The sequence below is a fragment of the Ceratotherium simum genome, chromosome 21 (assembly GCF_057802395.1).
Source record: "Ceratotherium simum simum isolate JZ-2026a chromosome 21, ASM5780239v1, whole genome shotgun sequence".
Classification (NCBI taxonomy): Eukaryota; Metazoa; Chordata; class Mammalia; order Perissodactyla; family Rhinocerotidae; genus Ceratotherium; species Ceratotherium simum.
Window position 1 is genome coordinate 6134935 of NC_141920.1, and position 69995 is coordinate 6204929.

General features: G+C 53.3%; 3 protein-coding genes across 4 annotated transcripts in view; all 3 read right to left on the reverse strand.

Annotated features, from left to right (window-relative positions):
* Positions 1-6680: 6680 nt before the first annotated feature.
* On the reverse strand, positions 6681-23407 carry RBM38 (RNA binding motif protein 38). The gene is made up of 4 exons (XM_004430241.3): positions 23039-23407; positions 22114-22237; positions 21621-21675; positions 6681-8247 (listed from the first exon to the last, which is right to left on the reverse strand). The coding sequence occupies exons 1-4, from the start codon at positions 23273-23275 to the stop codon at positions 7944-7946; spliced, it is 720 nt and encodes a 239-aa protein (XP_004430298.2). The 5' UTR covers positions 23276-23407; the 3' UTR covers positions 6681-7943.
* Positions 23408-37361: 13954 nt separating this feature from the next.
* RAE1 (ribonucleic acid export 1) lies at positions 37362-58198 on the reverse strand. The gene is made up of 12 exons (XM_004430242.3): positions 58039-58198; positions 55261-55357; positions 54576-54680; positions 52652-52744; positions 47644-47730; positions 46542-46628; positions 46356-46427; positions 45262-45369; positions 42046-42152; positions 41886-41961; positions 41113-41307; positions 37362-37798 (listed from the first exon to the last, which is right to left on the reverse strand). The coding sequence occupies exons 2-12, from the start codon at positions 55348-55350 to the stop codon at positions 37712-37714; spliced, it is 1107 nt and encodes a 368-aa protein (XP_004430299.1). The 5' UTR covers positions 55351-55357; positions 58039-58198; the 3' UTR covers positions 37362-37711.
* A 6111-nt stretch (positions 58199-64309) lies between these two features.
* Positions 64310-69995, reverse strand: part of SPO11 (SPO11 initiator of meiotic double strand breaks) — a 13806-nt gene continuing 8120 nt past the window's right edge. For both annotated transcript variants that reach the window (XM_004430244.2, XM_004430243.3), the window contains 5 exons: positions 68535-68634; positions 68194-68231; positions 67197-67273; positions 64921-65032; positions 64310-64429 (listed from right to left, as the gene is read on the reverse strand). In XM_004430244.2, coding sequence (XP_004430301.1) covers positions 64310-64429; positions 64921-65032; positions 67197-67273; positions 68194-68231; positions 68535-68634 — 447 coding nt within the window. The remainder of the gene's footprint in view (positions 64430-64920; positions 65033-67196; positions 67274-68193; positions 68232-68534; positions 68635-69995) is intronic.

Genomic DNA, 69995 nt, shown 5'->3' on the forward strand with positions numbered 1-69995 from the left:
CCCCCGGGTCGGTGTTTACATCTCTGGGGGCAAACAGGAGTGTGACTCAGCAGCCGGGCAGGGACGTGGAGGGCACGCCCGGCTGACGAAGGTGGAGGAAGGAGCACTGGGCGGGCTGCGGAGAGCAGAGCCCAGTCCTCGAGGCAGGGCAGCCCGCGGCCTCCAGATTCGGGGTTCTCGGGCCCACATCCCGGTGCCGCCACAGCAGCTCTCTGCCCTGAGCAAGCGGCTGAAGGTCCCCAGCCCTAGACCCCCGTCAGGGACCGGGGCACGGTCAGCCTCCATGGTGGCGGAGGGTTTGGGGAAGAATAGACAAAGCCGTAGAAGGAAGTCCATAAACGTCGGTTTCCACGCGTTCTGGGCCCCTGAGGGCAACCTGAGCGCCAAGGGTGGGGCTGCGCGGTGGGGGGCTGTCTCCTTTGACTGGCAACGCGGGGTCCACATGCGCAGGCGGACCTGACAGGCGGCCAGCAGCTCGGCAGGCGTTAGGGGCTTTCTCCCCTCCGCCCGCCCTTGCTGCTCGGCTCCCCTGGGCGCCTGCCCACACGGGCCTGCCCACAGCGGGCAGGGGAGGCAGCCGCGGTGACTGCACCTTTTGCAGGTGACAAGGCCACGACCCAGTCATCACCCAAGGGCGGGCGGCGACGGGAGGCGGCAGAGCCAGATGGGCCGCGTAGCCGGCCCTTTGCACTGACCGTGTTGGCCCAGCGGGCTCTGCCTGCCTGGAGGAGGCGAGCGGGCGGAGGGCTGGCGGGCCTGGCCACCATGTCCCACCCGGAGGCCACACAGCCAGGGGCCGACCACGCGGGCTTTGGACTCAGACCAGAGCCAAAGCTGCTTCCAACCTCACCCCGCTCCCCAGCCTCAGTCCTCCCGTGCATGAAACGGGACCCTCAGCCCCTCCTGGGGGGGAGGGTCCTGAGGAGGAGGCGATGAGCCGGCACACCGAGGACACCAAACAGCACCACCCGGGGCACCAAACCCAGCGCCACACGAGGACCCCGCATGCAAAAGCGCTGTGGTCTCGAGTCCCGCCCAAGCGTGAGACGCCTGTCGTGACTGTTCACCAAACCCGAGGCGGCAGCTCGAGCCGTCCCCCCGGGACCGCCCCTGGGCAGCCAGGGACCTCCGGCGAGCTCCGCCAGCTCTCGGAGCCTCAAGCTCCCCGTGCGTGAAATGGGCATAATGCTGACACCCAGCTCTCCCCGCTGGGGTGAAGGCGGAGAGAGGACACAGCGGCCGTCTCCGCAAAGCCTCTGGGACGGGACCGTATTATCCCGGACACGCAGCACCACTGCTGGAAGAGGCCGGGACGGAACTGCAAGCTGTCTGCAGAATGGGCATTCCAGCTTTGTCCTTAGCAACAGAAGGCTTTCTGTTGTCCAGGTAGCTATACACCCAGGTGAACACCTACACTACTCACCCTCTCTCACTGTTAGGTACGGCCATGCGACTAAGTTCTGGCCAATAAGAAGGAAAAGGAATGTGGTATGTAATTTCTGAGAAGGCTCCTTGGGAAGTCTCAGCTTAAGGTACTCCCTTTGCCTTCCCCCTTCTTCCTTCTGCTGCCTGGAACTCGGACATGATGGCTGGAGCCCCAGCAGCCATCTTGTTCCATGAGATAGTCTTGAGGAAGTAAGCCATGCACTAAAATAGGGCAACGGGAAGTTAGAAGAAGCCTGAGTTCCTGATGACTGTGGAGTTCTCATTCACGCCCTGGACTGCCTCCTTCGGACTTCTTTTACATGAGAAAAAAATTAACTTATTAGCTAAGAACCACTGTTATTTTGGGTTTTCTATTGTATGTCACTCAACTTAATTCTGAGTAATTCAGGCCCTTTGAGATTGTATATATCCAGAGTCTTGGTTGCAAGGGGTAGAAAAAAACAAGTTGAATAGGCTTAAGCAAAAAGGGGAATTTATTAGCTCTTGTAATAGAAAAGTTCAGAGTCTGGCTCAGGCATAGCTGGATCAAGGGGCCCCAAAGACGTCACCAAGACCATATCTCTTCTCTACGCCTCACCTCTACTTTCCCTTGTGCTGGCTTCCTTCGCAGGCAGTCTCTCCATAAGCACAAATGGCCCCACTCTGGCAGCTCCAGGTTTATCTGCTGCCAGATTGGCTTCCCCAGCAGAAAGCCAACTTCCTTGCCCAAGAGTTCCAGAAGTCCAGGACTGACTCTCATTGACACAACCTGGTCACACACGTACCCCTGAACCAATCCTTGGGGCCAGAGGAGTAGAATATTCATTCAGATTGTCGGAGCAGTGGAGCCAGGGGTGGCCCAAGGGTGGGGCAGGGCGGCCCCCCAAAGGAAAACCCGGTGCTGTTCCCTGGGGAAGAGGGTGGACGCTTGGCAGGCAGGACCTGCAGGTGCCACCCTGGGATCAACCTCATCTGTGCAAGAAAGAGACTGAGGCTCAGAGAGGACCGGGGCTAGGCAACCCCCCCACCCTGGGCGTAGTGGGCAGAGCAGGCCTGGGGGCAGCGGATGGAGGTGACATTATGTGGCTCCCTCTCATGGCCTGAGGCGGCCGTGGCTCCCACACCCACCCCAGCCCAGCCCCTTCATGATGCCACCCCCAGAGGGAGAGTGGCCTCAGAGAAGCCCTTTCTCCTCTCTGGGCCTCGGTCTGCTCATCCGGAAAGTGGGACAATAACAAGGCCCCACCCAGTAAGGGAAGCACCTCTGCATGTGCCGCTGCCCCTCCCCAGCTGCAAGTCCCCAAATCAACGCCACGGGGACGGGGACGAGGTCTCAGGACCCTCCGGGCCCTGTGTGCCTCCCCGGCTGGAGCACCAGGAGGACCAAGGCCCTGCGTCTGTGGCCACAGCCCAGGCCAACGGGACCAGGTGCGGGGCAGCGGCCACGCCCCTCCCCTCCCCTCCCCGTCTGCCCCCAACGCAAACCTCCTGAACTGCCCCCGGGAGGCTCATCCACACCTGGCAGCCCTGCTCCTGCCACCCGGTCACCCCGCCGGCCCTGCCGCCTCCTCCTCCCCCCAACCCTCCCAGCCACCCGGCCGGTTCCAGGGCCACCTCTGCCCCAGGGGGTCAGAACTGCGGCCGCTTCAGGACGGTGGCTCCTGCTGAGACGCGAGGCCCTCAGCACAGAGCCCAGACCACGGCGGCAGCTCTGGGCCTGTCACTGCGCGCGTGTGAGTGAGCCTGTGGGGGAGCGTGTGTGTGTGTCTGGGTGCACGTTTGTGTCTCTGTACATATACGGATGTGCGTGCACACGTGTATCTCTGTGTCTGCATGCACACATGCGTGTCTTGTATATTTACCCACGTGTGGTATGTCTCTGAGTGCACATATATGTACTGTGAGTCTGGGTACGTATATGTATGCGCGTGTCTGTGCATGTGTGCAGGGGAGTGTGTTCCTGTACACACACGGATGTGCGTGCCCACGTATAGAATACAGGTGTGTGTGCATGTCTGTGTGTGGATGCGTATGTGTGTCTGCAAGTATGTGCATGAGGGTGAGTGTGTGTGTTTCCACGTCTCTCTGCCTCCACGAGTGTGTGTGTGTATGTGCACGTGTCTGTGGCAGTGTGTATCCGTGTCTGTACGTGTATACGTGTGGGGGGGAGAGTGTGTGTGTGTGTGCGCGCGTGTGCCTGGCTCCCCGGGTCTGTGGGACCAAGGCTCACAGACGGGACCAGGGAGGACGGGACGGGTGCAGACGGGGAGCTGGCGGCCCCCTCGCCCCGTCCCTGCACTGGTGCTCACTGCGCCGGCTGCTAGCGACACAGCGAAGGGACAGGGAGTCCCCGCCCTCAGGGGACGTCACGGCCCCTTTCACAGTGAGGCTCAGGGAGGCGGCGGCCTGGCCGAGCCCACCCTGCCGGCCCGGGTGGGACCAGGGCCACCGGCCTCAGGCCCACGCACGTCACCTCCGGGGCAGACGGCCCCCCACCCACCGCCTCTCCCAGGAGCAGGCAATGGTGGCCCCGGTCCTCCGTGTCTCGGTGTCCCCGTCTGTGCAATGGGGACACTGAGTGTGCACCTCATGGGTGCTGAGAGCGTCCGTCCCCGAGAAGTGGCAGCACCGTGGCTGTCACTCGGGACCATTGCTGCCATGGCCGGGGGCCGCGATCCCCGTGCTGGGACGATGGTCCTTGGCTGTCCCTGCGCTCCACTCACACCAGTGACTTGGCACAGTCTCCCCCGGGTGTGCCTGTGTCCAGAGCCCTCAATCCTGGGGCCAGGAGGATGTTCTGAGGCCCCAAGGCCTGTCCCCGAGGCTGCCACGGGCCGATAGCGACAGGAAACGGGCCGGCCTTGCGTGGCCCTCCCGATAACCCCGCTGCGCCCGCACCCCTCCCGGCCGAGCCTTATCAGCCGTGGCAAACGCCTCCCCTGCGCCCAGCCCCTCGCTGACCTCCTGACCCCACGGCGTTTGCAAACCAAGATGGGCCTCGGGCAGGCGGGGCGGGGCCCTGGGGAGAAAAGCCCACCCCTGCCCGGCAGGTTGCCACCAGACTTGACCCGGGAACCCAGACCCTTCCCTGCGCAGAGGCCAGGGTCCTGGACCACAGAGAGGGCGATGTCTAAATCCCAAAGCCAATGTGACCCGAAAATGCCTGAGGAGGCCCCTTGCAGACCCCTGGGGACAGCGCAGGGAAGGTGGTCCCAGGTCCACTCTCAGAGTGACCCCACCTGCGAGCCTCAGTTTCCCCGCTGTGCCTACACAGCACTAGCTGTGGGGGACACAGCAGGGAAAAGGCACACAGCCCCTGCCCTCCTGGAGTCAGTGTTCCATGGGGGCGGGATGGGGCATGAGAACACAGACGAAGGGGGATGTGGTTCTGCTGCCTGAGACCAGGGTCAGAGGAGGCTTCTGGGACAAAGAAGGTTCTGAGCTGAGAGCTGAAGGAGGAGTTCAGCTGGGAAAAGCTAGAGGCTTCAACAGCAAGTGCAAAGGCCCTGGGGTGGGCTGTGCCCAGCGTGTCCCAGGAACAGTGAGGAGGCAAGTGTGGGCAGGGGGCAACCAGGCCAGGGCCTCCTAGGCCACAGTGACAGCTTTGGCTTTTCCTTCGAGGACGACAGGGAGCCATGGAGGGAGATGTGACCCGACTTATGTTGAACAGGACCCGTCTGGCTGTGTGTGGAGCACGGACTACAGGAGGACGAGGGACCACTGCAAGGGTCCAGGAGAGAGGGGTGGTGCCTGGACTGTGGTTGGGAGCAGAGAAGGGGGTGAGGAGGGGGCAGATCCCAAACTGGCTTAGCAGGCAGAAACTTCCGGACCTGCCAAGTTGGACGTGAGGGTGAGGGAGAGTTCAGAGTGAGTCTGGCTTGGCCACCTGGGAGGCGAGCAAGGGAGGTGGGGACAGACTGCATGTGTGACTGGCCGAGCCCTGCTCTGTAGGTCAGGGGCGGACCAGGCAGCAGCCTGGAGGGCGACGGCCCAAAGGAGGCCAAACCCACGGCCCCCAAGCCTTCGCTCCACTGGCCTCCTCCCCAGGAGCCCACTCCACCCTTCCCCCAGGTCACCAGGGCCCTTCCGCCCCACACGGCCCCTCTGCCACTCTGTGCCTCCTCCCCCTATGGCGTCCTCACCTCCCCGGGTTGGGGCTCCCCCGACGGCCTGGACCCCACTGTGCTGAGCTCGCTGGGTGGTGTCTGTGTACTGCTGCTATCCCTCCCCAGAGTCGCTCACAGCAGGACTGTCCTTGGGGTCTCTGCTGTCTCCCCGACTCCAGCCCTGTCACCTCCCTAAGCCCATCTCCTCCCCGTTTTCCCCTCACTGCCCCTTCTCCAGCCATACCTGCCTTTTTATGCCATGCACCCTGCCCCAGGGCCTTTGCACCTGCTGTTCCCTCTGCCTGAACCCATTCTCCATCACCCTGTAGTATTTCTCTCACAGTGCTGACCAGTATCTGAAATTACCCCCTCCACACGTTGTCTTCCGCACTAGGTTCTAAGCCCCAGTGGGCAGGACGATGTCTGTTTGTCGATGACTACCCCCAGTGCTTTGCATGTGACCCAGCACACATTTCTTGGAATGAATGAATGAGTGAGCAATTGGAGGAACGAGTGAGTTAATATCCTCTCCAGCCCTAACACCTCCGTGAGGCTCCCGTGAAGTCCCCAGTGCTGAGTGGTGGCTCCAGCTGTGTTCTGGGAGGTACGGGGACTGTCCCCAGGTTGGGGCCTCTCAGCCCCAGACGAGACCTCCCTTCCTAAGTGACCGTGCACCCCGCCTGGTGCCAGCACCCCAGGGACAGCCGGCAGGGACACCTGCAGCTCTGCCCTCTCGGCAGCCCTTACTCAGCCTCCTCCAGCAGCACCCACTTTCTCTGGGGGAGCTGCCCCCCATTCCACGGGGTCCTGGGGGAGCCGCCAATCACACCACCACACCCCGCCCCTGGCCACTGCTCCCAGGGCCCTGCGCTGAGCACGTGCTCCGTGCTGAGCCAGTCCGTGCTCCCGGATTCAGAGCAGACAGCCAGGTGGGGAAGCACCCAGGGGTGGGGCATCGTTCCCTCCCTCCTCCAGGGGTGGTCGTGGGGGCACTCACGGAACAGCTGTCGATTAAAACCCCGGCTCCCGAGCCAGAAGCGCCCTCGGCGTGAGTGACATGAGCGTGACCCTGCAGGAGGGACGCGTCCGCCGTCACCGTGGGGGGCCGAAGGCGCCCACTTCAAGATCAAGATTACTGACTAATTTTTTCTTTAAAGAAAACAAGTTTTATTTTTATAATCAGAACATTCTAATAAAAATATTATTATAACATTAGCTACCTTCATTTTCTGGGCCTTGACTCTGTGCCAGGCGTGCCGCGAAGCGCTCGCCCATGTCGGGCAGCCCCTGAGGCTCCCACTTCCCTGAGGTAGGTCTGAAGGAATACCCCCAGCGCCCCCCACCTTCCGGACCACCCTTCCCGACTTCCCTCTGCCCGTCCCCTTGGCCAGGCCACCCCCGCATCACCCTCTTCCCCCATCTCCTCCAAGGCAGGGCCGGGGCCTCCTGGAGACTCCCCAGCCCCCAACGCCCCCTCCAGGAGCACCCTCGCCTCACCTCTCGACCGAGCCCCCAAGGCGGGTGGGACGCGGGGTGGTATACAGCAGGCGACACTAAGAGGATGAGCCGCACACCTTGCACTTGAACCTCCCCCCAGCTGGCCGGGGTGCTGCGGTCCAGCCCCTCGGCCGGCAGCCAATCGGGCTCCACTCCCTCCTGCCCTCCGAGGCGCTGGGTGGCAGTGAGAGGGGAGGGGAGGGGACAAGCTTCAGAGACAACTTACTGTCGCCGGGCGAGACTTCTCGCCCGGAGACGCCCACTCTCCGGCAGTGCTCGGCACTCAGCCCGCAGACGCTGGAAAATACAGAAATACTGTCACTGTCTCCTGGGGCGGAGCCGTCGATGAAAGCGAGTCTCTCCAAGTCCAAAGTAGGTCTGGGATTCTTGGTGGCGGGGTCCTCCGCGGAAAAAACAGACTGAAATCCTGAAATCAGCTTAGTAGCAAAACGACGAGGGTCAGAAAAGGGCTGCGGGGCTTCCAGGGGAGGGAGGGACATGGCCGGCTCCGGCCCGCCGCCCTGGAGCCGGGCCTGCGGCCGCCCGCGGGCCACATGTAGGAAGCGAGGACCCGGAGGTGGGGTCCCCGCACGCCTCCCCGCGGGCCACAGCTGTGCGGGGAGCTGCAATCAACAGCCATTCACGCGGCTCCCGCAGGTCTCCCCCGAGTAAGGCATCCTGGAGCGGGGCGGCTCTGCTCGGCCTGCTGGGCGGCGGGGGTCTGTGGCGGTGGCGACGGCCCCGCCGGAGGCCGCGGGGACGGGCAGGGAAGCAGCAGGCAGAGGCTGGCGCGTGTGCGGGCCTGCGCCGCGTCCTCAGCTGGCTCTCGGTCGTTTTTTTTCCTGAGTCCTCCCTTGAGACGTGATGGGTCCCGGATTGGGGCCGCGGCCTCCAGGCCGTCCCGGGGCGCAGCCCTCACTGCATCCGGTCGGGCTGCAGCTGCGGGGGCTGGTACTGCACGAAGGCGGGGGCCGCGGGCGCAGCGGCCGAGAGGGCCTGGGGCACGGCGGCCGGGTAGCCGTAGCCCACGAAGCTGGCGGCCGTGGCGGGCGAGGCGGCGTACGGGTACTGGTCGTAGGCGGCCGGCGGGTACTGCGCGTAGGCCGGGCTGGCCGGCGTGTACTCGATGTAGGGCGACGACAGCGGCGGGACCGGGGCGGCCGGGATCACCACGCTGGGCTGGACGATGGCTTGCGGGTAGATGTAGTGGGGGGTCAGCCTGCGGGCCAAGCAGAGGGGCAGGGTCAGGCGGCAGAGCGGGGACACACACACGGCTGGCTCCGGGCGGAGCGGAGGAGCCGGGGGAGCCGGGGACGCTGGGCCGCCCCGCCCCCATTTCCTCATCTGTAAAATGGGGGCGACAACAGGGGTGCTCCTTGAACACACCAGACGTGTTCCCATGCGGCCTCTGCTCCGCCGGGCGCCACCTGCAGCGCACTCTCCCCCTACCCCCTCCCCCCCCAAGTCTGTCCTCAAAAGTCTCCTCTCCGTGAGCCCGCCCCACCCCCCCAACCCCCACGGGACCGGCTACAGGATTTGGGGGCGCACTTTGAAAATGACTAAGAATTTCAAGGCAGCGACAGGAGAGCATCACGCCCAGCGTGGGCCCTTCTGGCAGGGTCCCCATGTGACTGCCCAGGTCGCACGTCATCCGTGAGGCCGTCCTGCCCCCCACGTCCCTGCTCATCATCCCAACATCTGCCACCCACCACGTGACACCCCACACAGTTTCTTATTTAGCGTCTGTCTCCCCCGACCAGAGCGTCGGCTCCGCACGGAGCTCAGTCCCCCCACCGACAGCCCGGAGCCCGGCGCAGTCGGCGCTCCACGACTATTAATACGCGAACGAGGGGACACAGGAGTGACGATGGTGACGGAGACGAAGATGACGGTGAGAGCCGGGGAGCACGGCCGGCCGCCGCCTTCCGGGCCTGCGTTGCGAGACAGACGCCGTCGGCGCCGTGCCTGGTCGGACCCCCCGGCCGGCCTCCACACCGTGGGCACATTCCACAACAGAACAATGGGGCTCGGGGTAAGTGCCGTCCCCAAGTTCCCACAGCGATGAGGCGGGGGGCTGGGACCCCCAGACCCCCTGAGTCCCAACGCGGGACCCCCCCGGCACACAGACTAATGTGCAAAACCGCTGCCGAGGCGCCGCTTACGGCACGCCTGCTGCGGGCACCGTGCATGCAGCACGCCCGGCCCTCCGGGTCGGGGATGAACCCCCGCATGCCGCAGATGGGGAAACCGAGGCTCAGGAAGGCAGTACTAGTGTGCATCTGCTCTGCCAACCAGCTGCTGGGCAGCGCTGGGCAAGTGGCTGAGCCTCTCTGAGCCTCACAGCACGTCTGCAACAGCAGCGCCCACGGCCCGGAGACGCTGGGCAGTGCCGGGCACAGAGCGACCTCATCGGGGTAGACACCACGTCCCTCAGCATCAGCATCTCCTCCTCCCCCCGTTCCCACACTGGCACGAGTTACAGAGAACAGGGTGCCCTGGGGGCATCATGGAACCCCAGTTTCCTGCTGCATCTAGAAGATGGGCCCAGGATCCAGGCCCCGCCCCTGCTCCAAAGAGAAGCTGCTTCGAAAAGAAAAAGGAAGACATTCCCCCCAGGCTCTCACACCCTTGGCAGGGGCAGGAACAGGGCAGCTTTGGGGGAGTAACTGGGCAGCAAGCAGACCCCTGAAAGCATGTGCTCCCGTCCCCCAGCCAGGCCCCCTCAACAGGCAGGAGGAGCCCTCACCTGCGACAGAGACAGACGTGCTCAGCGGACCACAGCAGCACCTACACGAGCGGCGAAAAACCAGACAGCCCGAATGTCACCCACAGAGGACAGGGCAGTATCCGACGTCCCTCCAGACCACCCCGCACGCGGCAGCGAGAGGAGACCTGAGCTCAGCCCCACGCCCCTGCCCTCCGCACCATCAGCAGCGAAAAGCAAGCAGCAGGACAGAGATGCTGTTTATGCAAACCTGTGATATTTATGGTAAATGGTGATACTGCTTATGCTAAAAAAACCAAATGTGTATTTATACCCACGCTAAGGATGGGTGAGGCCGAATAGCACAGAACTGCCATTTTTACGGGTCCCAGAGTCGACTGACGGCAACTTCGTGTGGTGCAACGTTTTGAAAGCACAGAAAAGGCTGAGGGAGGCCATGGGAGCATGACACGTGGGTTTGACCATCTTTACCAGGCAAATGGATTCATGTGCACAATCAGGAGGGAGGAGCTCTATTTCCAACAGCCAAGAAGTTGAAACAACCCAAGCGTCCCTCCAGTGATGATGGATAAACAAACTGGCATACCCATGCCATGGAATATTACTCAGCCATAAAAAGGAATGAGGCTCTGATGTCTGCTACAACGTGGATGAACCTTGAGGACCTTATGCTGAATGAAGGAAGCCAGACACAGAAGGCCACGTACTCCATGATCCCACTGATACGACATGTCCACAGGAGGCAAATCCAGAGAGCGAGCAAGTGCTTAACCTGCCAGGCGCTTCTGGAAGGGGAAGGGGAGTGAGTGCTTATGGGTCGCCTTCTGGGGTGATGAAAGGTTCTGAACTAGACAGGGGTGATGGCTGCACAACTTTATGAACACACCTAATGCCTTAAAACGGTTATGTTTTAGGTTACGGGTACTTCGCCATAATAAAGGCGTATACATAAGGAACACGTTCTGAGCCAGGAGGGAACCACCCGGCCAGGGCAGAGGTGGGCGGATGACGGCGCCGGGGCCCCGGGGTTTGGCACAAACACCTGGGGGTGGGAGTCTGGGGCACACCTGGCCGCGTGCCCAAGGGATCACAGCTCCCCTGACTGCGTCACCCTCACCTCAGCCGCTGGCTCTCCTAGACCACAGCGCCCAGCAGTTGCCATGACAACACACCCCTGCTGGTGACAGGCAGCGCCTCCCGACACCTACACGGTTGACCTTTCGCTGTGTTTGTCAGGAGGTCCAGGCGGCTTCCGCCAGGAACCCCACGCCCTGGCTCAGGGCCACAGCGCCCGTGCTCCCTCTCCCGCTCCGCGAGCCTCTGCTGCCCACCCGCCCCCTCCTCACCAGGGGGACAACAGCCTTGAACAGCGCCGGCATCTGTACTGAGACAGCCGTCTCACGTCCGCGGGTGTGCTCAGGGCCAGGAGCTGCAGGGCCCCAAGCCTCGCGGAGCCTGGATTTCTGGAGGGGAACAGGCACCCAAACACACCAACTCGTGAGCCAGAGCCAGGACTCCTGTGAGGGGCGGGGGGTGTCAGGGGAGGCTTCCCGGAGGAGGCGGCAACTTCACGGAGCCCGAGCTCCCGGCCCGTCTCCCGTGGGTCTCACGTGAGTGGGGAGGGCTCTGCTCTGACGCCCAGCGCCTCGCCCAGGGCCGGGCTGTAGAAAGTGCTGTGCACCCTGCTGACAGAACACGGTCCCCTGGGCACAGGCCCCTCTGGGAAAGACGAGGGCCTCCTGGCTGGGAAGGGAGTGAGGAAACCTGAGGAAGCCGGCCTGGGTGCCGTGCCCACCATGCCGCCGTCCCTGGCACCACCAGCGCCCCCGCCACGTGAGCTCCTGGAACCTCAGAACATTCCTCAGTTGGAGGCCACGGAAGCTTTGAGCCCAGAACTTCTCCAAACGTGGGCAGGGGCGCCCCTGCCTCAGACAGCCCCGAAGCATCTGCTAACAGCGTGGATCCCCACAGACCGCCTCCGGGGATCCTGACACACTCCTGCGCTCGAGAGCCCCAGCTGCGCCCAGAGCCTCCCGCCGTCCACACAGCACACTCGGACTTCAAAACTCACAGGCTTCAGGCCACACCTGCCTCACGGCCCCGGCGGCCGAGGCAGCTGTCAACCTTTACCGGGTTTCCGACGTTGCCAGGACCAGGGCTCTGCCCCGGCCCCCACGGAGCCGCCCTGCGGGGGACCTCGGACCCGGTGAGGGCAGATACTCTTTGGGCTGGGGAGGAAGGGGACTCCCCTGTTCCCCGACTGTGAGGACACGGTGTCTGCGTCTATTCACCTGCTACCTCTGAGGGCTCTGCCCCCCACCCTGCAGGTGAGAAGCCAGAAAGAACTTACGAAGCTTTTCACGGCCACAAAGTAGGTACTGTTGTTACCCCGCTTCCCGGAAAGAGAAACTGAGGCTCAGAGAGGCCCAGGTGCCTTGGGCAGTCACACAGCCAGGGAGTGGCAGAGCAGTCTCCCCCGGCCACACGCCGCCCGGCACCCCTGCCCACAGGACTGGCTGCAGGCTGGGGCCTGCGAGCCGGGCCCACCTCAGGGGCCGGCTTGGGCCCCCAGGAGGCCGCCCAGGTGGGAGAGCGGCCCCAGTCCAAGAGCTGGCCGCCCCCGGGGGTTCTGCCCCCGCCACGGAGCTCAGCGTGTCCACAGAGACGGGCCCCCAGACGGCGTGCACCCCAGACTCGGACCAGAAGGGAAGGAAGGCACTGGGGGCGGTGAGGCCCGGGGACAAATGAGAGCGCCGGCGAGTGCAAGGGAAGGAGGAGGCAGAGCCCCACCAGGCAGGCCCCCCCCCCCCCCCCCCCCCCGTCCACCCCTCGGCCCTGCACTCAGACGGTCCCAGAGCTCCTGAGTCTCGCAGCGGCCTCGCAGAGGCTGACCTCAGGCCCGCTGTGGGAACCCAAACCCTCCGCCAGAGCAGCGGCGCTCCCGGGGGACACTGGGCCCCGTCGGGGACATTTCTGGTTGTCACACCGGGGACGGGGTGGGGAGTGCCCCGGGCACCCAGCAGGTGGAGGGCGGGGCGCTGCGAACGTGCTGTAAGGTACAGGACGGCCCACCACGGAGAAGCGCCTGGCACCACGCCGGGGCGAGACCCTGCCGTGAACCAGAGAGAACAGGGCAAGGACAAGGACCTCTTACCGCTCTCGTGACCACAGACGCCCACGATGGGGCCGGGACGGAGGCCAGGCGGGGAGGGAGGGCGGAGCTGGAGGGGGCGCGCGCACACGTGCGCACACACACACACACACACTACACGCGGGAACCCACTGAGCTCTTCGGTGAGCAAGAAAACCCAGCCAAACCACAGGCCGGCCCTGCCTGAGGGCAGCCCCACGCCCCACCCCAGGCCTGCACACAACAGGCAGAGGTCCCAGCCGCCTGGCACCGGGGAACAGGGCCTGTGTGCCCAGCGGGTTTCTTGGCTCCCCGCCTACTCCTCGGAAAGGTCAGGGTGCCTCCGGGTGCCTGATCTTCAGGCCTCTGGAAAGGGCACAAGCCTGGCAACATTCCACGTGTCCACGTAGGCTGGTCTGCCCAGCCAGGGAAGTCTCTGAGGGGCTTCCCCCCTGACCAGGGCTCAACCTACCTCCCCAGCTTATCTCCACCCCACCAATCCCTCCCCCATCCCCCTCTGTTTCCCAGACTCAACTGGCTCCTCCCACCACAGGACCTTTGCACCTGCTGTCCCTGCTGCTTGCAGGCTTCTTCCCACAGCTCAAACCTCAGCTGCTCAGGGACCTTCCCAGATCAATGCCTACAGGGCCCGCCCACCGCCAGCTGTATTTCCCTCTTCCGGCCCAAAACCACGTCATTTACCTGCTGTTCCGCCGTCTTTCCTACGAGAACATAAACCCCACGAAGGCAGGGACTCGGCCTTGACTCCTGGGTCCCAAGGGCCCAGAACAGCATCGCCGAGGGCCTTGAGGTGACAAAGGACCCTCCCCCAGCAGCCCCACTGCTTCCTGGGCCAGGGGTCACAGCCCCTCGGAAGCAGAGGACGCAACCCACCCTGGAACAGCCGCTGCCTGGCACAGCTCTGCTCAGCGGGCCACAGCTGGGAGCCCCGGGGAGGCAGAACCTGAGGCCTCGGTGTAAGGCTGGCTCTGCCACCTGCTAGGTGCCTGGTGCCCCACGTTCCCTCGGTGGGGCGGGACCCCCTGGGGCTGCCGCACGGATTTAACGCTCTCCACCCTCAGAGAACTCAGCAGCACCAAGAACCCCCTCCTTGGGCCCCAGGGAGGGCGAGAACAGTCCCCCACCCCCTCACCCCGCCAGGACAGACGGAAAGTCCTCCTTCTCGTAGGCCGTCCCACCCCAGCCCCAGGGAGGGCAGCACGGAGCCCCAGAGGGAAAAACGGACCAGCCGACAGGACAGTCAGGTTCAGGGATCTGGACTCAGCAGTCAGGTGACCCACCACCCACCAGGGTTGCTCCTGCCTGGCCCGGCATCGCTGGGACTTGCAGGGTTGGGGTCTCGCAGCCTCTCCTCAGCACAATCCCCCACTGTGCCCATCTCTGCTCCGGGGACACAGAGCCACGGCCAGCAGCTCCTCTCCCAGGACGGCGCCCAGCACTGTCACCCCTTCCAGTTTCTCTGGAAGCCCCAGCTCCACAGCTGCCTGGTCTCCACGCTTCCTCACCCTCCTCGGAAAACCTTCCGCCTCCACCGAGACCTGGGGGCGCTCACACACGATGCTCACCTGTTTCCCAGAAGAATGAATCCCACTGCTGTGCAAAGCCAGGCAGAGGGAGAGAAGGGGGCCGAGGCGGGCGAAGCCAGCACAGCCAGGCGCATGGGCCGTGAGGGACGGCTCAGGGGGCTTCTGCTTCCCTCGGGGGCCAGGGCAAAGCACACCCCAAACCCCCAGACCGTGGGGGGCTGCAGCTGGCCGGGCTGAAAAGGCTAGACCACCGCAGAGGAACATGCACTCAGGCTAAGCCCGCCTGGAGCTCCTCCCCGGGCTCCAGGGCACCCCCTGCTGAGAGGGGAGCGTGCCAAGGTCTCTGCCCAGACCCAACACACCTGGGGTCAGCAACGCACAGCCAGAGCACCCCAGCTGACTCGCTTGATGGAGACCCATGGGTCCAGAGACGAGAAGCCCAAGTTTTGATCCTGGCCATGCCTGTCCACGTGCCTCCACCCTGTCTGGCCTCAGTTTCCCCATCTGTACACTAAGTGCACCCCAGAGCCTGAAAGAGCCTCCACTGGGTCCCGCCCCTCTGGAAGGCAGAGGTCTCGGGGCGCCGAGCCACAGGGTCTGCGAGCCCCGGGGCAAGCGACGGGTGCTGACAACAGCCAAGGGCAGCTGGCGACCGGAGACGGACGCCCGGACTCTCCACACACTCAAAGCAGAACTCTCAGCGAGAAGGAACCAGCCGCAGCCCCGGAGGACTCGGAGGACTCATTTTCTGAATGTAAAGCCACCCCCGAAAATAAAAATGAAAAAGCAAATGAGCCCCTTTCACTTTTTCTGCTCTCTGGAGGTTTTGCCCCCTGTGCTGGAGACACCGGCGGCCGGGGGGCAGGACTCCAGGTTTCTGGGGCCAGGGGAAGGGGAGGCAGGAAACCAGGCCCCCGTGGGCCCCCCGGGAATCCCCAGAGGCGGGGACATCCAGGCCTTGTGGGGCCATCAGACAGCAGGCAAGCGTGGGGCAGCTGGACGCAGCAGGTGAAACCTCTCCCGAGGGACGAGGGCAGGCCCCGCACGGCATCTCCTCCGGAACCGGTCCAAACCTGAACCCCCAACACCGCACCCAACGCCAGCTGCCCCCCACCACCAAGACCAATCCGACCTTCCATTTGCTCAGGCCCGAAGCTCTGGAATCTTCCTGGACTGCTCTCTTTCACACGTTCCTTAAAATGTACTCAAAATCCCACCCTTCCCAGCACAACGCTTGTCAGGGCGGCCACCACGGCCTCCCACCTCGGTTACTGCGAGGTCCCCTAGGGGGGGCCTCCGCCGTAGCATCGGTGGTCCAGGGCCCCCAAGCAGCCAGAGGATGCTTCAAAGACACCAATGACCAAGCCCTCCTCCACTCACAGCCCCATATCACAGAGTAAAATCCCAATGCTCCCCTGGCTCCCCAGGACCGAGGAGCCGAGGTCCCCCAGCTGGGCCCCTGAGCCCCCCCATCTCCCACTTCCTCCCACCATTCATGTCTGCCTCCCCCCGCCTGCTCCTTTCCCTCCACAGCGCCTGCTGCCCCCTGGGGCCTGATTATTCCCTTTATCCTTTGTCCCCTCGCCACCACTGCAGGATGCTCTGTAATTACACGCTGGGACCAGGTCTCCCCTCATCCCCACGGTGTCCCCAGCTTGGCACAGAGCAAGCAAATATTTATCGAACCAACTGACTGAAGGAACGCACAGCTTCCTTGCTCCACCACGTGAAAAGGAGCCGGATGCCCCCAGCGCCCTGCAGAGCATTGTCGCGTCCACGTGTCCACGTGGCAGACGGGAAACAGGCTCAACGAGGAAAGCCGTGAGCACAAGGGGTCACACAGACTCCCCCCTGCTCCTCTCTCCACTGCAGCATGAAGTGTGGGCCGTCCCAGCTGGGAGCCCGTGCCCCCTGCAGCCCCTGATCCGGGACACACCGTGGGGCGATTTAGACACCGCGTCAGCCCCTGGTCGGGCCTCTCTCCCTAGACCTGAGGCTTCCGGACGAGGCTCTCCAGCCCCCAGCAGGAGGGCCCCTCCTACAGGGCCAGTGGGGCCGGGCGAGGAGCTCGTCCTGGGGGGACCCAAGGAGCCCCCGAGAGCTGGTTTCTGTTACAGCCGCAGGGCACAAACAACAGGTGTGCACGGGCACCCGCCGGGGCCACAGGCCAGCCCACGCCTCACTCCACTGAGCTGCCAAACAGGAAGCCACGGTGTGGGGAGCAGGCAGGGCCACCCCAGACAGCCTGAAAGTAAAAACAGGCCACGTGACGCCACACGGGGGAGAGGGCGCCGGCTTCCACCCACCCCACAGCCTCTGGCGTAGACCTCACTTCCTGCTGTGTCCCCCGGCGCTGACCCCGTCACCACAGCACTGACCCCCGCCATGGCGCTGACCCCTTCACCACGGCGCTGACGCCCCTTCACCACGGCGCTGACGCCCCTTCACCACGGTGCTGACCCCCGCACGGCGCTGACCCCCCCCCCACGGCGCTGACCCCCCCCCCCACGGCGCTGACCCTCGCCATGGCGTTGACCCCGTCACCACGGCACGCTGACCACCCCCCACGGCGCTGACCCGGCGCTGACCCCTTCACCACGGCGCTGACCCCTTCACCACAGCGCTGACCTCCCCCCCCATGGCGCTGACCGCCCCATGGTGCTAACCCCTTCACCATGGCGCTGACCCCCCCATGGCGCTGACCCTCCCCAAGGCACTGACCCCGCATGGTGCTGACTCCCCAAGGCCCTGACCCCCACCATGGCACTGACCCTCCCCAAGGCATTGACACCCCATGGTGCGGACCCCCCAAGGCGCTGACCACCCCATGGCAGTGACCACCCAAAGGTGCTGACCACCCCCAGGATGTTGACTCCCGCCAAGGCACTGCGAACCACCCAGCTCTATTTTTTTTTACTTCATATCATGAAATAATGATAAAATCTCAAAAAGTCACAGAAACAGTACAAGAGGTCCCGTGTCCCCTCCCGCAGTGTCCCCCAGTGATGAGACCTCATGTCACCCAGCGCGTCATCAAAACCAGGAACCCGACACGGCACACTGCCACCACCGAGGCTCCAGGTCTTGGTCAGATTTCACCATTTCTCACGTGCGCTCATTTTCTGGGACGTCCTGGTGTGTAAGCCTCTGACACTGTCACACACACAGATCGTCTCTCCACTGTTACAACCACGAGGCAGGGCTGCCCCACCTCGGCCAGGCGCGCCATCACCCAGTGGGCCCCGTGCATGGAGGGACCTGTGATGGTCTGGCTTCCCTGTTGGACAGTGAGTGCCCTGAGACGGGGAACCGACGGTGTCTTGCTTATTCCAATACCCCGGGCAGAGGGCCTGGCATACAGCAGGTGCTCGATAAATGCTTGAACGCTTCTGAGAACAGCTCTTCATGTTCTGCCCAGCCTCATGTCTCCACTTTTGTGGGGAAACAGACATCTTCCCGCCATTCCCCAGTCCCTACCCCCAGGTGACTCAGGGCTCCGCTCAGACCCTCGATGAGCACACACCCACGGCCTGGTGATGGCGAGAGTGGCGAGTCTCAACCTGGGCACCAAGAACCTTCATACGGAGGTCATAGGAGGCCCCGAAACCATAGGCCAAGTGGGGTGTGCACGTGCCTGGGAGAGGGTCCCACGACCACGCTCAGTCCTGGGGTCTCTGGCTCTGATTTGTCCAACAGCTGGCCAGAGAGGGGCACTGGGGCCTTGTCAAGGAACCAGGGTGTCAGAGCCCCCAATTCAGGCCTCTGCCCCCAAGCCGTGTGAGCTCAGGCAAGTCTCCCCTCCCCCGGGGCCTGCACAGGAGTACGGGCAACAGACCCCGTCACAGTGCTGCCATAGATGCGTCACTGACAAATCCCGGGTCTTCCCGTGGGCCAGGGCCCAGCTGACAGGCCCTGCACACAGGCACTCCCTCAGTCCTCAAGGTGGCCCTGTGAGGTGGCACCGTCCCCACCACAAAGACGGGGGGAGGAGCCCAGAGAGAAGAGTCTGGGCCTGGCCTTGAGCCCGGGCAGACCCCAGGGTCCCTCCTCCAGCACACGGCCCAGTGGACACCCAGCAGCCCCAGGACCCTGTCCAGTCGCCTGGGGCCCAGGGCCTGGCCCCATGCCTGGCACAGAGCACGGCTCACAGTGAACGGGCATGGAGCCCACAGCAAGGCCCCCTTAAGAATGGGGGAGGGCTGTGCCCAGAGAAGCAGCTGGCCCTTCAAAAATAACCCAAGAAGAGGCTGCAAGTGCAGCCAGGCCTGGGACAAACCTCAGATCCTGGCAGGCCTGAGGCCCGGGCGCGGACAGACACCCAGACACCAGGAGGCCCTTTCCGGGCCGGACCAGGCTCTGCCTGGACACGAGCCCTCTCCACGCTGCCCTGACCTTCTCTCCTGCCTGCCGGCTGCTGACCGCCCCACCCGCCGGCAAAGAGACGCTCGGCTGGGCAGTCCACGGCCGTGGCTGTCTCCTCCCGTGACTGAGCCACTTGTCACCCGGCTCCCCCAAACCCCAGGCCTCGCCCCATATAAGTACACGACTGAAAGGCACAGGCCGAGTCACGTCCTGAAAAATCCCGTTCAACTTAAAACAAGAGAAACCAAGGAAAGAGGATCCAGGCAAAAACCATCGAGTGTAAAAGTTCTCTGCAAGTTTTTCCACCCGACGTTTACGACCCAGCCGGGCCAGGGTCCCGTAGGGCCAGCCCAAAAGTGGGCCGTGGAGTCTCTAAGGCCGTCCAAGGCGTGTTGGGGCCAGAGGGTCTGGGCAAGCCCAGGCGGGAGGAGAGGGGTTAACTGGCTCACACCCCTGGGGCTGCCCGGGCTCCGGCTCCCACTGCGCCCTCAGCCAACCGCAGCCTGTCCCGCTGCCAGCCCCTCGGACAAAACCGGCCGCTGAGTCAGGCGGGCCGGCTCCCGGCCGATTGTGTGCAAAGACAAAAGGGACGCTGACGGCCCAACTCCGCGGCGGCCGCGGGCGCTGGGAGAGGACAGCTGACCAGGCGGCCCGGCCGGCCACCCCTTGGGCAGGACACCCAGGAGCCCTCCCCGCGGGGTCCCAGCAGGGCCTGGTGGGGGGCGGGCGACGCTGCAAGACCTCAGTCCACCGGCCACTGGAAACCAGGAGCTGGACAGTCCCTCCAGACCCTGCGTCCCTGTTTCGGTCCCCACCCCTTGGCAACCAACAAACAGAGCTGGAGACCGCCTCGGTGTCACAGGTATTAAATGCCAGCCAGCAGCTTCAGTTACAAAACACTGTCGCTTGAAGTCAGAAGGGCACGGCGGTAAAATCCGTGACCCACCCCAACTACCCTCACATGGTGGCGCGTGGGTTCTGGGCCAGCCCGCCTGGGTTCAAATCCCCTCACTCCAGCCACCCTGGACAGGTTGTTAATCTTTCTTTCACTTTTCTCTGCCTCAGTTTCCCCATCTGTGAAGCAAGGATAATATCTGTCCCAACCCCACAGGGCTGTGGGAGGACAGACGGGGAGAAGTGGGGGAGCACGGAGCACCCAGCCCCCATGCTGGCACCCAGTTAGGTGGATGTTATTTCCATTTTCCAGGTGACGAGACGGGGGCTCAGGAAGAAGACCTCACTTGCCAAAGGGACCCAGCCAGTAAGCGGCAGAATCAGGATTTGAACCCAGGTCCACAGGCTCCAGGGGCAAGCACTGAGTTACACTGGAGTCCCAGAGGCCGAGAGATGGGTCAGCAGGGATCCCGGCCTCGGCCAGGGGGGGTCCTGCTGCGTTTCAAGCAGGACAGAGCTGCACACACTCGAGGCCCACGCCCTGATCTCTGTGCAGCTGGCCCCGGCCCCGGCCCCCAGCCCTGGTGTGGACCCGGGGACAGAGCCAGGGCTATGAAAAATGGGGATCACCCTCCTCGGGTGGCCTGCCTGCCAAGAGGAAGAGCCTGGGGTGACGATCGGAAGCCCAGGGTGTCCCCAAACACCTTCCAGGACGGCTCCAGACACTTAGGCAGATCCCAGGGCGAGAGGGACACCGGAACCACCTGCGCCCAGCGCCCTCCAGCTCCCTCCCAGGAGGACAGACTGGGAGCTGAGCTCACACACATCCACCAAGCAGGCACCCCGCGTCGTGGGCACGCAGCAACTCCTCAGTCACCTGGCTGACCTGCCCAGTCAACCCGAGCCCAGCTCCCAACCCTGCTCCAGTCCCTGGTCCCCAACACCCCCGTGAGCGAGTGACCCCTCAGACCCAGCCTCTCTCCAGGCGCGTGTGCACACAGACTCACGACCCGACGCACACAGCTAGGCCTGGGGTTTGGCCTCTGCTAGCTTAAGTGCTAACATCCTAAAAGGGGGACCTATTCTATAACTGCCCTCTCCATGTCCCCCAGGACCCCCACCCCCACCAACACGCTCTCCCACTGGGACACGTGGCCAGCATCAATCACGGTGCTGAGTCAGACCGCACGGCAGGCTCCTCTGTGCCCCTGGAGTGGGTGTGTCCTCTGAGCAGCTGCCAGGCCTTACTAGAAAATGAGGGACGGGAGGCCTTTCTCGGACAGGGGAGCGTGCGACGTGCTGCTCCAAAGCAGGCAGACAAAAGGCCCAGAGGCCGGGCCCACTCGGGCGGGACACCTGGCCCTGATCCTCACCTGCACCTCTCACAGACATGGAACCCCGGTCGGCAGTGACCTGCCGCCACCATCTGTCGGGCACCGGAGCAGGTCAGAGGGGCCAGCCCAGTTCCTAAGAAGGTGGGCAAACACTTGCAGACTGCCCATCCTAAGGCCTCCACGCCTAGAACTCTGAGGAGCCACTACCACCGCCACTTCATAGGGCAGGAAACTGAGGCACGGACAGCGGCAGAAGCTGCCAGAGGTCGCACAATTAGGGAAGCTGGGATTTGAACCCAGGCCACAGCCCCAGAGCTCATGCTCCCCGTCTCTGTGGTGAGGCCTCTGCCAGGGGTGGAAAATGCGACCCACCTTCCCCTAGTCCTCCCAGCTCATCCCCCCCACCCCCAAAAGGCAACCACGTTCCCGAAAGCTCTCAGAGAAAAGAGGCTGCGAACAGCACACCGATGTGTGGGCTGGCAGTCTTGTAGTGAAGGACTCCTCGGACCAGCGGGCACCCACCCCGGGAGACCCTGGAAGCCCACCACCTGCTCCACCTGGTCTGCCCCCACCCCGGCCCCACCGGCCTCATCCACTCACCCGTACGTTCGCTGGACCAAGGTGGGGTGCAGCTGCTGGACGCCGATGGCAAAGCCTAAAAGGGGAGACAGTCAAGGACTCGGCCTCACTCCAGGGGGCATAACCACACAGCCACACACCTCTAATCGAAGAGGGTAATGCCGTCCTCCCCTGTCCCAGGTCACCCCCACGGGAACCCCGAGCTCCAGCAAAGGCCGGCCAAGGGACCTGGGTGTTGTCCTCCAGGGGCCAACTTCCTCCCTCTCGAGGACAGCTGACAACTGGGTCAGGCACCCTCCCCACCCTGCCCCACCGGCCCACGAGGCCAGAAGAGGGGTCCAGCCCCCAGGCTGGGGGATGACTGCCCTGTGACGGCTCTGCAAGCACGTGATAGCCGCCTGCCACTCCTGGGGCAGGGCATGGGGGGGTGCCTTTTTCCACCCAACAGATTCCGAGATACCGACGCTGAATATAGCAACCGAGAAGAGCCAGGAAGGAAAACACAGGCTCTCACCCGTCTGGAGGCTCCGCGGCTTGGCGCCCAGATAGGCCAGGTTCACGTTGGCCTTGCGGCCGTCGATGTTGGGGTTGGGGTCTTTGCAAGCCCTCTCAGCGGCCGCCCGGTCCGCCATAGTCACCTGGAGGTGCAAAGACGTGTCAGGGGCTTCCCTTGCCAGGCGGGGGGAGCAGAAGGCTCTGCCCTGGCACCACACTCACTTCCCTCCACCAGCGGTGCCCGTTACCCAGGGCGCTGGGCCAAGGCCCCTCTGACCCCGGCTGGGGCCCTCCCACAAAGCTGCTCCCTGGATTCCAGCTCCTCCCTCCAAGTTCAAGTTCTGGGAAACCTTGCCTCCAAGGACAGAAACAATCCCCGGGGGAGACGGGACTCCCCCAAAGGGAGGCAGGGGCCCCAGCCTGGCCCGCCCGCCAGTGGGGGCCGTGAATTTCCTCATGGGAGGGGTTTGGGGACAATGCAGTTAGAAGGGAAGTAGGAGACCGTCTTCAAGTCGTTTTTTTACTTCAATTGATATTATTTGGGGCGTCTGAGGGGGCTGCTGGAATACATGGCGGCGTGGGGGGGTTGCTAAAGGGCTCCAAAGCGCCCTGGGGGCAAGCCTCCGTTCCGCGCTCGCTTGTTGCTCCAGGAAATCCCGAGAGCAGGCATCTGCCCCCAAAACCACTCCACAAACTTAGGAGTCCGACTTGAAGACAGCGCCTCTCCTTTTCAAGCCGGCCGTGGGGTGGGGGCAGGGAGACGGGCCGGGGGCCGTGCGGGGCGGGACCGGCTGGAGCGTGAACTGCCGCCCCCGGGCCCGAGGGGCACAGCAGGTGCCGGCGGAGGGGCCCCGGGCGGCCCGGCGTGCGCCCACCGCTTGACTCAGCGCCCCGGGCCGCGGTAAGCGCGGGGCGGGTGCGCGCGCGGCCGCGGGGCCACTTACGAAGCCGTAGCCGCGGGACTTGCCCGTCTGGCGGTCGGTGATGACCACGGCCTCCTCGATGTCCCCGAAGCCCTCGAAGTACTTCCTGAGCGAGGCGTCGGTGGTGTGGTAGGGCAGGCCGCCCACGAAGATCTTGGTGAACGTGGTGTCCTTCTGCGAGCCGTGCATGGCGCCGGGGGCGGCCGGCGGCCGCGGGAAGCCCGCGCTCGGGGCGCACGGCGCGGGCTGCAGCAGCATGGGGGGCGCCCGCCGCCTACGGACCCGGGCCGCGCGGGGCTGCGCTCATGGGGGGCGGCGGGGGCGAGCGGGCAGCAGGACGCGGGGCGGCCGCGGGGCCCGTGCACTCGCCGGCCGCTCCCGCCGTGCGCGCCGCGTTGCGCTGCGCTGCGCTCGGGCCGGCGCTGCGGGCACTCTGCGCCCCGGCGCCCGCCCCCGTGCTTTGTAGCCGGCCCCGCCCCCGGCCCTGACCCCGCCCCGGCCCTGACCCCGCCTCGGCCGCCCCGGCCGCCCCGCCCCGGCGCGCGGGGTCCGCCGGGAAGCGTAGTCCGGGGAGCCCTGGGGCGGGGCGCGCACGGGGAGGGGCGCATGCGGGCCTGGGGTCGGCGCTGGGCGAAGGTTCCTTCCTGAGCACCTACCACGTGCCCAGCGGTGGCAGGCGCCTGCGCTCGTGGAGGGCACCGTGCGGTGAATTAGATGTAAAGGATTAACACCACGTTCACTGAGTCAACATTTATGTACCCTAAACTTAGGGTACGGCAACACGTCACACTAAGAAGCGAAATGATTTGTGTTTTATATATAAATATAAATCGTTCGACGAATATTTATAGGGCCCTTGCGCTTGGGGCCCTCTAGGCGTGGAGGCCGCAGGGATGCACAGAACACTCCCCAGCCCCCCGGAGCTTCTATGAATAAGAGATTCAACATGAAATACACAACATACAATCCAGAGGGAAACGAATCAGGGCGCTGCCATCCAGGAGGGCCCGAGGTCCCAGGGCCCCCTGAGGAGGTGACTGGGCGGGGGAGGTAGTTTTGGCCTCTTCAAAAGTCCATCCCTGTCCACGCCGGTGTCTGGGATTCCTCCATCAGTGTGGGTGACCCTTGGGCAAAAGCAAGCAGAGGGAGGGTCCGGTTCCCTCTGTCGCTGTCCCCAACCATAGAAACGGGCCCATCCCGGGGCCTCTGTGAATCTCACAGCAGGCAAGACTGGCTGGAGAATTTTTGAGGCCCCTTGTTCAAGTTATCAGGAATTTCACGTCTGATGGTAGAGCACTGACCCAAGAGTGGGACCTTTCTGATGGGCGGCCATGTGACTGCACAGGTCACTGCCCTTGAAGCTGGCCCTGGCACCAGCATCCCCCACCCGTGGGTCACACCACGGTGCCACGCCTGGCTCTGGGGGCCACAAACCCCCCACCTGTCCAGGCACCACTGTCGTGACACCCCGGGGCCGTGGGGGAACTGCAGCTCTGAGTGGGGTCACTGGTGGCCCCATCCTGTGGCCTCCTCTCTGACAGTGGGACACAGGCTGGGGTCTGCAGGGGCTGGGAGTGGCACCCGTGGGCTGAGAGGGACAGGGAGGCAAAGTGTTTGCTGTCTTGCAGGCGTTTATCCAGCACCTTCTCTGTCAGGCTGCCTCTGACTCCAGGCCCAGAGGAACCTGTTTCAAGTCCCTGGACTCCCTGAGGCCACTGTCTACCTGCAGCCAGTGAAGTCTGACCCTTCCTTCCCCCAGCCCCACCCTAGGCCCCTCACGCTGGGAATGGAACCCAAGTCTTCAGAGAGCCTCCTGGGGACACACTTTTCTGTCCCACCTCATTTCCCCCTTCCTTGTCACTTATGTTCCTCCAGGTCCCCAGGCTAACTCCTGCCTCTGGGCCGTTGCCTCCTTACTGGCCCTTTGTCCTGTGTTCCTGTGTTCCTCTGTCCCTCGGTGTACTTTCCACTTCCCCAAGCCCTCTGCACCCACTCACCTATTTAGGTCTCTCCCCTGCTAGGAGGGAACTGGGATGTTTTGCTCAAGCTGTAGGGCCTGCCAAGCTGAGGGCCCCCGGGGGGAACGTTTGTTGAGTGAATGCAAGATGGAACAAAGGAGGCCAGGAAACCTGTACACCAGACAAGGGACCCTCAGAGTGCCCTCTGAAAACTTTGATCAAAGTGTGACCTTCACTTGCTGGGCCAGGGAAGGCGGCCACTGCGCGGCCGCGTGATCTTGGGCAAACGGGGTCCTTTCACCGGGCCTCAGTTTCCCCTTCCGAGACAGACAGGGCCTCTCTGAGGCTGTCCCCAGCCGCGGCACATGCCGGGGGCGCAGGCGGCCGAGGCTCCCGGCCTACAAGTCCCAGCGCCGCCCGGGCGCCCCGCCCCGCCCGCCCGGCCCCGCCCGGTCCCGGCCCCGCCCGCCCCGCCCGCCCGGTCCGCCCGGTCCCGCCCGGCCCCGGGGAGGCAGCGCGCGGGAGGCGGGCGTCTGCGCAGCACGTGCTGGCGCCGCGGGGCCGCGGGGTCCCCACCGGGGGGGCGGCCCAGGGGGGTCGGAGGGGGAAAGCGCGCGACGCGGGCGGGCGGGCTCGCGGCGGGCACGTCGCGCTCCTGCAGCCCGGCAGGGGCAGCGGGGCATCCGCGTCTTGAAGAGGGATGCGCGGCTTCTGGTTCGGGTTGGGTCGCTCGTTCACCCCCTGACCCCGTAGGATTCCGCATCGCCAACCTCTGCGCCCCGCCCTTCTCGGGTCAGGTGGCCCCACGTCCCCACGTGTCACCAACCTCTGCCTGAGAATGAGCCATTCACCCCCCACACACACTTGTTAATGGCCCATCCGGTGCCGGCCCAGGGGTCTAGGTCCCCGGGACACCAGAGTAGGAAACACGTGCCCCCCACCACGCACCCACACACGCACACGCGCGCGCACACACACGCACACACACGCTCTGGAGCTCACCCTTTAGGAGGAGTAGAGAGACAATGAATGAATGAACATTTGTATTTAGGTAAATTTTTCCAGGCAGGTGCTGAGGAGCGAGCAGAGGGGCCCCAGGAGAGGAGTGACAGGTGTGCTTAGAGTCAGGCAAGGCCTCTGGGAACTGGGGAGAGCCGGAGCCTTGTGAGCACAGGGAACAGCGGAGGGAACAGAAAAGGCAAAGGCTCCAAGGCGGGAGATGCAGCCACCAGCATTCGTCCAATGTCTTTTGAGTGCCTGCCACTTCTCTGTGGTGAGCCCTCACACACCGCTGATAGTAAGAAAGGTCAGTGGCCTTGGTGTGCCTGTTTGGGGCCAGGTCCTTGACTGGGTGACTTACATAGATTAGGTGATTTAACCTCAAAACAGCCTTTGTCATGGGTAGGTACTATCAGCCCAATTTTACGAGGGAGGGCACTGAGGCTCAGAGTGGCTTCCCCAAGGCCATCAAGGGCAATAAATGGCTGGCCAATCCTGGATCCCATTTTGTCCTCCCCACAGCCTTTAAGGAGGAGACCAGCTTTGAGGGCTGGGCAGGTGGGACCTCAGAGAGCTTAGGTGAAGTGAGACCTAAGTGGAAAGTCTTTTCTGTGAAAGCTTCCACTTTTCTGCTGAAAGAGACAGCAGTAGCTGGTATTAGCCCCTCATAGTTCTTTCTGCCCTGAACATGGGTGGGATGTCTGGAGCTGTGGTAGCCATCTTGTGATCATGAGGCAAAGTCCAAGAGACTCACAGACACCAGTACTGATACTGCTAAACCCAGGGGACATGTGGCAACGTCTGGAGACGTTTTTGGTTGTCACAACTTGAGGGAAGGAATGCTACTGGCGTCTAGGATGTGGAGGCCAGGGAAGCTGCTAAATATCCTACAGTGCACAGGACAGCCCCCCACAACAAGGAATTATCCGGCCCCAAATGTCAATAGTGCTGAGATTGAGAAACCTTGTGCTAAACCAGCGCCAACAACCAGGCTCCTTGTTATGTAAGAAAAATAAATCCTGAAGTGTTTAAGCCACCGTTGGTCAGGTTTTCCATGAGGACAACGAAAAGCATTCCCGGGTGATGCGGGTACAGATGCGGGTTGATGACTCCACCGAAGGCGCCAGCACGGCCTGGCAAGCGCGTCTGTCCCGCTTCCCTCGGTCCCTGTGGCCTTGGGCCCGTGCTCCTCCTGCTAAAGCGCGGCCCCTTCATCACACACGGGGACGACAGTGGTGCCGTCTGCCCTGCGGGGCTGGGAGGCCGAGGGAAGGAGCGCAGATGTGGAGCCAGGCCGGGCTGCTCGGCTGAGTCCCCGGCCACCGCCAGGCCCAGCGCACGCTGCCTCTCCTCCCTGAGGACGGCAGCCCAGGATGTGGCAGATGGAAAAGGCCCCGTCCCCGTGCCCGCCGCCCACACGTGCCTGACACAGCTCACCCAGGACATGGCGGAGCATGAAGTCCACCTCACTGGCTTTGTCCCTGTCCCCACAGGGGAGAGCCTGGACTCTGCCTGCTCTGGAAACGTCGACCCTTGTTTGAGACTGTGCGGGGTGTGGGCCTTGGTTGTGGGCTGAATCACGTCTCCCAAAAAACATGTGCGAGTCCCATCCCCTGGGACGCGTGAAGGTGACCTTCTCTGGAAACACGGCTTGTGTGATATAATCAATCTGAGATGAAGTCGCGCTGGATCAGGATGGGGCCTCATCCAGTGACCGCCGTCCTTATAAGAAGGCCGAGTGAAGACACGGGGGAGCCCGTGACGGGGGAGGCCGAGCGTGGGCGATGTGTCCACAGGCCAAGGAAGGCCGGGCCTGCTGGCAACCCCAGGAGCTGGGGGAGGCCTGCCTGGCACAGTCTCCCCTCAGAGCCTCCGCAGGGAGCGCGGCCCTGCCCACTCCTGGAGTTTGGACTTCCGGCCTGCAGACTGTGGGAGAAGACATTTCTGTTGTTTTAAGCCCCCCGGTTCCTGGTCCTTCGCCGCGGCAGCCCCAGGACACCGACGGGGGCTCATCCCCAGTGGAGGGAGGAGCAGGGCAGAGGCCTGAGCAGACGGAGACACACGGCTGGTCAGACTCACGGCTCTCGGAACCGCCCTCAGAGCCACTCTAGGGCGCTGGGACTGCTCAGGGTCGTTCCAGGACCCGGACCCGGGAAGCACCCCTGAACCTTTCTGGGCTTCTGCTCAGCGGGGAATGGGGGAATCCAACTAGTGACCCTTCCAGGAAACACCCCCCGTGTCCGTCCAGTCGCATCCTCTTGCCCTGACCCCCGCGGGGAACAGAACTGGCCCACCTCCCCTGCACCCTCCCGGCCATCTCCTGAGTCTGGTTCCTTCTGCTCAGCCAGTGGCCAGGCCGGGCCCCCTGTCCCCACCTGCACCTCAGAGGCCCATCTGGCTGCAGCCCCAGGACCGAGTCAGGCCTGCAGTTCTCAGCCCGCGCTGGAACACAGCCGGCTGTCACAGAGCTGGATGCTCCCGGGGCCGGAGCCTCGGGCCCGTCCAGGCCTCTCCTCTCACCTCCCTCAGAGCTCGTGTCCCGGCCCGCTCCTCCTTCCTGCATCCGTGGGCTTCTCTCCCGATTGTCTCCAGGTGGAGGTCAGCTCCGGGAGGTCGGCTGCTCTGTTCGCTGCTGTGTCCCCGGCACCATGTACGTGGACGGTGCTCAGTAGACACGTGCTGAGTGGATGAACAAACGCATGCATGAACGCGCTCCAGGAGACCGAGACTGGGGGTGTGGATGGATCCCCAAAGCCTGTTTATCTTAACGGACATGCAAGCAACAGAGGGGTCCCGTGGATTCCAGCCGGAGCAGCCACCCCGCCATCTCAAAGCCGGGCTGCAGGAGCATGCAGCGCCTGCAGTCCCTCCACCCCCCTGCCGGGAGGCCTGAGAAACCAAACATCCCCACAGCACACAGAGAGGAAGCCCGAGAGCCGTGGGCTGGAAGGTTTCTCACGCCGGCCGAGCCCAGGCTGGCCCCGCCGCTCCAGCTTTGCAGAGCAACCCGCTAATTGGCCCCTTTCTGCTCATCCCCATCAGCGAGAGGACTGCACTCCCCTTCCTTCCTGGGCAGCGCTGGGCCCGGCCGGGACCAGACGGGCCTGCGTCTGTGTCCTGCACACGTCACACAGTGGCCGGCGACGACCTCTCTGGGGCTCAGCGTCCTCAGCTGCGACGGGGCGTCCTGGCAGTCACTCCTCACGGGGCTTCGTGAGGCTGAAGTGGGGCACGGAAAGTGCTGAGCTCGTCCCTGCGCCGAGCAGCAGCTCGGGAACTGCAGACTCCTGCGATTTCGGGTCTCCACCCAGCTGGCCGCGGTTTCAGCCCACGCAGGCAGCCTGGGCCCAGGTGGGGAGGTGGGCACCGCGTGAGCCTCCCACACCTGCTCCTTCCATGGCTCCCAGCGCCTGCGAGACAGATCCCAAACCCCTTTGTTCAAGACGCCCTCCCCACCCACACCAGTGCCGAAGGGCCCAGCCTCCCCTGCCGGTCCCCTCACGGCCTCAGCTCTGTGTGGGCCGGGGACCCCGGGCGGTCGGCCGAGACATCAGGACCTCCTCAGAGGGGTGCTTTAAACACTTCGTAAGACGCCTAGATGGCAAAGGAAGACAATTATATTCAAATACAGCGATTAAAATATTGCAAAGCAAGCGTGTGGTGGAGGAATGTGCGTGCTCCTTTATTAATGATTCAGTAACGAGACTGAGCGGTGGCTCGAATGACACTGTAGTTTTTGGAGGACAGATGGGCAGGACTGCTGTCGACCTGAGTGGCAGCTGCCCCTCATGTGGCACAGGGCCTCTGGGGTCTGTGGTTTGGGGTCACGGCTGCCGCTGAGGGTGTGGGGTCTGCGCGTCAGTGGGACTCGGGTTGCTGAAGTGCAGGTCTTTTTCCCCATCAAGTTCACAGACCCCGAATTCTCCCCGGGGCCCTGTGGGCCCGTGTGCCCCAGGTAAGGACCCCTTTGTATTAGCCCCTGTTGTAGCTGTCACAATTACCCACCCTCGACGGCTTAAAGCAACATACGTTTATTCTCTTACTGTTCTGGAGGTCAGAGCCCAAAATGGGTCTCATTGGGCCAAAGTCGAGGTGTTGTCAGGGCTGGTTCCTTCTGGAGGCTCCAGGGAGAGTCTGTTTCCTTGCCTTTTCCAGCTTCTAGAGGCCACTGCATTCCTCGGCTCCTGGCCCCTTCCTCCACCTCCAGAGCCAGCAGCGGCCGGCCGAGTCTTTCTCCCGCCGCCTGGCTGCCACCCTCTCCCTTCTCCCTCTTCCGCTTGTAGGGACCCTTGTGATTCCACTGGGCCGCCAGATAATCCAGTGTAATCTCCCCCTCAGCCTCCGTCCCTCCTGCCACGTGAGCTGGGACGGAAGGCGTGGCCGTCTTCGGGAATGACGACGGCGGTGTGTCAGGGGACAGTGTGGGGCCTTGCCTCCGCCAACCTTAGAAGAGCGTCCGCTGTCCCCTGCTGTGTGCGCACGTGAATTACAGACGCAGCAGTCCCACCCGAATGCTTACACATCTCAGTTTTCAGCACTCTGCAGGTTGGCAGGCGTGCTGGGAAGCCCCTGCCCCTGTACAGTGTGTGGCTAATACCCGAGCTTCGAGAAGTCCGTGAGAGCCAACACCAGGGAGAGGGCCGAGCCGGTCACACGGCGGGAGCGAGGGCACCCACCCTCATCTGCCCGCAGGGAGCCCGGAGAGCGCTGGCCGGGAGACCCCGCCCCAGCAGGTCCGCCTGGCAGGTCAAGCAGGCCGCTGCTCTGGGCACCGGGGCACGGTCACGACGGCTCCTGCAGGTGCGGCATGGACATGGGGTCTGTGTGGGGCCGGGGGCACCCTGTGACACGCTGAAAGGGAAACGGCTCCTGGGACACTGTCTGAGTCAGCTCGGGCTGCTGTGACAGCACCAAGACTGGATGGGTGGCTTACACGACAGAAGTTCATCCTCTCGCAGGTCTGGAGGCTGGAAGTCCCAGGTCAAGGTGTCCGCAGGGTTGGTTTCTCCTGAGCCTCTCTCCTCGGCTGTGGATGGCCCTCTCTCGCTGTGTCCTAACATGGTCTTCCTCTGTGTGTGTCTGTGTCCTGATCTCCTCTTCTTGTGAGGACACCAGCCATACCGGATTAGGGCCCACCCTAGTGACCTCATGTAACTGAATCACCCCTTTCAAGACCCGTCTCCAAATACAGTCACACTCTGAGCTCCCGGGGTTAGGAGTCAGTAGTTCAACAGAACCGTGCTTGGGCCTCCCACAGTGGCCCGGCCTTCCTGCAGAGTCCCATGGACGCGGCTCGAGGAGGGGGTCATGTTGCAGGAAGTCCCAGGACCCGAAGAGACTGGAGGGAGCCCCTCGGGCCTCCAGCACCAGGAGACGTGCGCCGAGTCTCAAGACAGTGGGAAGTACCAGCCTTCAAGTACTTCCCGCACAGAAATCATCAGTCTCCACTGCACTTTTGTTTTAAAGGCTAACCCCGGAGCCAGGAAGATCCATGGAGGAAGGGAAATGATGGCAAACACGGCACACGAGCTGGCGCCCAGGGTCGGGAGGGCCAGGGTGCAGCTCTCGTGAGGAAGGTGGCGAGTCAGGCCGGAAGCCGGGGTCAGAGCGGGGCACGGCCAGGCCCTCCGGTTCCCAGGCAGCCTCGTGCAATCGGGCCAGTGACCTCACCGTGAACTCACCTGGGCCATGCTGACCTGTACATGATGGGCTATCACATGATGACCCAGGGGCCCGTGGAATGCTGCACTTGACAGTTTTTTCTCGTGCTTTTGTCCACTTCCTCTCCCCACCACCTCCCCTGCCCCACACCCGGGGGAAAAACGAAAAGAATAAGGATGCATGTCAGTTATTGTTTAGGAGCTGATTTACATTTTAAGCAAATATGCAACAGGTTTTTCTTATTTGCTTTGGAAACGGCCATCATCTTAAAGAATATTTCTCAATATATTGGATGCAAAATTCACAATAGACTTAGACGCAACAGGTTCTAAAATTATTTACTCTGCTTATATTTGCCTTGTGGTGACAAAACTTGTGATTAAAAAAACCCGTCCAGCCGAGGCCATGGGGTTCTCCTGCCCCCTCCCACCTTCTGCTGAACGAGATCCGAGAAATCGGGGCAACCTCACTGAGCAGGACATCCGCAGAGCCACGAGACGCTGGCAGTCTCTGGGCACCACCTGGCCCCTCATGGACACAGGAGGCCTGTGTGGAAGGTGCCATGCGCTACCCCGCAGCCAGGCCGGCTTTCCCACCAGCGCTCTGGCCCCGACTTCTGGGGCTTACACGGCTGGTTCAAAGGTCACAAAAATGTTTGAGGGGGAGAGAGAAGAAATGGGCTTCAAAATATAAAAACAACCCCAAATTGGGGGCTGGCCCCGTGGCGTAGTAGTTAAGTGCTCACGCTCTGTTGCTGGCGGCCCGGGTTCGGATCCCGGGCATGCACCGATGCACCGCTTGTCAAGCCATGCTGTGGTGGCCTCCCATATAAAGTGGAGGAAGATGGACATAGATGCTAGCTCAGGGCCAGTCTTCCTCAGCAAAAAAGAGGAGGATTGGCATGGAGGTTAGCTCAGGGCTGATCTTCCTCACACACACACACACACACACAAACCAAATTAATCAGTTTCATCAAATGTCTACAAATGTAATACCAGAGACCTCACTGTTTAGTGTTTCAAAGATTCGTCAGAGAGCACTTCACTTTTGAGCAATTCCCTAGTATTCAAGGTGATCGTTAAGAAATCATTGTCAAGTGTAAATTAAATACTGCCAAATAATTTTAGAAGTAAAACATGGGAAAAAACTTTTCAAAACATTTGCAGTAAGAGAATGTGGACTTAGGGTGGACGTGGGTGTGTGTTAACATGTGAGGTGCTGAGTGGGGAGACCTCCAAAAGGCAGAGGGCCTGGAGCAGCATCATCCCAGAGGACACACCCCGAGCCGGTGTATCACATCTCGAGGAGCCACACGCACAAAACTATGATAAGTGAAACCACTTTTTTATCCAAAATATCATTTCAAGGTGTAATTGATATAAAAAATGAGATGTGTAGATTCTTCTTTTAGTAGGGTCTTTGAAATCTGCCGTGCATTTTACGTTTACACGTCAATTCCGACTAGCCATCTGTAGGCCTAGAGCATTCAAAGTTACTAAAACTCGTCTTAAAACGGCCCTGTTTGCCACCAGTACCCACCCAGGATGGAGATTTGTGTTTCCTAATCTTTACTTCCCAAACCAGGGCAGGGATGAAGCTCAAGGGCAAGGGGGTGCCCAGAGTCCCCCACACCGCAGGAGCAAGGCTTCAAGGACCCATTAGGGAAACCAAGGGGGACATTAAATTCTTAAGTAGAAGAATCAGGACTTTGACCTCTGAAAAACTGTCACCTTCTGAGTTTCCCAAGGAGGCCATCAATCTTTCTAAAGATAAAAGTGTATTATTTTAGAGAATATTCTTCTACAGGATAAATAGTCCCTCCATGCCACTTTCCAGCTGTTTTACAAGCTTAGTAACAACAGCTAACAGAGAGCCAACATTCATTTCTTTTAAGAAGCCGCGTCCCGGAAATTGAGTCCGGAACGTGTCCCCATCCTGGCACTGGAGCCACTGGCGCCATCTGCTGGCCACAGCGCCCCACCTGCCCCGGGGAATCCTTGGACAGATAACCAAGACCTCCAGTCTGTGGACATTTTTGTCCCCGCAGGGCCCTGTGGGATAGGACACTTAACAGCAGTGGCAGCTAACATCTGAGCACTTATAGGGGCCAGCAGGGAAGCGCTGTGCAGGCGTTAGCTCTGAACACTCACATCCATCTTCTGCCATAGCTACTTTTACCGTCTCCCATTCTACAGACGGGGTCGCTGAGGCTCAGCGAGGTTTCAGTCACATGCTCGAGGTCGCAGAGCTGGTGAGTGAGAGCTGGGAGCTGAAGGCAGGCAGTCTAACTCCGGGTGCATGTTTTTAACTACGATGTTATATGGGTATTTCAAATGGCATATTATAATACATATAATTACCCCTCCCCTTTGGGGGAGAATGCAAGGAAATAGTTATGGCTAGTACTCCTGGCATTGAAGTTATTGAACCTCGAGAACTCATCCTAAACCACATAAGCAGTAACAGGGACAGAGGGAGTCCCAATCCAAGGTATTAAAATACATAGTGCGTAGATACATAGATACACATGATGGAAGCACGTCACGCAAAACGAAACCCACCGTTACCGTGTGCCATATACTGGAATACATTCTGTAGTCTTTGGTGCTCCATTTAAAAAAAAAAAGCTAGTTGCAACAACTACAGTCATTTCACAACCTGCGAATGGGTCGTGATTTAATTCCGAAAATGCTGGCTTAGATGTTCCTGCACGTATTCAAGGGCGTGTGTTTGGTTCATTTCTTACAAAGCCCCTCCTTCAAAGGAAACTCAAATTTGGTTGAATGAAAAAAATTATTTCCCAAATCACCCCCAAAATGGCAGATGGGTTCTACCAAGTCACCTAGAACACACAGAACAACATCACCTTAAAAGAATTTCCAGGGCCGGCCACAGGGCTTAGCGGTTAAGTGCACGCTCTCCACTGCTGCTGCCGGCCAGGTTCAGATCCCGGGCGCGCACCGACACACCGCCTGTCAGGCTGTGCTGTGGCGGCCTCCCATATAAAGTGGACAAAGATGAGCACAGATGTTAGCCCAGGGCCAGTCTTCCTCAGCAAAAAGAGGAGGACTGGCATGGATGTTAGCTCAGGGCTGATCTTCCTCACCAAAAAAAAAAATAAAAGAATTTCCCAGTGAGGTGTGTTTGCCCCTGAAGATGCCTTTAGGTGTACGTCTTAACTTCCATTGTATTATTTCATGACTCAATTTATTGCTTTATTTTCACTGGATTCATTTTTATGGTTACTTTCTACTTTGGGCAAAAGATTAGTTTTCCATACTCAATTTTCTCTCTAAATTTACGGCAGTGACAAATTTATTTTTGAAAGGCAACTATGTTTTTAAAAAGTGGATCAACTTAAAGAAAAATAAGCAAACAGTGAAAGCGGTGGCTGCCTGTGCTCGGGAAGCTGCACCATGACCGCCCTTCACACCTGGCCGTGCCCCTCACGTGCTGGAATTGCCATTTCTCACACTGATGGCACTTACTCATTGTAGGAAGCCGGGCACTCATGTGTTCTCTCAAGTCCCGCCCATAGCACCCTCTCGTCCAGGGCCCGTGACAGAGGAAGCCACCCCTAGAGTGGGGCTGGGCAGGCAGGGTTCAGCAGGCCCCCTTGACCAAAGAGGCCTCTCGGAGGCAGGCTCAGACACGTGCGTGCACTCAGGCACACCCAGGCAGGCCCGCAGACGGGCACGCACTCAACACCACATTTCCATGCTGTTTCCAGTACCTGTGTCCCAGAACACGGGTCAGACCACACACGACAGGAGCGGAGAAGTGCACCTCCCTGTACACAACCCCCAAACGTGCAACGACACGTTGTTGCAGCATCGTCTCCATATGTGGTCCTGGCCCATATCAGGTCCACACCAAGAACGCAGCGTTACAGACAGGGTGGAGAGAGAGTCTGGCAAAACCTAATGGAAACACCAAGCAAAACGTTCACTGTAAAATCTAGATGATAGATATATGCTCACTGGAAAACTCCTCCAACTCTCCTGTATGTTTGAAAATTTTCATAATAAAATGTTAGGGAAACATAAGTGAACAACATAACTTGTCTTCTCCATGAGGTTTATCTAATCCACCTTCACTGGTACTGGGTGTACAGTAAATTGTTAGTGGTAGAATGACTTGACATTTATCAAAACAGAGTCAAGACTACACCTGTATCTTCTGGAACTGGAAGATGCCATCCAACTTATGAATAACTATTGAGCACCTACGGCATGCAACATACAGGACTGTGCCTGCAGGACGATGAGGTTTAAGACGAAGAGCTCCTCAAAGACTCCACGTGCCTTTTAGGATACATGAAAACAAGTATCTTTAGAAGTTTAATGACGTCAGCCAATCTTTACTGGCTCGTCATTAGCAAACACGCAGCGGCCTCGAAGCTCCAGGTGTGGGCAGGCGGGGAAATGAGCCTTGGCCCTGTCTACCCGGATTCACGTCCCAGTGGCAACACAGAGCTCCCTGACTCCTGGTCTCTGGCAGCCTGAAGTCTAACTTGGACTTAGGCAAATGTTTTAAATTTGCAATTACAAAAATGATCCCCTTGGTAATGTGGCAGGGCCCAATCTTGGAAAAGAATATCCTGAAAGGCTCATGACTTGAACTCACTATTTTGCGGTCATTTTCAACCATAGCCAGTCACTAGCTTGTAAAAAGAGTAATGAAACTATGGCTCAAGTCGATAAATCCATTCCCACCGCCAGTGAAGCTGACCACTGAGATAACCAGCTGGCCTCTCTCCTCACGGCCGTCTCTGCTACCTGCTGTACCATCCCACACATACAGAGCATAAAGCCACAGGCTGGTTCATAAAGGGATGGGAAAATCAGCTGTCAACATAAAACTTAGCTGTTAACTCGAAAATTCAGATTTCTTTTTGTAGTGCACCTACTTTTTCTCTCTCAAAAAATAACTTTTCAGGCTAAAAGATAGAGCCAAAGAGTTAATGGGTCTGAATTCATTTGTGATCAGACTACCAAAGAATTTAAACCACTGAGTGCAAGCAATCTCTTCCAGCAGAAAATTTTATTTCCATTGCTTTTTATGAGTAGACAAACACATTTTACACTATTATCAATACGAGATTTCCACACTCAGCAAGTTAGTTACACACTAGCCCCAAAAAGTAAAGCATAAGCAGCATTTGGGATCACAGGGTAAAAACACAATACACAGACTAAAAGTCAAACGTTAAGGTGAATTTCATTTTGGATACTTACCAATCAGGAATTTTAAATTACATGAAATAAAAAAGCAACACCTCAGAACTACCACCGCTGGGGGCACAAGTGAACAGCACTTCCCATGCAGGGGACTGGGGCTCCAACCTGAAGGCCACAGAACATCAGCACATGGGCCTGGTCCAGAGGCCTGGCCCTCAGCACAAGGAACATCCCCGTGTCAGTCACCAGGACACCTGCCCAGCAGAGCCAAAAAGCACTGGGCACGTTCAAGACAGGAAAGAAGGAAGCAAGAGAAAAACAGACTCTAACTCTGCCCGCCAGTGCGTGGAGAGGCTGCTACTCGACAGTCCACGTGGAGAAAGACTCACAGCTCAAGAGGCCCTCCCTCCTAAGGTGCAGGATTCCTGCACTTCCCAAAGGGTGTCTGAAATCACAAATCAAGACCCAGTGATGACGCTGAGCAGGACGACCTCTTCAAAGATTACGGGGTAGGCAAGGGGAGAGACAGAAAAAGGAGCTAGTAGACAATTTTCAAAACATTTTATTACAAAATACAGTACAGGTTCACAGACGGCTTCCCACTGTTCTCTAACATGTACACTGCTGAAGGAAGCACTCACGACACCTGGCAGTCGCCCAGAAGAACGTCACCTCTACCATGTCGTCAGTCTCCTTGGAGTTACAGAAGGAACCTGTAACAGGCAGTGGAATGGAGACGGCCAGTCACCTCGGCCACTGGGCTCCCGACCGCTCCACAACGGCGTTGTTCTCTCCCGGGGCTGAAGTCCGTGTCCGTGGCTGACAACCCCCCAGAAGCTGGGCCCCAACTCGTCCAGAGACGAGAGAGAGCTCTGCAGCCCAGGCGCCTCTGGCCACTACTTCTTGTTCCTGGGCTTCAGCTCTTCAGCTGCGTTCCGCAGGAAGATGTAATTCTTCTTCTGGGGATTATAAAATTCATGTCCCTAAAGGGAAAAAAACACAATCATCCTATTAATAAAAAGCACAAGTTAGCATTTTGTGGGACTTGCTGTATGCCAAGTCCTGTGCTATGTCCGTGAAGCATAAACTCTCCAGCGGACAAAAACAGGTAGATGGAAAGAAAATCACAAGTTAAACAAAAACGTCAGTCCTCAGAGCAAAGGTTAAGGGCTTGGTAGAAAGCTGTCTTCAATGTCCCACTTGGAGGATCTTTTACATATTGTCTTTTCCGAGTCGAGACTCCTTCTAACCCGCCACCACTTTAAGGCCATGACGACGGCCCTCAGGGAGCGAGGAGCTTAGGGAGGGCGCTGCAGGACTGTTCTGACTGGAGGTTTCTCAGGAGCAGACACAGCTGATGGATGACGTCACAGGGACGCGCCGGCCCACATGACGGAGAGAGAGGAGTGGAAGTGTGCCTGCTTGTGCCTGTGCTGCGGGGGAAGGGGGCCTGTCTTAACATCTGGGGAGCCTGAAAAACCAGGATCACGCCAGATGATAAAGGGCTGTGAACATCAGACCGAGGCCTTTGAACATTACCCCACAAGGAAAAGGAACAGCAGCCACAAAGGTTGTTAGGGACATAACAGATTTGTGTCTCAGGAAGACAGCGGAGTGCAGTGGGCAGGGCAGCTAAGTAGGAACCTCAGGTGACCCACAGGCCTGGAACAGGGAGGCAGGAAGGGCCTCTGGCTGCACTCTGCCACCTGTACTGCAGTGACCTGCTTTATTTTCACCCCTTGACAGACATGCTGAGATGGTTCTAGAAGTTTTGCTCAGTGGTGACCATTAATTCTCATCATGATACAAAGTGCAGCTTTCTGAACGGTTATGTTCAAGCAGCAAGCTAATAATACTAATCATATGCGATCATGAGTTCATGCTGGAGATACTGTCTTCAAACTAAGAACAACAGAAAATTCCTGAAGCAACTTTTTCAAAATTAAAATGATCATGATTTAAGTAACTGCTACTGTGAGTTGACGTTAATTGCTCAGAAGAATTCATTTTGAGCAGCCTTCCAAGCAAAGAGCTTTCTCAGTTCTCTCAGTTTACTACTAGTTTTTCTATCCTTGCTATGCATAGAGCCCTGAGTGGGATGTAAGTTAAATGCAGAGTTTTAATGCAGCTGTAGGCCGATCATGTGACAAGGAAGAGATCCACCAAAGAGCCCCATGGGGAAACTGAGGCCTCAGGCCACAACCTGGCTCCAACCCCAGCCAGGCAGAACATAAAAGTGCACTCTTAGCAAAACTGAGCGTGTGGGTCCACAGGTGAATGGATGAACTGTGATAGATCCACACCACGGAACACTACTCGGCAGTAACAAGGAACGGACTATGAAACACTCAACAGCATGGGTGATCTTCAAAATCATTAAGCCGAGCGAAAGAAGCCAGCCAAAAAAGAATACATAGTGTACAACTCGACTTACATAAAACTCCAGAAAAAGCAGACTCGTCTACAGTGACAGAAGGTAGATCAATGGTTGGGGGAGGGAGGACTACAGTGATACACAGGAAACTTTTGGGGGAGATAAAAACGTTATCCTGACTGGTGATGGTTTCATGAGTATATACAGAAATTGAAACTGATCAAACTGCACGCTTCAAATGTGTGCGATTAACTGCATTTCAATTATAACTCAGTAAAGCTGCCTAAAAAAAAAAAAAGCTCACGTAAGCAAAAGCTCAGAGCGAGTGCGCACACTCCCAGAGGCCAGCGCAGGCGTCAACAGCAATGTGCTGAACGGGCAAGGCGCGTCGCAGGAGAGTGGACAGAGCCCGGGAACCGCCCAGCTCTTCTGAGAAAAAGAGAGAAGAATTACGCCCCAGGGACCGGAGGACGCTAACTCGAGGAGGAAGACGGGAGAGGCGGCAAGCCTGGAGGGTAAAGGAGAGGGTGGTGGGAACATTAGCTGGATTTGCATCTCCTGAGCTAAGGGACTCAGAGGACCCCCAGGGCCGACAACCCGTCAGGGCTGGGAGACGGGAAGAAGAGGGGAGCGAGGTCAGGAGCCGTTAGAAACTGTACGGGCATTAGTTTCTGCCGGAAGAGTCGGGGCCTTGGGAACGCAGGCGCGCCTGGAAGAAGTGCACGGAGCACCAGGCAGGTGAGGCCTGTGCTAGCAAAGCAGGGGGCGAAGAGCAGCCAGAAGCAGGAATAAACCAGCAACAGAGCATGAGAGAAACTGAAGGAGACAGCTCTGTGAAGGAAGGAGGGAGGGATGGACCACGTGCCCAACACAGACAGAAAGCAAGCTGCTGGACTAGACGATCAGGATGTACGCCAAGGAGACTGACGACAGTTCCAGGAGGCCAATACCTTGCAGCGGACTGAAGGGGCACAGAACGTGGGGGAACAAAGACGGCAGGTGTGAGGCACTCATCTAACAGGAAAGGGGAATAAAGTTTTTTAAGATTTGCCATAGAAAGTGTGTATGCTCACCAATGGAGGGAAAGGAGCTAGCGGACACGAGAGGAGCAAGTCTGCCAAGGGGCAGAAAAGAAGGGAATCTCCCGAGGGAATCTCGTGAGGGAGGTGGGGGCAGGCGCAAGGAGACCAGGCCAGAGAAGACGGACACGTGTGGAAATGAACGGGAAAGACACTGCGAGGCGAAGCCTTTCCGGGTGAAGCTGGCGACCTCACCAGTCAGGAACCCGGGCAGCGAGGGCAGAGCATGGAGAGGTCTAGGAAGCTGCCCGGGGCAGGGGGCGAGGGCAACAAGGGAAAGATGAAAACGGTCGAATTCTCCAGAACTAGCAGCTGAGCAGCAGAGAAACCAGGCTGGTCCACAGACCGTGCTCTAGCCAGCAGTCTGGAACCTGAGTACCTGAGTCTGCTCTCTTCACCATTATGCTGAGATGCCTCAAAAACGCAGCCCGGACCCTGTCAGCCCCTAACTCCCTTCCCCAAATAACAAACAAACAAAAACCAATGCCTTGGGCAAAAGCTCCGTGACCTGGCCCTGCTGTCCCCTCCAGCCCCAGCCCCTGCCTTGCCCCCTGCACTCTCCCCCAACCACCGGGGCATCAGTGAACCCCTACACTCTTGCCTCTGCTTTACCACGCGCTTCCCACGGGCCGGTTCCCAGGGGAAGGCCCGACCGGTGTGACTCCTCTGAGTCCCTCACCCTGCAAGGGAGGCCGTGCTGTTTCCCTCCACAGTGAGGTGACGGTAACCCGCCCAAGGACACACAGCAAATCTGGAGAAGAGTCTCGACTCAAGGCCAGGCCTCCCGACCCCAAAGCCTGGCTCTGCCGCCTCAGAGCGCCCACAGCGGGCCGGGAACTCTCACCTTCGACCAGTCGTAGCTGGAAGCATACGCAAATATGTTTCCATTGTGATTGAAGCAGCAAGCCGATATCGGTTGATCTAACTGTTCTGAAGTTTTTAGTTTTGTTCTGGCATCTTTGTCCCAAAAGCTGAATCTACCATCAGACCCCACAGTTGCAAGGGTGCCGTGGACAGGATGGAATGCGATTCCATTTACCTGCAGGGATTGATGTGCATCATGAGAAGCAGAGATGGAGGATGGAGGGGAAATCAGGTTTTCGCCAACCTGTGCTCCCTCTTTCAGACAGAAAACCAAATGCCCGTTCCTGAGCCTGGCTGCCCCCTGAGAACGGGGAAACCAGCCACGCTTCCTGAGTCACTCGCCCACCCAGAAGTCAGTCTCGGCTCTTGTTGCGAACACAGGGCAGCAGAAATTAACACGTATGTAGCTAGCGACACCAAGGCGTGACCCCAGGCAAATGCCTTTTCTCTTTCAGCTAATAGCAAGTTCTTGGTCTTAGCTACGTGTGTAAACTGTCTAGCAGCATTCACACAGAGGTGGAAGACTCTCCTCAAAAGTCCTAAGCTTGCACTCAGAATCAACGGTGACAGAACAAAGACAGTCAACAAGTTCATAAAAACAGAAAACTGAAACCTATGGCATAAGCCATTTATCTCCGGCCCAGAACACACACAATGACAAAGTGATCTTCTCCGGTCCCATAATGACTCAGCTGCCACCTCCAACTCTAGTTTCTAGATGTATTCTCAAGGTTCAAGTTTCTAAAAACATACCGCATAGATGTCCTGAGGAGCTGAAGTATTGGTTCCGTTAGATCGATGGCACTTAAAGGTAAAGTTATCTTTGGCACTGAAAAACAAAGGCCCAACTAAGTTTTCCTTCCTTAAAAAAAGTCTCAGGTGAAAATGTGCAAGCTGACCGAGTCTCACTTACGGATTTGGGGGGTTGATGTAGTGAATAGCAACTCTCCCCTCGATACTGCCCAGGGCAAAACCAGTCGGCTTGTTCTGCTTGTCTTTAAAAATAGCCACACATCGATGCTACAAATGGAAAAAAAAAAAAAAAAGTATATTATCACAGTATAAAATGTAAGATTTCATAACTAACGTGAAGTTAAATAATTTTCACCTCATTTTTGGGTTTTAGAAGAACCAGAAACGTATTTCTCAAATGTGATATTTCTGTCCCTCCAGTCGGCGTCATTTTCTAGCTTTTAACCGCTGCTTGTACTCAGCCACACGACTTTATGAATGGACTGCAGAACAGGTGCTGCTGTCTCACCGCTGTTCCTGCTCGGCCACCACGAAGGCCTCGCGGTCACCCCAGCAGCGCACGTGCCCCTCCGAGCCCCCAGTTCCTGGGCAGACCCTGGCCCTCTCGTGGGGAGGGAGGAAGACTGGTCACTGTGGTTTGTAGCCCACCACTGACCAGGTGGGTGCCCTCCAGCCAGTCACCCCACCCTCTGTGCCTCTGCCTCCCCAGCTGGACAAGGGAGGCAGTGTCGCCTGGGGATCACGGGGGAGCAAGGGTCAAGCGGGAGAGTGGCTGGGCCAGGACCTTCTGAACTGTGGACATGCTACAAGAAGGGAGACACTGCACTTGATCCAACACTGAGTCTGAGGGGCCCAAAGGAGGGTCTCCTGAACTCGACAAAGACCCCACAGAAGGAGCCCAGGGCCCAGACCCTGGGCACAGGAGCAGGGGCTGGGCCCGTGTGAGTCCTCGCCTCCTCCTTCCAGTCAGGATACCCTAGCCTAACCCAGAGGACCACCCGCTCCGCCCAAACTGGACATTTTGGCTTCTGTAAGGAGTTCAGGGGGTGCTGGGGCCAGATCAGGGCCTGGGGGCTAAGCCATAAAAGATACCGGTAAAGAGCAGTTTCAGTTAGCATGATACTTGCTAGAGTATGCGAATTTCCTAAGTAAGTGGAAAAGTGTAGGCTAGTTCTATTTCTGTACCATTTGCCTTTTTCTGTTTTTTCTTTGAACAGCAAGCACATTACTTTTGTGAGTAGAAAAAGAATTAAGGAAAAGAGACAAAGTCTCTGAGTTCTTAGAGGTCAGGAGGAACCACAGCCAGTAAAGCTGTACCTGCTGTGCCCAGCACAGGTTTCATACCCGGCACCCAGACCAGGGACCGCACAACCCCATGAGGCTCGATTGACAAGAACGCGACTGCACGGTGGCCCCACGCACAGGCTGATGGCACTCCTCAACAAACAGATGGCCAGAGCGCCTGGCATGGGGTGACGGGAGGTGAAGCCAGGCCAGACTAGGTTTTACCAAGGAGTTTGGGATTTATCCAAAAGGAAGTGAGGAGTCAGTGCTGGGTTTTAAGCACAGGTATGGCAAGATTGGATGTGCCACTATAAGAAAGAGCCCCCTGAGTCGTGTATGCAGAATGGACTGAAGGGCAAAGATCTAAGCTCTTACAGTCATTCAAGGAGACGTGGATTAGATGTGGCAGGAGGAAAAGAGAGAAACGAACAGATTCCAAAACATTTGCAGGGTAGAAGTGAGCCTAGAGATTAACGAGATAGGAGAGGAGAAAAGGAGCGGGGAGTTGCAAGGATGACTTCTGGATTTCTGGCTTAGACAACTTAGCAGGTGGAAGGCCCATTTAATGAGAGGTGGAGCACAGGGCGAGGGGCAGCTGGGGTGGTAGGCAGGAGCAGGTTAAGATTGTTTGTTCACTTAGCAAATATTTACAGAAGCCTCTATACGTCACGCCGGCTCCAGAGACTAGGAATGAGGCAGCAACTAACACAAACAACAGTCTCCACTCTCACTGAGTTTACATTCTAGGAGGCAAAACAAGAGAAAGAGAGTAAAATATATATACAGTACTGGGGAGAGCAGCCAGGAACAATCCTGAGAAGAGGTAACTGAGTCAAGATCTGCAGAAAGTGGTCCCATGTTTGATGTGGGACACTGTTGGGTTGAGATGTTGGGAGACATGTGAAGGAGCTGTCAGACTGTGGGTGTCCTTGTCGGGGGCACAGAAGTGAGGTCTGTTGGGGATCTGAGTCTCCAGCCCACAAGAGGTATCTAAGCGATAGCAATGGATGGGAGATAAGATTTTGCTTATGTAGGGAAGGCAATGACCAAGGGAAGACACCTGGGGAACCTCAACATGCAACAAGAACCTCCGAGGAAGACGAAGCAGCAACCAGAGAGGCAGGAGGTAAGAGGCTAGGATAACAGAAACCAAGGACAGAATGTGTAGAACACGCAGGAACAGTGGTATGGAACGACTCTGTTATGGTCAGATGAGGGCTGATCAGTATCCACTGGAACTACTGATGAGGAAGCCACCGGTGGCCACGCCAAAAACAGTTTCAGTGGAGTAACGGGGGCAGAAGTCTCCACGGAGGAGGGTGAGAAATGAGTGGGAGGTAAGAAGCTCATGCAAGACGCCTGACAGCAAAGGGAAAAAGGAATTCAGGTGGTACTGGAGGAGGATGTGCGGGTCAAGAGAGGCTTGTTTTTTAGGATGAATTAGACTTGAGCATGTTTCAGTGCTAACGGATAAGTACTAAGAAAGGGGAGAGACCGAAGATACAGGAGGGAGGTGGGTGATCGATGGCCTAAGGTTCCTGAGAAGGCTGGAGGGCATGGAGCCCCACCACAAAACTGATTCTGCCTAACATGGGAAAAAGGCAGAGAAAGACGCAGGCTCACGCCAATTTCCAGATTCAGCAGGAGCAAGATGAGGAAGTTCCCAACCATTAGCTTCTCTGTCCTCTGATTTGATTTGCTGAGACAATGGCTAAAGGAGGGAGAGTCCAGGAGTCTGAAGAGAGCAAAGAAGATCTAGGAGTCCATGACAAGTGGGAGACTGAGCTCAGGGGAAAAACCCAGTAGCTGTCTGGGCGTGAAGAAGGCACAGTCCAAGTCTGAAGCTATGAATTGACAATGGAACCAACCCATGAGATGTGGGATTTTATTCGAGAGCGTTCAGCCATCCAGGGGGACGTTTGGAGAGGACAGGTAAGCCGGATCATCCAGAAATGGAGAGTACTTACTCACTACACATTTGTGTTTGTATCCTTAAATCCACCCCCTCTGAAAGCACAGCTGTTCCCCATGAGCACGCACTGACCGCACGACGGGCGCTGAAGACCCCCTCCTGATCTGACCTACGCCTCACCTGATGCTTCAGTGGAGACTCGATCCTCCGGAATTCAGAAGGCTGGTTCTCTAACTGGTAGACAATCAGGCCCCGCTCCGCAGTTGCCACCACGGCCATAGGATAGATCTAGGGAGAGGAGGAAAGCAGAGATGTGCCTAAAACGAAGGAGTGTGCTTTTTCACACCAAAGCATTAGAGCAATGTTTTTAGAGCCACAAAAATAAGTCCGAATTTTTTTAAGTTTAAAAATCCAGTGATATCAACGTTTCGTGAAAACCTAGAGAAATCATATTTGAAATTAGAACATTCATATATTTTCAAAAGACTTGTTTTTTAAAACCATAATATATATGAATATTTAGAAAATATGCTGAGGAATAGAGAAGAAATGAAAACCACCTACCCCACCCCTCCGGATGATAACTGTTAATACTATATTTCACTCCAGTCTCTTTTCTGAGCATTATACATGCATATGTGCACGTGTATGTTTCTACAGAATTCGTATCCTTTACTGCAAGTGTGTAGTCCAAGAATACTAGTAGTGACAGTCTAATATGCCCTAAATGAACCTACCACAGGTAGGTCTGACTTGTTCCCCCATTAAGTCACCTCCAATGTTTCACTATATTACACAGAACAAAGACCATGTGCATCTTTATCTTTTTCATGATAAAGTCCTAAAAGTGGAATTAGTGGGGCAGTTGGTACAAAACTTGAAGACTTATGACTAAACGGAGAAAGTCCTTGAGTTTCTCTCCCACTCAAGAGACAGTCCCCAAAGATCTAGTACCACAGCACAAGGTTACTGCCAGGTCTCCTACACCACAGCATAAACGTCATGTGCTGATGGCATGCAGCTGATCCGCATATGCTCAACTAACAAGTGACAGAAAAACCCGACAGTGTTTACTAATTCTGGAATAAATGCAGCACAAAAGTCTCCCAATGTAGAAGATGACCGAGGCAAGCTGAACTATATCCCCCGTATCTACTGTTAAAGTTCTAGGGATTTTAGATTACCCTCTAACTGAACGATGTCATAAGGTAAGAGATGTTTGTTTTTTGTTTTTTTTTTTTGAGAAAACAGATACTAAGGTAGAAATTCCTTACCACGTCGGCACAGTAACACCTCTCAGGGAGCTGCAAAACCATCATAGGATTTGATGACCGCGTATCCCAAAACTGAAAGAAAAAAAAAAGCTGCCAGAAGGTGGCCATCCAGAGCTAAAGCACAAATAGCATAAGGAAAAACGTCAAGCCCGGGCAGGTGTGCAGTCCCTCCGCAGCAGACTATACCTTCAGAGTTTTGTCCCAGCTCCCGGTCATTACACAGCTGTAGTTGGGTGCTTTGATCCAGTGTATGGTTTTAACAGGAGCATCGTGCTTTCAACAAGACAGAACCAAAACAGATCAAGGTAACGGTAACAACATGCAAAACAGTTTTAGTTCTAGAAATTGAAAGAGAAGGAACTAACTTAAATATTGAGGTCATACCAAACAAAAACCAAAGGATTATTTTAGCCCTTCCTCAGGACCAAAATATTCAATTTAACATAAGAACATATATCTACCTTCCATTCTAATAAACTTTAGTTTGATTTAACCCATAACTAACTAGTATGTGAGAGGGAAAGTAAGCCTCTCCTTGAGGGGAGATGTTCAGAAATAACTAGTAGGAACTCCACCACAGTTTTATCTATTCACTAAGGTGACAGGAATTAGGAGGTCGAGGAGATGCATCTAGCACACAGCACTGTGATCTCAGAGTATGTAATACTTTTCTGAAAATGTTTCAGCGTCAAAAGGCCCTTCCTCAGAGTCAGACCCTCTGGGTCTAGGTTCTCTGAGCTTCATTACTTCTGCCCTTCTTAGCAGCCTTCACACCAGAGGCTGCCTGTGGTCCCTGACAGGCTATAAAAGCTCCACGGATGCGTGGAGTGTCCCTCCTCCTGCGCGTCCCTCCCTTAATGATAGAGCCTGGCAGAGAGCAGGCATTCGATAAACACTGGTGGAATGAACGAGTGACCACACACAGCTGGAACACGGTGAGCCACACGTGGGTGCTGGAATGTCAAACACGTCAATGTCGAGGACCACCTGTAACATTTTCGTTTATAGATTTTAATGTCACTAACTCCTTATGACACCATCCTCACCAACACATATATGGAAGACCCATGACAGAATAATCTATGAAAAACTAGTAAGAATGAGAATGGTTATAAAACTGGTGTTATTTTTGTACTTAAGAGGTTTCTGGTATATTTAAGTCTAATTGATTTGGTATAGTCAAACTGCATTTTTCCTACAAGAGAGAATTATTACAATTATAATTAAAGAATCATCACACCCTGGGCCCCAGCCGTGACCGCCCCTCATGCAGAGTAAGCTTTATTACCTGTGCAATCTGTATTGCCTGATTACTGTTGAGGTCCCACATTTTGGCAGTTTTATCACATGATGCTGTAAATACTTTGCTCCCATCCTAAAATAAAATGGAGAAAATCTGGCATTCTAAGAAAAATAAAATCTCTCTATGTACATTTAGATATTAGGTTGAACATACTGAGGCAGGTTTTGCTTTGCAATTTTTATTTTTCCAATTATTTGGGGGCCAGTGTATTGTAAACTATAATGTCATACATAAAACACACTGTCAGCTCTATTTATTATTAATTTATTTTTCTAAGAGATAATACATGAGCAGGATAAAAAAATTTAAACGGCACTTAAAAAGTTGTATCATGAAAACTACGTCTCTCTCCATCCCTGACCTCTCACAGCAGCCACGGCCACCACCATATCCTCCAGGAACAGCCTTTGTACAGCATCTATCTGTGTGTATTACCAGGGACCACTTCAAAATTTTTTTCTTATTTTCATCAATTTCAAGTCTTCACAAAAGTTGCAAGAATAATACAATGAATACCCAAAAACTTACTACCTACATTCACCAACTGTAAACATTTTGTGACATTTACTGTATCTCTTTCTCTGCTCTCTCTGTACACAAATATAGATATAATCGTTATTACTTTTGTTGAGCTCCATACCTAACAGCATTCCAAATGCATGCAATAAAACTACACTAATATACAATAGACATTGGTCCTATGTAAACTATAGCTTAAAAAATTAGCAGTCGTGTAATGGTTTTTAAAATAGTCACACACACAACTCATAAAGTAGGTCAGTCAAATATGAAGAAACACAAGGTAATTTAAAACAAGAGAAAAAGTACTGAATTGAAAGTCTTGCCCAGTGGTCAGCACATATTTTTCTTAAAGGACCATACAGTAAATGTTTTAGTCTCTGCAGGTCAAAAGGTCTCTGCTGCAACTCCTTAACTCTGTCACTGCAGCTTCAGCCATACATATTATATATAAATGAATGAGTGTGGCTACGTTCCAGTAAAACTTTATTTACAAAAATAGGCAATTGGCCAGATACGGCCCACGAGCCATGGTTTGCTGAACCCTGGCCTAGACCATTTCATTTCCGGTTCCGTAGCTCAAAGATTTACCACCATCCTCCCTACCAAACCTTCTTCCCAATTGAAATCACCAGTTCTCCACCTGAAAGAAGAGATAAAATCTGCTTCTCTACTAAAGAAGTTATAAGGATAACTCCACAAATCCTTGAAAAGATACCAACATCTGCATGAAGGCTGAGGCTGAGGGCAACAGCGGCCTCTAAGTCTCATCACAAAATGCCGATCCCACCAGCTGTGATTAGCACTATGGAGTGGCAGCACACCAGATCCCAGGGGACAGACAGATACAGAGGCTCATCTATCAAAAGGCCTGGGCAGAGAAACAACATTTCTAAGTGCTCCCCACCCGGCTGCTCTAAGGTCTACCTGCTATGGCCACATAGTGAACTGTGTCCTTGGACTGCCGAGGAAATCACCTTCACCAAGTTTGGCTTTTATGCCTCAAAGGTAACTTTGGCTCTTTTGTGCTTCTGTGTCTTTTACCTGTGCCTTCCTCTCCCAGAATGCCCTTCCCACCCCTCCCAGGCTAGCGGCGTATACTCTTCCTGTAAGCCCCCAAGAGGCAGGCTGTCGAGCACATGGGCTCTGGAGCCAGGAAGCTCTGGTCTCAGCCTTTCACTCACTCTGTTCCCTCAAGTAAGTCCCTTAATCACTTCCTGACAGGCACAATGCTAGTCACTTTAAGTAGATTTAATCAAGTCATCACCAATTTCCACCATCCGAAATTCTTATTTGTTTCTGAATGTCCATCCTAAGAGACCATGAGTTCCATGCGCACAGAATTTGCCTACCTCGCCTACTTTGATTTCCACTATATCCCCAGGGCTTAGCATACAACAGGTGCCTGATAATTATTTGCTGAATTAATGGTACTATTGATTGTAATTTTTATTACCACCTTCATTTTATAAGTGAGGAAACAGACCCTGGGAAATTAATAACTCAGCAAAGTCAAAGAGCGGAGGAGATAGAGCCAAAACTTGAACCCAGGCCTGGACTGGATGAGACAATGCTTGAAAAGCTACAGGCAGGTGGTTTCCTTTTAAGATTCAGCTCAACTCTTGCCTCTTCTGTGAAGCATTCACGGCACCTTCTCCCACTTCATAGCTGCTTTCTGTGTTCCTCCCACCCAGCCCCAGTTCCTCCTGCTTCCCTCAGAACTCAGCTCACTCAACAGAACTCTTCATTCCCATGTTTGATTCCTCCACTAGATGGGCACAACCTGGAGAAAGGAAACAGGCTGCACACATCTCTGTAAATACCAACAGCCACTCAGTAACATTCGAGCAACAGAACTCCTGTATCTGTTAACTCTACTGCTTACCACACTTTATAAGAAACTTTACGATTCTGATCCGTTATCTGATCAGTAAAGATAGGCAAAATAAATTAGAAATATTTAAAATCTATTCAAGTTGCGACTTTTCCACAGGTAAATTAAAAATAAGTTGTATCTGTAATAAATGTGTCACTTTCCAAACTATTCAAACTATTATTAGTCTCATAATAACCCAATCAGATGTATGAAGAATACATTTTTCAGATGACAAAAAGGCCTCAGAGAAGCCTATCACAGCTAGTGATTAAAATGGGAGCAACTGTGGCTCCTAAATCATCTCAAGATATTTATAAATAGTAGAATCATTTCTTATAAGCTAAATAACATCACATAAATGTACGGTGCGGTTTAAAAACAGCGATGCAGGGGCTGGCCTGGTGGTGCAGCGGTTAAGCGCAGGCGCTCCACTTTTGCGGATCAGGATTCACAGGTTTGGATCCCGGGCACGGACCAACGCACCGCTTGTCAAGCCATGCTGTGGCAGCGTCCCATATGAAGTAGAGGAAGACAGGCACAGATGTTAGCCCAGGGCCAATATTCCTCAGCAAAAAGAGGAGGATTGGCAACAGATGTCAGCTCAGGGCTCGGGGCTAATCTTCCTCACCAAAAAAAAAAAAAGAAAAACAAAAAGAAAAAAAAAAGCAATGTAAAATAGTTTGATGTTTCTCATGAAGTTAAACATATACTTACCATATGACCAGCAAGCCCACTACTAGGTATTTACCCAAGAGAAACGAAAACTTACATTCACAGAAAATCCAGCACACAAATGCTGACAGCAGCATGATTCATAACGACCAAAAATGGAAACAACCCAAATGTCCTTCAGTTGGTGGACAGTGAACAAAAGAATCCACGCAGTGGAATACTACTCAGCAATGAGAAGGGCAAACTGCTGACACCACCTGGAGGGACCTCAAATGCAGGATGCTGAATGAAGCCACACTCAAAAGGCTACACGCTACAGGACTCCATTTATATGACATTCTCGCAAAGGCAGAACTACCAGGACAGAAAGCTCATCAGTGGTTTCCAGGGGCCGGGAGTTGAGGAGGATCTGACTACAAAAGGACAGGAGGAATCTGGGGGCTGATGGATCTGTTCTACATTTTGACCACAACTCTATGCATTTCTAACAACTCACAGAATTATACACTAAAAAGGTTCAATTTTACTGTTTGCAAATCACGTCTAATAAACATGACTAAAAAAACACGCACAAGGCCTGGGAGGGTCCTTGAGGCTCAGCTTGCTCAGCATCGAGGAGCATCTATCTGCCTGTGCCTGCCAGTCCAGCCCTGTGTTCTCACGTCTGCCGGGTTCAGCACAGGCAGAAACGAGGAAAGAAAGGCTGGGCTGTCAGTGCCCCGGCTCTTCCTTTGCCGACTGGGCGGGCCCTTCTACAGATGCAGCTTGCCACAGGTCCTTCACCTTCCCTGCTGGCTCCTTTGTAAATGGTCCCTTCATTAAACTCTCCTCAATCGCCCACCCCTTCTTGCAAAAGAAAAAAAAAAAGCTCAGAGCCGAATAAACCTGAAAACATTTACTTATACTTCTGACGTTCAGGATTGGGTGGAAAAAGAATACCAAAAAACCAAAACACTTCAAAAGTCTAATACAGGCATACCTTGGAGATACTGTGGGTTTGGTTCCAGACCACTGCAGTAAAATGAGTATCACAATAAAGTGAGTCACTTTATGTGATACGCACTTTATATGCACTTTTGGTTTCCCAGTGCATATAAAAGTTATGTTTACATTATGTCTAAAAACAATGTGCATACCTTAATTAAAAAAAAAACTTGAGGCCAGCCCAGTGGCACAAGCAGTTAAGTGCACGCGCTCTGCTGCGGTGGCCCAGGGTTCGGATCCCCAGCGCGCACCGACGCACTGCTTGGCAAGCCATGCTGTAGCAGCGTCCCATATAAAGTAGAGGAAGATGGGCACGGATGTTAGCCCAGGGCCAGTCTTCCTCAGCAAAAAAAACTGGCAGATGTTAGCACAGGGCTGATCTCCTCACAAAAAACAAAAAACTTTATTGCTAAAAATTGCTAACCATCATCTGAGCCTTCAGTGAGTCGTAATCTTTCTGCTAGTGGAGAGTCTTGTAAAAAAAAAAAAAGTATATCTGCAAAGTGCAATAAGTGAAGCGCAATACAATAAGGCATGCCTATAATGGAAAAGGATTAATTTTTTCCCTAGGATTTATTTTCTGGGATAGTCAATTGCTAATTTTAAAACAACACAGGCTCATGGCACATTTAGAGGTATGAAAGGCTTCAAGATATTACCTAATCCCTTGCTCAAGGAAACATGTCAATAAAATGATGGATTTTTTTTATGCAAGAAAGGCTTTCAGAGAGATTAACTAAAGCTAACATGACGAAAGTTAACTGACTACATTAGGAACATCAATAAACTACTATATTTACATTCAGAAACTCAGAATTTGTATAATGTGTATACATACATGCTATTTGTGTTTCGGGTTACATGAAAGTAGAAATTCATAAATATTCTGAATTACACTACACATTACATAGAAGAAAACATTAACTAATGAATGACTCTTACATCACTCCAGCAGACGTCTAGCACAGGCCCAGTGTGCATCTGCTGGGCTTTTGGAATAGTCTGTCCACTGTCCTGAACCTCCCAGCAGCGAACCTATAGTGACGAGACAAATTGATGCAAACGCCAATTAACGGTATATTACACGCATTTAACGTCTAATACCTAATGGGTACAATTTACATGCACTCCTCACGTTGACCTGATTAAGAATAAAGCAACTGAAAAGTACACGCAAGTAGCTATTTTCCTATTTCTAAGTCATTAAAATATACAAATTCTATTGCTTACACCCAAAACCACAGGTAATTTTTTCACCACATCTACAAGATACGTCTGTCTATTAAAGCAGAATGTCATCCCTTACCAGAGAATCAAGACCAAGTGGAAACTGATCTTTCTTCTCTGAACACTTTACTCTGATTTTTTATGCCATCTTTTTCCCGATTATAAAAGTAATGCATTTTACTTAGAGATTTTATAATTATCGCAAGTAAAAATCACTTCAATCCCACCAGATAACACGGTTAACAGTGCAATGTGCTTTCAGCCTTTCTACATACACGTATGGTCCTCAACAAGCAGATCAGCTGGTATCTTCACTTTCGTAATTGCAGCTTTTCTCACTTGCATTATTAGCCTATGTGCCCTTAAAACATTCTTCTAACACTTTTTAGCAGCGAATCAAGTGAAATCTTTCCAGAAACTACATGTAGAAAGCAAATCTGCTCAACCATGACTACCTTCCTCCCTCTACTGTTCTCCTCCCCTCAGGGCCCCGCTGCCTCCCAGCAGCAAGTCAGCTTGACATCTTTTCCAAAAACTCTTAAAATGGTATTCCATCATACAGACATACCATAAATTATCACTGCAATTGAGTATTACAATTTTCAGAATTTTCACCAGCACAATGACTTTTTTAAATGAGGCAGTATCGGGCTGTGGCTCAGAGCACAGAGCCTGGGCCAGACCACGTGGATTAGCATCCTGGCTTTGCCACTCACTCAGACACAGGACCAGGGCCAGTTACTTTACTTCTCTAAGCCTCACATCCTGCTTCAGAAGATGGAGATGACACTAAGTCCACGGTGCTTCAGCTCTTGTAGAGATTAATTCAGATAACGAATATCAAGTACACTATCAGAGAGCCTCCTCAAGTCCCAGAAAGCGAATCACTGAGACACAGGCAATAAACTTAAAGCTTTATGATAAATATTGCCAATTACCCTCCAGAAGAGCTGTACCAATTTATATACCTACCAGCAGTGCATGTAACGTTTCAGCTTATCCTTGCTGACACCAAGTATTGGTTTTTTTCTTTTTGTTAAGTTGATAGAAAAAAGCGTCTATCACGAAATTTTGCATTTATCTGATTATGGATGTGGTTGAATGGTTCAAGTAGACTGTAACGGGCCACTTGCACTCCTTTTGTGAATTGCCTCTTCACATCTTTTGCTTATTTTCCTAGCAGAGCTTCTATCTTTCTTTTTGCACACTTTTTGACTTTTTTGGTAAGTATGATGTCAACGCAGGATTTGTGCTATATCTGAAGCTGAAAAAGTTTAACATATGCCTGAAGAACATTTTCAGGATGCCTAGAGGGAAATTTAGGTATGCCATCATAGAAGACATTCATTCTCAATGAAGACTTCATTTGATTTGGAAATACACCTCCGGACACTGAACTAGAGTAGGAAATTTTGAGCTATGCATACGATCGTGCTTTCTTAACAAAAATCAGTGTAACAACAAGTGATGTCTGCCATTCAGGAGGGTTTATACCCTCTAAACTGATTTCTTCAGAAAAGCCATGAATAAGCCTTAACTCTGCTTCATTCACTTGGGAAAGAATGGAGCCAAAAGGAAAGCTAAGCCTGCCCATACAAAGATACATGACGTACAGAACATGCATTTAAGGAGCACTTACATCGTTAGCCCACGATCCTGCGATAAGAAAGTTCCCTGGCAAGGTTGGCGGGCTAAAAGATAGACAACCAATGCTATCATCAGGAGAGGATGTCACTTCAATATCCTGGGGGGACAAAGTCAACATTAAAATGTGTGCATCACAATTTCATTCAAAACTGCTTTCTCTCCTTCTAAACACCTCATGGTGGACCCTCCTTGTGCTCAAGAACCAACTGCACTAGACTTTCTTACTGTGATGAGAAAGGGGAGGAGTCAACAAGCAGAGAAAGTGCTAGCACTGCTGGGCCTGAAGCAGCACTCCAAACGACATGCCCACAACCATGTTCTCTAAATGACGCCACGGCAGTTCACTCCTGCCCCCAGGTGCTTGACCACAGTTATCACCTGCCTCCCTCCCTCACAGAAGTTCTAATTCAACAGTTGTGGGCCAGGCCCCGGGGAACGTGCAAGTTCAACAAGCACCTCAGGTGAATCTGGTGATCCCGAAAGTCAGGGAGAATAGGACAGTGGTCCAGGGACACACAGTTTCCGTGCACCAGTGTTCGAGAAAGCCAGCTAGACAAAGTTTCAGAGCTTTCACTCAAAAGGAGGTTCCCCAGCCATCCGGGTTTCTCCCGCTGTCACTGCTGTGGGAAACCCCAGCCTGCGCTCTCTCCACAAACCCCGTGAAGCTTTCGTGCTACCTTCATAGGGTTGTGATTGTCTGTGGTTGTGCTGCCAAACATGCTGGTCCCGCTAGTTCCAAAACCCGAGGTGGTTCCAAACAGACTCATTTTGGCCCTAAAAAATAATAGAAAATGTTAAGAATAGGTCCTTTCTTAAGTAATAAATATCACTAAGAGGCAATATAAAGATGACGAAGTCACAGATGGGAAACAGAGAGTCTAAATGGCTTGACGTCAGGCTTCTCTTCTGAAGAGATCTAAATATATAATAAGCAGAGTGCTTATTTAAAAATTTCTAGGGGCCGGTGGCATAGTGGTTAAGTTTGCGCTCCGCTTTGGTGGCCTGGGGTTCACAGGTTCGTATTCCGGGTGCGGACCCACAAGCCACTTATCAAGCCATGCTGTGGCGGCGTCCCACATATGAAGTGGAGGAAGATGGGCAGGGATGCTAGCCCAGGGCCCATCTTCCTCAGCAGGAAAACAAGAGGTAGATTGGCCATAGATGTTAACTCTGGGCTAATCTTCCTCATCAAAAAAAATAAACTAACTTTCTATTTCAGGATAGTTTTTTACGGAAAATTGTAAAGATAAAGTTCCCACACACCCCACATTCAGTTTCCTTCCTACATGTGTCACCATTAATGACCCAGTACTGCCACATTACAGCAGAGTATTTCTCAGCCACCAGCTAGAATGTAAACTCACATTTTACATAGTTAGAGACACCAAGCTGAGCACCAGGAACACAAGTTAACCAGCAGAAGGCCCCATCTTCCGGGTTCCCTCGTAGGGAGAGTGCACTTTCTTCTTATTATTTCTGCACTCGGGTTTAGGTCAATATCTGCATGAGGTTACTTAGAAGTGCAACGAGTCCTGGCAGCAATTCAGCAACTTCTTTGCAGAAGTTTAAAATAAACTAATCCACACTCTGGGCTGCTTGAGTTCCAAAAGGTCTGGCATTATATTTTTGACATTTACCCAGCAAGAATCCCCCCACTCTGAGCTTCTTCCTGGGCACCTTAGTCTAGCAGGCACACCAGAGTTTGAACGGTGCCTCTGCCACTCCCCAGCGCGGGGACCCTAACCTCACCGGGCCTCATGTTCCCTGTTCTGCAAACAGAGAAGAACACCTTCTCCAGGACTGCCACATTTTCAATTCTGTCATTGGTGAGCAAATTCTCATACCCAGAAGTCTACCATGTCAAGTCACCTCTCCCAAAGGAGCCCAGTAGCTGAGTGACAGACTTGCTAACAAGAATGGCATCTCTAAAGAAGATAACACAGAATGGGAAAACTGCAAGGAATTTGGGGAAGGCATTTGAGTTTTCCAGCTTTCATGAAAACTAACGAAGTGCAGACATATTGGGTCAGAGCGACAGGTACGAGCACATTAACATCTCAGAAAGCAACTCTGTGAGAGGACACGGTGCTGGCCGACCACCTGCGCCTCAAGTGTTAGCGACGCATCTGAAGCACCAGCTAACTGCACGAGCGAACAAAGGAACGACAACACTTTCGCAACCAGAGGCCAGGAAGCAGCTGCATGGCTTCTGGCAGATTATTTAGCCTCAATTTTCTCATCCATAAAAAGAGTCACTAACATCCAGTTCACCGAGTTATGAGAACCAAGGGAGGACGCATGCAGCGCCTGAAACTTCTGTTCCTTCCTCCTCTTCAACCATCAAGTTGGGAGAGGGCATTTCTGCCACTACGGAGGAACTCAGGGGGAGAACAAGGGTCCTTCAAGTACTCATCAGCCTGCGTGGACCACACTTTATGCAGGACACTGGGAACCCTCAAGTACATCTCCAGCCCACCTAACCTCCTCTCCATCTCTCTCTCCTTGCTGGACCCCGGCCCCACCAGCTCTGATGACTTCCTTTCTGCCCGTGAGCACAGCAAGCTCACCCTGCCTTGGTGCATCCCCACCAGCTGTTCCTGCAGCCTGGCACAATCCGCCGTCCCCCAAACCTCCAGCTGTCTCAGTCTGAATCTTCGGGTGCCGGTTCAAAAGTGGCCTCCTGAGAACTTTTTAGGGTGATGGAAATGTTCTAAAACTGCACTGTGGTGACAGGTACTGAACTTCCCAAACTCATCAAAACGTACACTTTAAATTGGCTAGACTACGTAAGTTATACTTCAACACCGCCGTTAGAAGCATCTTTTTAAAGAAAGCCACCTCCTCCGAGGCTTCCCTGCCTAATTTGACAAACCCAACCTTCCAGGACATCACTGCTTTCTCCACCCGTCACCATCAGGAATCTCCTGTTTGCCAACAGTCTCTTCAGCTGCGAAGGGCAGGGAGCCGCCTGGACCCTCCCTAATGGACACCGGGCCCCAGCGCGGTGCCTGGCAGTTAAGAGACACTCGCCTGGGGGAAGTGCGCGTGTATAATCAACACTCGGGGAGGAGACAGAACAAAGAGACTCATTCAGAGAGCGCTAAGGGCAACGCAGGGGATGAGGCAGGAGCCGCGGGGGAGACTAACGGCCGCCCTTCTGCGGGAGAACGGACAGGGCAGGCTTCCCCGCGAAGCCAGACGTGGACCGGGCACGGGCAGAGGCGCAGACGCTGCCATCGGCTCCGCGACCCTGCCCGGTCCTCGGTTTCCCCACAAGGAGAACGGGGGGTGAGGCCCGAGGTGGCCCTCCCGCCCAGTCCAGCCCAGACATCCCCCCGCGGCCACGTCGCCAGCTCGGCTCGCGCCAGCACCTCGCTGCGGGGCGCACCCCGCCGGGACCCGGCCTCGGCGGCGCCATGGCGGCGGGTACCGAGCGGAGGCGGGACGGGGCCTACCTGAGAGTCGCGCTGCAGTGGGCAGCCGACGGCGGGGAGCGAGAGGGACTCGGGGGCCTGCGACCCCGCTACCACGCGGGGAGACGAGGGCGAGGGGCCGCGAGCGGAGGTCCCGAGAGCCCGGGGTCTCCTCACGCCGGCGCAGGAAACGGCCCAACAGCCGCGAGACACGGCGCATGCGCCCCGGAGCCACTTCCTGTGTCGCCCGGAAGTCAGGGAGGAAGAAAAGGCTCCTCCTCCCGGGAGGTCATGGTACAGGCGCGGACACGCTATTGATGCCGACGAGAAGTCCTCGTGCCAGCAGTTTGCGGACTGGTCGAAAGCTGATGTAGCCAACTCAAGTTGCCGCGCGACCGCTTTGATAAATCCGCAGCCCCGGCTGGTGGAGGGTAGTTAGTATTGTCTCTTGTGAATTAGAAGTCTAGCAAAATTCTGATTACCACCAGTGTAAGTCCTAGGTCATCCTTGAGAAGCTGATGGGGCGCTGCTGAGTCCTGCCCTAGTCCCTCTGTTTGCAGACTTGGGTATCCTAAGCCATCTGGGGCTCCTTGGACCTCAGTTTCCAGCTGTGAAATGGGGATAATGATGCCTAACTTCCGCGGCTGTTCTTAATTAGGTTCAAGTGAAGTGACACGTGAAAGACTTTCGCTAAGTGTAAGATTCCATAAGAATGTTAAGGGGCTGTTAGGACACACGTGCCAACTCCGACTGTTTTAGCTGGTTGCTTTTTTCTCCTTTTAGGAATGTAGGAAAAAAAAAAGGGGCGGGGGGATCTTCTGAGGTTGTGGTACCTACACTGGATCTTCCCCTTTATTTCTCAGTGTGGTCTGCATAGCAAGAGCCTTGACATCTGCAGGGGCCTTGAGGATCCGCGGGATCTTGTTATAAAATGCAAATTCAGGAGGTCCAGGGTGGGCCTGGGAACCCAGATTTCTAGCAAGCTCCCAGCGGGAGTTGTCGGTGTCATGCACTGCAGTTGAGCACCAAGAATCTAGATCTTGGTGTTTGGAATTTGGAATTACTTGGGCGAACTTCTAAAAGCTCTGATGCCTGGGCGTCACCCTCGGGTTTTGATTAGTTGATCTCGGGTGGAACAGAGAGGGAATGTTTTTACAAAGCTCCCCAAGTCTACCATGCAGTCAAGATTGAGAACCTCTACTCTAGATAATTATAATAATAATAGCTCTTTTGAGCACTAGATGATCCATGTCCTGTGATTTCCAGAGCGGCCCTCTAAGGTAGATATTGTAATAATCAACATTTTATAGAAAAGGAAGATGAGGCTGAGAGAGGTAACATGAGCGTCAGACGCACACAGCTGTTAAGCGGTAGAGCAGGGAAGCCTGTCCTGTGCCTCCCTCTCCTATCACTAAACCTTGGAATCATCTCTGACAAGTGCTGCCTCCTCAGCGACACCTTTCCTCATTCTTTCCCAAATGGATCATCTCATACCATCTCTCTTTAAACTCTCAAAGCTCTCTCAGTGCTTCTCATGTTCTGTCTCATAAAATAGTGCCCGTATGGGGCCAGCCTGGTGGCATAGTGGTTAAGTTCACGCTGCTCCCCTTCTGCTGCCTGGGGTTCGGTGGTTCGGATCCTGGGCATGGACCTACTCACCACTCATCCAGCCCTGCTGAGGCAGGATCCCACATAGATGAACTAGAAGGACATACAACTAGGATATACAACTACATACTGGGGCTTTGGGGAGAAAAAAGAAAAAGAGGAAGATTGGCAACAGATGTTAGCTCAGGGCCAATCTTCCTCCAAAAAAAGTAGTGCCTGTATTTGCCTTGTCTATCGTCCTAGATTTTAAACTTTCTGTCTTACTCCCAGGTATGTCCTTTGCCACAGCAAGCACAGTGTCTTACATATATTCCTTGTGAAATTAATATTTGTTGAATTATATTGTCCCATGCCCAAGGAATCGTCTGGAAGCCTCTATTATGACACAGATTGTTGTAAATGCTGGTTATTCAACATACTTTTAAAAATCTTTCTGCTGTATAGGGATATATAATTTACAGGCTGCTTTTGCATATACCATCCGTGGAACAATAGCAGCATCACGCACACCCCAATATAACAACTAACGTTCCTTGACTCTTTCTAAGGGGTGTTATTCAAACAAACACTTCACGTGAATGATCTCATCTTATCCTCACAGTGACACTATAGGGTAGCTATTATTATTGCTGTTATCTCTATTTTACAGTGTGAGGAAACCAAAGCCAGGTTGTAACTCGTCCCAGCCCCAGAGGTGGTGAGTAGAAGTGGAATTGAGGTGCAAGTAGCTCGCCCCCGAAATCTGACCCTCCACCCCCCACAGATGGCAGATTGTGGCAAGTCACCTGACTCTTCCCCTCTAGAAACAAGAGGGGTGATCAATACAATCTGTAGCCATGGGTATAATTATTGAACCATAGAGTACAGGTGAAAAATTATTAAAAATAAAAAACAATTAAAATCAAGTTTGGGTCATAGCTGTCATTCACACCAGTAAACTCGTCTGCAATTTTTCCATAAGGAGATATTTCTAAATGACTACACAGTTTATATTCCCTTTCTGGGTGAATAGAAACTGAATATGCTTGTAATTTTAGCATCAATTTCCATTCATTTGAAGTGATCTTTTTTTTTTTTTTTTTTTAAAGATTTTATTTATTCATTTTTTTCCCCCCAAAGCCCCAGCAGATAGTTGTATGTCATAGGTTCACATCCTTCTAGTTGCTGTACGTGGGACTCGGCCTCGCGCTGGACGGAGAAGTGGTGCCTTGGGGCGCGCCCGGGATCCGAACCCAGGCCGCCAGCATCAGATCGCGCGCACTTAACCGCTAAGCCACGGAGCCGGCCCTGAAGTGATCTTTAATTTTGAAATTTTAATTAAAAAATTCTAGGGCCGGCCCCGTGGCTTAGCGGTTAAGTGCGCGCGCTCTGCTGCTGGCGGCCCGGGTTGGGATCCCGGGCGCGCAACGATGCACCGCTTCTCCGGCCATGCTGAGGCCGCGTCCCACATACAGCAACTAGAAGGATGTGCAGCTATGACATACAACTACCTACTGGGGCTTTGGGGGGAAAATAAATAAATAAATAAAATCTTTAAAAAAAAAATTCTAATATGTTGTTGAAGGTTTTGTAAAGAGCTTAGTTGCAAAGCAGCACACATTAAGTGTAGCTCTACAAGGAATTGGGGCATCCAGAGCTGATGATGCAAGATGGATTTCTGCCAAGAAGTAGTCAGTCTCACGCAGAAACCCTCCTTGTTTCCCCCACCCCTTCTGTCGTGTCTCAGACTCTGCCACCCCATTCCTGAAAACAATGACGTGCCGATGTTTTAAAGACACGTCCACCCAAACTAGTGGAGGGATTTGAGAGAACAGAGCTTCTGCCAGCAGAGGGCGACCTTGGCTTGTCTTTACAGGATTGCTGTCTTGGGCTACATACCTTACACGTGAACAGAAGTCCAAACAGAAGTCAAGTTTACCCACACTTCACTACAAAGACATTCTGATGAAAATAAGTTTTTAGTGTACAAGCACATGCGGCTTTGCCTTGAAAGCATCTGTTCTTTTCAGCACCACTGAACAGGTATCTGCATCAAACAGTTCAACTGACACTCTGGTTAAAGGAAGTCATAGATGAAATCCTGGAGTGGTTTTCTTGCCTATTTCATAGAAAGTACAATATGTTTTTTTTTTTTTTCCCCACGAAATCATGACTTCTGAAACCACTTAGCATCATCAGTGATGACAGTTAAATTTCCCAGAAACGGGGATATTATAAGAGCTTTTATTTTACAAGGGTGATTATGTGCCCTTAAGGAAAAAACAAGATTCTCTGAATATCTTTCTGTTGCACCAGTTTTTAGTCACTTTAATTATAAACAGATTCCAATCCAAATGTTCTTTCTTGATTAAAATTATGGAAATATTCAAAATAAATAAGTTAGATGATGTGTAGAGGGGATATCAGTTGTCAGTTGCCATTTTAAATAGCTGCTTACTTTGCGGTAATCCTTTTTAGAAACAAATCTTAAGAATTAGAATTCTAGTTGATTCCCAAATAGCTACTAACATTAACTTTTCATCTGTATCCAATAAAGATAGGCAGTAAAGCCAAACTACAGTGTATTTTGCTCTCCTCTCAATTTCATTTCCTAAATTACTGAAAATTATTTTAAGTAAATTTCCGATCGTAAACTTGAAATCAATTTAATTATCCAAACTGAATGTATCTATAAGCATTTTTCAAGTTTTTTTTCAAATTTGTATGACTATTGTAGATTCTTCATTCCTTCCCATTTTGACAGTATATCCTAATCTAGACATTTTGTGGCTTCACCATCTATTTCTAAGCAATTTTCTCCCTCACAAAACTTGTCAAAGTTCAGTGATATAATTAGATGGTAATGGAGGAAGTATGGTATAAATTCAAAGAAAAACTTGATTTATAAAAATCTTTTTAGAATTGTTGATAATCTCACAAGTCCAATTAACAGTGTACCAGAATGGTCTCAAAATGAAATGTTTGGTTCTGACGTGACCAGGGAATACAACATAATTGTCAACATCACAGTCTTGGCATCAGAGGGCCTTGATCTGACACCTAGCCAACAATAAGGATTGTAGACCTCTCCCGACCTGTGTGCAAGCCCGGCTGCATGGGAAGCATTTCACATGGACCCGTGCTGTGGTTCAAGCGTGAGCTTTAGGGCCAGACTCGCTGGGTTTCAGTCCCAGCTCCACTTCTTAGTAGTTATGTGACCTCGGGAAAGCTGCTTAACCCCTCTGTTCCTTTGTTGTCTCACCTGTAAAATGGGGATGATAACAAAAGTACCTAGTTCACAGGGTTTCTGTGAAGATGAAATTAATGTTCGTACAGCACCTAGGAAAATACCTGCACATAATAAGTGCTACATGTGTTTTCTTTCTTTTTTATATTACTTTATTTAATACCTACTAGAACCTCCCCTGTAAGGCTAGCTTCATGAGTGCGCAACCTATGGGGCACACAGGGCCCCGTGCTAAGAAGGGCCCTGTGCTTGGTTTAATTCTCTGCTGCTGTCATCTTGAAACTCTCAATAACTTTTGAACAAGGGACCCTACACCTACATTTTGCACTGGGCCCCGCATCTTCGGTAGCTGGTCTTGAGGTAGACAGTACTATTGTCCCCATTCTGCCACGTTCTGTATATCTGGCTTTGGATAAGCAACATCCTCAGCATTCTCACCTGTAAACTGTAGGTGTCATTACTGACCTGCAAGGTTCTTGGGAGGGTTAATAAGATAATGTGTAAGGAGTGATTGGCACATGTAAGTTCTCAGAAATGGTTATCTATTATTATTAACATTTATCTTGATAAAATAACTAACCCAACATTTCCGTACTTCTATAAATACATATTCTTGCTTACAATTACAAGAAACTTTTCAGTGCAGTCAATAGTTTACTGAAAGTACAGAAAAAAATCATAAAACTCATCCCTGGAAAAATTAAGATAGGTTTATGAGGGAAAAGATTGTATCTTTAGTGTTACAGAAGGGCCTTATTAAAATTTGAGGCTTCTGTAAACCTTAAAGCTGAAGAAATTCTTTGTTCTATAAACCTAGACTTGAGAAGTATTCCGGTGACTTGAACTTGGGTGAGAACTGATGGAACCCTGGAGAAAATTTTCAAATATATTATTAATAAAAAGTAGGCTCAAAAACAAATAAACAAAGTGCTGAAGACTGCATCAACCCAAATATTTATTCATAATAAACTTCAGTAATATCACAAGTGAATGAACGGAGTCTGACCCCAACACTATGAAGGGAAAGGAAAATGTAACCAAGACGAAACCGCTGAGCACTATAATTCATTTGCAACCTCTCACATTTAGGTTATCATTATTTTTGTTCCTAATAAGATACTTCATGCTTTATCATTAGTTGTATTATAGAAAGTAAATAAAAATTTTCTGTAGACTTTGATGACATGTATAAAATATGTTTTCAAATAAAATTTAAAAATCAAAATAACATATATTCCTCTATAATTTACTTTAGAACACAGGACAGAAATCAGCCTCTACAGAGAAGGATAAAATAAAGCCTTCTCAAGACAATCAGAGTACAGCATTTGTTTTGACAGAGAACATAAGTCATGGATAATTATTTTACTTTATCTCTACAGAATTAAGAATATATGTTCTTTGCAACACAGCATCTACCTCTGTAAACAAAACCAATGGAAAACCCTTCGCAACCACAAGATATGGTCTGATAAAGTTTTATATCCATCCTCCAAATTTTAATTTGTTAGGTAAGTACACTCTGGAAAGATAATCTGATGATAGGAAGGTCAAAGCTTGAATTTCTGCCTTCATTTTAGAGTCTGCCATTATTTCCATCTGTCAATAAAAGCAAAATATAGTCATACCAGAGTCTTTTGCTACAGTTCTATCAAATCAAACTAGTAAATATAGACTTGTTTTATTCTCCAAAGCCATGGGCAATAGCCATTAAGTCAGCCAGAATATTCTAGAACTGCTACAGCTAAAAATATCAGAACACTAAGTATGGATGCCTTTGATAACTAGGAATGGTCTGGGGTCTTTCTAATTTCTTTCTCTTCTTTGTCCCCCCGTAAACTATGATACAGCCATAGACAATGGGTATATAATGAGGAGGATACAAACAGATGAGCTCCCTCCAGCTGATCTTATCTACTAGCATTCATAATTCAGTGTTTCAGCAACCATTTACTGCCAAACAACACCCACTCTAGTTGTTAGTGATACAAAATTTCAAGGAGGATATTTTCAAAATATCACGTGAATAGCCACTACTAAAGTAAAACACAACAAAACATACAACACTTGAATCGTAAAAATAAATATACTTCTTTTCTCCAAAATGGTTGGCAAGTAACATAAGGTCTTTTCAGGATACTGTCAAGTTTCATTTGGTCCCGTTTTGTCAGTGGAATTAAAGTATCTTTAGGTATATTTAATCTGGAAAAAAAAAGATGAAAAAAATCAGTAAAAACAAAGTGCTCCTATACCTTGAAGGTCACATATGTGTCATTTGTATTAGCACACAATTTCAAGAAACTCAGAAATAACAGATAAGAACATTAGTACAAATCCACCTTTTTAATCCAGAATTTGGGGACTCTGTCCTAGACCAGCAAGTGTTCAAGTTCACAGTGGAAGTCTGTTCTAAGGTGTTGTTTTCCTTCATGTCACACTCATGATGATGAGAGGAAGACAGACACTGGTTATAAAACAAATGCCAGTAGCACTAACATCATGTGTATCAACACCGAAGCAGCTCTCTGAGCTCCAGTCCTGAAGCCATGAGCTCCAATATGTGTGGCCAGCAGCAGGATTCACTGTGGGATTTTAGGTTCCACTGAGGACTTAATTCTCTATAATTCAAGTTAACCTATCACTTTCATTTATTCATACACGCATGCACACACACACACAAACACACCTACTAGTTTTAAATTTTAAAAAAGTAGATTGTAATTTTATCTTGGTATGTGTTTTAAAAATAGAACATGAGAGGTCCAGGATTTATGGTGTGGACCACTTTTTGAAGTCACAAATCCTGGATTTCCCAGGAGAGCTCCACTTTCAAATAGTCTTTTTCAACGTCTCCATAATTATGACCATTTGCCGGTGGCAGCTCCTGGATAGGGTGACAATTTGATTGAAAGGGAGGCCTAGAGGATTTCCCTTGAGGCCATATTTGTGTAGCTACTACACTGTTTTTTCTTTGATTGTACAATTTATTTGGAGTGGCTTTTGAGAGCACTGATGTAATTTATGAGATGCAGCTAGAGTCTCTCCAAGCCCTCCACCTTAATAATTATTAGATCATCTGTTCTGAATTTGTGTTAGAAATGATCTTCATACAAACAGATCACCCCCAACGGATTTTGACCACGACACATACAGTGAAATGAGCAAAACTCTGATTCACTAGAGTGTAAATATCCAAAAATCAGAAATTGAATGTTTTCTCTTGTGCCCTCTTTTTGAAAGATGTGGCAGTCACCCAAAACTCTTTCTTATTCCCTATTTAGGAAACAAGCACCTGTTAGCAAAGTTTGCTCACTGCTTCAAGAAATCCAGTAAACGTGTTTAAGCTCATTCTCACTGATCAATTAAAACAATAATAAAACATTTTTTAATATCACATTAGCAGAGATGAATAAAAGTGATAATGTCCTGTTCTGAGGAACAGATGGGCTCTTACTCTCCAGGGAAAGCAAAATAATTAACCTATCCGGAGGGCAGTAGAAGCCTTAAAAATGTGCCTACCCTTTGACCCAGGAACTCTGGGAATTCAGCCTACAGGCCTAATTAAGGGCAAAGATTTAGTTACAAGAGGGTCCATCACAGCACTGTCTATCAGAAGAGATTTGGAAACCACCCAACGTCCGACTTCGAGGGATTGGCTGAATAAACACTGGTACATCCAGAATTCCAGCTCAGTAATAAAGACATCAAAATGAGATTGTAGAAGAGAAACGTATTTATTGATATGGAAAAGCGATCGCATTGTGCTGTGTGAGAAAATGAGATTACAAAATAACATTAGAACATGATCTCATTTTTGTGAAAAAGTTATGGTGATGCACAGAAAATAATCTACAAGGGTCAAGTGGTTCACCTGTAGGCGCTTTTTATCTTATTACTTAATATTTTTTTCTATAATGAACATGTATAGTAAACTTGCCAACATTTAGGTTCCCAAACTTTAAGTAATCTTAAACTGAGATGTTTTTTATGAAATCAAAATTTTAAATCTATAATAAAATTGATTCATATGGGAAATGCTATTGTCAATGATTATCATTTAATCAGATTCAATGTCTTATACTTTCCAAGTAAAAAAAAAATTTACAAAATATTTTAACCATAAAAGTAAAATAAAAAACATTTTCTAGCTAGCTAGAAGTTCAATTAACCAAATTCATTTGTTCAGTGTTTTAGTAGCTGAAACAGAAACACTGATGAATTTAATTCATAATTATGTAATCTTGAGTCATAGTCAACAATATAAATAAGAAACCTTAAGAGCTTAACCTTGTAATGACTTTTTAGTCTTACTGTTACATATTTCAGTCGTCATTTTACGTATCCTAGTTCTACTAAACCATCTAACCTTTTAATGTCAGAAGGGAGGAGACCAAGCCATCTGATAGCTGGAACTGTGAGATTATGGGCTTCAAAAGACATCGACTAAAACAAAGAGCAAACGTATACAGGTGAAGCTAAACTGCACAGAACTAGCACACTTGATTTTGCAGCCAATTTTTTACTTATTAAGAAGGACAAGTACTAAAGACCTCACACCCCCAGAGCCCACAGAAGTAAGAAAATCATTCAGAGCTTCGCTAAGCTGGACTTTCAGTGAAGGTTTTAAAACTGCTCTGTATTTCTATACTGATTTTCTATAAAGTAAAACTACAGATGAACCTGTCTGAGCTGCACTTATTATTGTTTGTGATTCCACATCCTAACACCATCCCTTCCACCTGCTATAAACACGTACGGCAGGGACACTCAAGGCGAGCACCAGTGGTTCCCAAACCTGACCACGCATCAGAGTCACCTGGGGCCACCCTTAGGGATTCGGATTCAGGAGGTCTGGATGGGGACTGAGACTTGCATTTCTAACAAGTTCCCAGGTGACGCTGACACCGATGGTCCGGAACCACACTCTGAGAACCACTCATGTACGGTAGTTGCAGACCCTTGTGGGGAAATTTGGTGGTCTTTTCATTTCTCCTTATGGTGGGAGAAAAGGGAATTGGCAAAGTCAGAATTCAAGGCTATATATAATTTTCAGAGTATATTTGGTGATCATACAATGTTGTTGCCCTGAGGCCCCACAGTTACGTCAGCAGGCCAGGAGAGTGGAGATAATAATGCCTCTGGCCCACAGCTAATCCCACTCTGTCCCCTTCAGTTCACTGTTCATACTGGAAGCTGGAATCACAGCTACTGAAACAGGCTGGCCCTCAACTAGGGCTGTAGCTCCCCTGGTACGTTTGCGGGCCCTCAGCTTACTAGAGGCTCATAAGTAAATGCAGAAATATCCCCAATGAATATAAAATATCTCAATAGTGGGAAAAAGAAAAGTACTTTTCTCTACTTACCATAGATCCATACTTATAGATGCACATTATTTCTATGCCTGTCAAAAGAAAGTTACCTCCAAAATTAGTCTTCTTGTATATTACAGGTTAGATAAATTGCATTCTCAAATTCTATCTAACATACGCAATTTTAATTTTCATGGACATTACCAATGAAAAAGTATGGTTCAGTTTAATATGGAAAAAATAATAAATTGCCTCAAATGATTATAGTCATCGATTTTAATCTGAAATCATACTCTTTAAAAATATTTTATGAAAGTGTTGTAAGAGCAGAAAGGCACAACGACAAATATGACTTAATTACGACCATTGTGTGAAATAGTCCGCTGATAAAGTACCATGTGGATCAGCATCTACAAGACTGAAAATAGGAACGTGAAGTGCATCCCACAGCTTCTTGACTAAGAGTCTTGTGTTCAGATCAGGTACTCCTTTTCCCTGAAAGCAAGACTGAAATTATGTATTTTACAGTAGAATGAAACTGATAAAACTATATCCTTATTTTATTAATGATTTAAAAGATAGATTCCCTTACCTTAAATTTCAGGTGGTGGAAGACTGGTGTTGACTGTGAAAAAAGTGTACAATATACATACAACAGGGCGAAAAAGCCCACATACATTCATAAATTTGATTCAGTTATCCCAGTCCTGGGAAATATTTCAGCAGAAATCGAAACAATAAAATTCCTACCTACGTAAAGATGTTCACTGCAGTGTTATTTAAAATGACAAAAACTACTGTAAATAGCCAAACTATCTAACAACAGGGACGTGGCGTGGCAGCGTGGCGCGGGGTGGGGTGTGCCAGCTGCAGGGCAGACAGCCTGGGCGGGCGTCTCAGCTTGGCCACTTGTTGGCAGCATGAACCTGAACGAGTCACAAAATCTCTCTGTGGTGTAGGGCCCATGTAACACCTTATAAGGCTACTACAGAAACTAAATTATTTAATAATCATAAAGCACTTAGAAGAGTACCTGTGTAAATTTAGGATTCTATAAACATAAGTGGCAGGACAATATTATGAAGTCATTAAAATAATAATTATGTAAAAAGTAATGTAAAGAGCAGTTAAAGAGCATTAAAATAGTGTTAAGAGAGAAAAGCGGAAAATCAAATGTAACATGGAGCAGAGAAGAAAGCAGGCAGAGGTCAGAATGGGCTTCGGGTGGCACAGCTCTGAGTCTGAATTCCCTCTCTGCCTATCATTAGTGAGTGATACTGGGCCGGTTTCTTAGTCTCGTTAGGCTGTGGCTTTATTTATAAAATCGGGAGACATGTGCCTGCCACACAGTTACGGCACTATAGCAACGAGGAGCTGAACTATCTGAACTCAAGTCCTGGTTTTGACCAGCCATAGGATTGTGGTAAAACGCCTTCCTGCATCCCACTACCCGACTGTTAAAATATGGATGATGTTAGCACCTACCCCAAACGGTTGTCGAGAGACTTTACAAGTTGATATGTGACAAACAGCAATAAACGTGAACTCTAATCACGCAGAGTACCGAGGAGAGCTCCTGGAACATCGGGATCACCTAGTGAATGGTAGTGTGTTCTTATTTTTTCCTTTGGGAAGCAATGACACGTGTACGTGGTAGAGGAGTCAGACAGTACCAGGAGACATCCACTGAGAAATGCCCCTTCCCGCCTGACCCTCCATTCCCAGCTGCCCCCTTCAGACACAACCGCTAGGGGTCAGCTTCCTGTGGGTGTTTCACGGTAGTAATAACAGCAGTTTTCAACGGACACCACGACAGCTCCAATGTGTGGACAGGCAAGGACCAGAAGGCAGCACAC

What these genes read in the sequence shown, in the direction of transcription:
- RAE1 (XM_004430242.3), bottom strand. Translation starts at nt 55,350, where the DNA reads ATGAGTCTGTTTGGAACCACCTCGGGTTTTGGAACTAGCGGGACCAGC. An exon ending in AGTCTCCACTGAAGCATCAG is followed by an intron (nt 42,153 to 45,261) that starts GTGAGGCGTAGG and finishes TTCCATTTGTAG; the next exon opens with CATCGATGTGTGGCTATTTT. An exon ending in CTCCTCAGGACATCTATGCG is followed by an intron (nt 41,308 to 41,885) that starts GTATGTTTTTAG and finishes CAATCCCTGCAG; the next exon opens with GTAAATGGAATCGCATTCCA.
- RBM38 (XM_004430241.3), bottom strand. Translation starts at nt 23,275, where the DNA reads ATGCTGCTGCAGCCCGCGCCGTGCGCCCCGAGCGCGGGCTTCCCGCGG. An exon ending in AGTCCCGCGGCTACGGCTTC is followed by an intron (nt 22,238 to 23,038) that starts GTAAGTGGCCCC and finishes TTGCACCTCCAG; the next exon opens with GTGACTATGGCGGACCGGGC. An exon ending in TTGGTCCAGCGAACGTACGG is followed by an intron (nt 8,248 to 21,620) that starts GTGAGTGGATGA and finishes CTTGGCCCGCAG; the next exon opens with GCTGACCCCCCACTACATCT.